The sequence below is a fragment of the Stegodyphus dumicola genome, chromosome 1 (genome assembly GCF_044657685.1).
Source record: "Stegodyphus dumicola isolate Sdum_Otavi_A_Nest chromosome 1, ASM4465768v1".
Classification (NCBI taxonomy): Eukaryota; Metazoa; Arthropoda; class Arachnida; order Araneae; family Eresidae; genus Stegodyphus; species Stegodyphus dumicola.
Window position 1 is genome coordinate 158880808 of NC_140768.1, and position 72089 is coordinate 158952896.

General features: G+C 34.8%; 2 long non-coding RNA genes across 2 annotated transcripts; one reads left to right on the forward strand and one right to left on the reverse strand.

The window, feature by feature from the left end:
• The first annotated feature begins 38413 nt into the window (after positions 1–38413).
• LOC146999365 (uncharacterized) lies at positions 38414–50033 on the forward strand. The gene is made up of 3 exons (XR_015042773.1): positions 38414–38815; positions 38968–39009; positions 49386–50033. It is a non-coding gene; the product is annotated as an uncharacterized LOC146999365 (long non-coding RNA).
• Positions 50034–57041: 7008 nt separating this feature from the next.
• LOC146999366 (uncharacterized) lies at positions 57042–60867 on the reverse strand. The gene is made up of 2 exons (XR_015042774.1): positions 60602–60867; positions 57042–57621 (listed from the first exon to the last, which is right to left on the reverse strand). It is a non-coding gene; the product is annotated as an uncharacterized LOC146999366 (long non-coding RNA).
• Positions 60868–72089: the final 11222 nt, after the last annotated feature.

Sequence of the window (72089 nt, forward strand, 5' to 3'; positions counted from 1 at the left end):
AGTTACAATGGGAGAAGAGTGATCGGGATTATTGATCGCATGTATCGAGGATAAACTGTCAGTAAATATGATAGCTCTATTATGACGCTGTTCTACTAGGTAAGTTAATGCTTCTTTTATAGCCAACATTTCGCTCTGGTTTTGGTTAGCGACTGCAACAAATGCACTTCCTACGCCATTATCAATTTTCGATCCATCTGTATATAGGCATACTTTAACTTCTGGATCTGTTGCGTTTTGGTGCAGTATGCGGACTCCAATTCCTTTCTTGGCTGGATGTATTTGAACATTAATTAGAGATCCTTCATAATCCGAGGGGTTATAAATCTCATCTTTATATTGAGTAATTTGACTTAATTGCTTCAATGTTTGCCTAGCTGCCTCTTCTTCAATTTTAATGTGTAAAGGAAGTAGTCCAGCAAGCACATTTAAGGCATCCGTAGAAGTTGTACGATAGGCCCTAGTAATCAGTAGTGCAAATGGTCTTTGAATCATGTTTAAGTACTTGATTTTCCGACCTTGCATTGGTGACGCCCATACAGCGCATCCATAGGTAATGATTTTTTCAATTACTGTTTGGAAGAGGATTTTCTGAAAATGGTGACTGATGCCCCATTTATTGCCTTGAAATTGTTTTAGATAATTGGCTATGGTCACTGCTCTTTGTTTCAGATTGAGCAGGTGCGGAATCCAGGTGAGTTTGGTGTCAAAAATGACTCCCAGATAGCGCAAGGTTTTCACTATTTGTATGCGTTGATTGTTAATGCAAATTCTGGGCTGTCTGGTAAGTGAGCCACCTTTTTTCGGGAAAAGTATAATTTTTGACTTGTTATCAGATATCTTTAATTTCCGCTCTAGACAAAGTTGATGAAATTTTTCACAGACTTCATTACAATTCCTTTGTATTTCATCGCGACTCTTACCCTTTACTATGAATGCTACATCATCTGCATACGCATGTATGCTTGCATATTCAGGCCAGGATGTCGCTATGATATCATTGAAGGTAACATTCCACAGATGTGGCCCCGCACAGGATCCCTGAGGACAGCCCATAGTTTTTTGGTTTTCCAATATTCCACTATTATGAACAATGATGAGACGTCTGTCAGAGAGATAGTGTGAAAGCACCTTAAAGATGTTGCTGGGGCAGTTAACTGATCTTAATGCTTCCTTTATTGCTGGCCACCATAGCATATCAAACGCGCTTTTTAAGTCAACGCTGACTAGAGCCGTGTGATAGCCATGGTTACGGTTGTCATAGATGGCCTTTTGTATATCATTTAATGCATGTAACGTAGAGCATCCTGTGCGAAATCCATATTGGCGTGGATGCAGATAATTTCCAGAGTGTAGATGATGGCGAAGACGATTCATGATCAATTTTTCAAAAATTTTCCCCAGGGATGGTAGCAAGCATATAGGGCGATAGGCCGAAGGGTCTTGAGGGTTGCGGTTCTTTTTAAGGAATAATACAACTTGTCCAACTTTGAAGGCCTGTGGAAATGTGCCTGTGTGTAACAGTTTATTAAATAATTTAACAAAGAATGGCAGGCAAGCGCCCACTGCTATTTTCATTATTGCATAATTAATTCCATCAGGGCCTGGGGCCTTCTTTTTTGGTAATTGTCTTAGGACTTGTTTTACCTCCATAAAGTGGACGTCGGATGGTGTTGGAGGTGTACTGTTGTTAATTCTCATTTGTGTGTGACTAGCTGTATCATCTTCCAGAGAGTCTTGGTATATAACCGAGTTTAAAATACTCTGAAAAGTTGCAGCTGTATGTTGGTTGGAAAGATCAGGAGATGTAATTAGCTGAAATTGAGTAAGTTTAAAGAGTTTTTCTGTAGCTATCTTGTGTGGTATGCCATAGACATCAGTAGACTCCGTACAGAATGTTCTCCAAGACTGCAGTCTCGATTGCACAATTAGCTTTTTATAGGCCGCTCTTTCTCTCTGAAAAATCACAAGTGTATTTGTTTGAATATTGTTCCTTCTTTCTTGCTTGAGGCGACGACGAAGAGCACTGCATTTCTTTTTTTGAATTTGCAAATCCTGCGTCCACCAACTGATGTTTTGTATTTTCTTAGCGGTGCGTGTCGGCAACTGTTCATCACAGACATTCTTTAAAATTCTCATTAAGTCATTTGTTAAGTCTTCCATTTTTTCCGAATCATGTGCTTGATCCAGTGATGATTCAAGTAAGGCAATTTTCTCCTTTATGGTCCTTGTAAATGCACGTATTTTATTGTTTGGCAGGTTATAGCGGCGAATGATCATGGTTGTAGTTGGGCTGTTAATGTCAAAAGTAATGTATTTGTGATCCGAAAGACTTTCAGTTTCTTCCACTTGCCAGTTTTGAATGTTTTGTGCTATGGAGAATGATGAAATAGTCAAATCCGGCCAGCCCTGTGCATATATGCGATCAAATGTTGGTGGCGCATCAGCAGTATTGTGTAAAACCAGATTGTTGGCAGCAATAAAGTCTTCCATAAGTTGACCTCTGGAGTCCGTCTGTGCATAACCCCATCCTGTATTATGGGCATTGTAATCTCCCGCCAGCAAGATGTTTGAAGTCTTGAATCTTTGCAAAAGATCTTGGGAGTGTTGCAACGAGGTACTGATATCTGCGGATGGCGGAGAATACTGTAAAACTAATACTGCAGTAAAGTTTTGCAACTCTAATAGTATGGAAACACTATCTCGTTGAGTGGAAATGATAGTAGGTGCCCAAGCCGGATTACAAGAAACTATTATCGCACGTGGTGGAGAAGATGGATCAATATTTTGATAAACTCCACTTTAATGGGAAGCCTATCGCTTTCCCACTTCGTGTGTAAGGTTCCTGTATAAACAGAAGATCAGCTGCTAAGTTGGTAGCAAAGGTAACTAAGTGCGTAGTGGCAGATCGGGCATGTTGTAAGTTGATTTGTATACATTTTAAAGGCTGTTCTCTTTGGAAATGCACGACATTTATGTGCTGTTGGGATTCTGGACTATTGCTTTCTGTTGTCAGGTGGCTAGGGATGTTACACTCTGGGATGGGGTTAGTATTCTGTACTAAGTCTAAATTTAAATGCTGTTCGTTGGTAGCAGGGACAGTTTGAATTGTAGGCTGGGTGTTGATAATCGAAGTTAGTACCAAATCGTTTATTTGAGTCGCCGCAGTTAATACAGGCTGGCATTTCTGCTTTGCAGTCCTTAACATTGTGTAGTCTTACGCAGTAGGCGCAGAATGTCTTCTTACTTTGGCACTTATCTTGGAGATGACCGAATTGTTAACACTTAAAGCATCTTTTAATTCCAAGGAATTCTGTAATTGTATGTGCTTGCCAGTCCGTGTAGATTTTTCGAAGTTTGAGTGCTGCTGAAAATCCAGTGGGAGTACACTCGATGACCCATTGCACTCTGTTGGGGCGTCGTTCTTTGAGCCGGAAAAGCGGTTTGTAAAGATTTGCGGAGACTCCTGCAGTAGCACTAAGCTCGGCAATGAGTTCTTCAGGCCTGATCTGCTCAGAGACATTGTGTATGGCGCATCTGGGGCGTCGCTTTTCTCTTCGTTTGACATCAGCTTGTACATCTGCTTTTTGTATATGCTCCTGTAATTTATTTATGTCGTCTTGCGTGTTACAGAAAACTTCTATACCTCCTTGTCGAGCCTGCTGTATTTTACTGACAGTAACAGGAATTTTACTCAGAGGAATCTTCTCCTGAAGTTCACGACGTAACTCTCCTGGGTGTTTATTATACTTAGGCTGAATTATCAGACTTGGCTTACTAGAATTACGTAATACTTCCTTAAAAGTCTGTGGTTGAAAAGGTGGCGGGAGCGAAGGCACTCTTGGTTGCTCGTTGCAACTCTGTTGATCGTGAGCCGGATGTTGTTGTGAATGCGTATGGGCAATCTCACAACACAGGAGGGTTGATGTGTTAACTCCTATTTCAGCTTTATCAGCCTTGATTATATCATCAGGGCCTGCGAGAGATAATTTTTGTAGAGCTGCAAGTGATCCTAGCAGCTGCTCCCTTAGATCTGTTGGGAGGAGGTATTTGTTTCCACGATATGTGGTTGAAACTCTTCTTATGTTCTCACAAAGTATGCCCACCTTTTCTTCGTACGCAACGTGTGAATCAAGAAGCACTGAGGGGTCTAATTCACTCTTTTGTAATGCTATGTCACTGTCAGCTGAAAGTACTGTATGTCGTGACATGATATGTTGAGAATGAATTTAATGATGATGCGTAAAGCACTAGAATTAACAGTGCCACTTGCCAGTTAGAACGATGTTAGAGAGAACTGCTTATCAGTAGATTATAACTATAGGAAGTAAATCAATACATAGACCAGTTCGTTGTGTATTGATTGTCAGTTAGATAGCAGTAGACAGTACTGATTGTTACAGTTTGTACTGTAACAGACAGTTGTGTACTGATTGTCAGTTAGATAGCAGTAGACAGGTCAGTGCTAAGTACTGGTATAAAATGAAAGTTCAGGTTACAGTTAAAAATTACGCTAAATCTATTTAAGATATAAATAACAGATCTAGAGAGCACTGGTTCTGTTGAGTACAAAGCACACTGTGAACTGTAGAAGGAAGTTGAATGCGCTAACATCAAATTACAAATAATACAATCATACAATGTTACTGCTCTGTTTAGTAGTGACAGAATGTCTCTATTATCAGAGGGATGTGACAGATTTCAGTATGTGTTAAGGATAACAGCAACTTATTAACTTACTGAATATCAGATAGGATCAGCTAGATAAAACAGTTAGATACACTAATTCTGTAACATGAGATTTCATAATGCACAGTAAATAAAAAGGGGACGACACAGCAATTTAAATATCTAGTCAGTGCCTATTATCATAATTATAATATCAATAGCAATTATCACAATTAAGATCAATTAGTCGTTATCACAATTAAAATATCTAATCAGTCCTTGTAAACAATAAATGAATGGTTCTACAGTATGTCTAATTTACCCATCAAGTAGACCCTGCACGGCAATTGGGTTGTTGCACTTATATAATTATGTACAATCAGCACAGTGAGTAATTAAGTTGCAAAAAATATCCCAATTAGCACTTCATATTAACAGTCAGCGCGGAAAGTCTAATTAGCAATTTGGTGTAAACATCAAATTAACATAGCAATCACTTAATTAGCACAGGAATTTGACATTGAAGTTAATTAAACACAGTTAAGGCATTCCATGACATTCAATTTGAACAATAAACAACCAATCAACACCCTTTTAGCCAGGTAGTTAGAGATTGGTACTTAAATAATGTAATTAATTAACACAATTTGCTGCTTGTCTAGATAATCTAGTAAATTTAATTAGGAAGACCAATCAATTTCCGTTCAGCACAGTGGTTAGAGGCAAACACAATAATTAAGACATCCAATTAACAGTAATGGTATATATAATTAAGATAACCAATCACTGTCCGAATATCGTGGCGATAGGAATAAGGCACAGTTGCGAATTTAATTAAATAGCACTTTAAGAGTAATCCAATTAACACTGTAATTATTCAAACAACTCAGTTAAGGGTAATTTAGTATATCAGAACCAATTGACACATATGGTAATTGGGTAAGAAGTGACAAGAGCGTGCCAATCAAGTAATGGATTAATTAATAACAAAATGCCTACCTTGGCTGCAGTATTTCATTTGTAGCATTCATAAAGGCATTAATCCAGGTAAGTCAGAGGGAAACACACACTTTAACACTATTACACTGTGAAGATTGAAATCATTAGTGAGGAACGCTAATTAGAACTGGTAGAATCTATTGAAGAACGTTAATCTGAAATCACTAGTGAGGGACGCTATTTAGCACTGTCAGAAACTATTGAAGAACACTAATTGAAATCACTAATGAACAACTCCGATTGTAATCACTAATGAAGAACTCCAATTGAAATCACTAATGAAGAACTCTAATTGAAATCACTAATGAAGAACTCCATTTGAAATCATTAATGAAGAATTCCAATTGATAAGCACTAATTAACACTATTTGAAACTATTGAAGAGCACTGATTGAAGTCACTGTTGAAGAACACTAATTTGTGTACTCATGACACGGGCTTGTAGTAATTAGGAAACTTGGTTAGATGACACAGCTCCAGGTCCGGTGGCGGTATTAGCAGATAAGCTGTTTCCAGACTTCCACTGTCGACCATATATTATACTTTTGTACTAGTGTCGTTTACCTTGGTTGCTAACCTTCTCTTTACTATCTATTAGCAGCCGCGGTAAGCGAATTGACACTTGGCCGCTATTTTCTCTGCTCTTCTTCTGTATAATGAGTTTCTGCAGAAATCGTTCAAATATTGTCACTGTGTAATCCAAGAGATGGATATAAATCAGGTAAACACAGTCGCGCGAAGATGAAAATCCTGTCTAAAATAGTCACAAAAAAATGAAAACTCGGGTTGTAATCGTCCAAAAAATTTGAAATTTATATCCCTGTAATCCCTGTCACATGAGGAGTCCAAAACTGAAGGTTCCGAAGAGCTACTTCAGTTAGTTGCCTAATTAGCGAAAAGACGAATTAAAACACAGTCCCCTTTGTTGGTCTTCTTTCCCCTTTGTTGATAGAAAGGAAGTCGCCGACGCCGGGGGGTCGCTGGACTGCAGGTGGTCGTTGGATCGCTTGAAAAGGTCAAGGGTCACGGACACCTCGTGGCTGCAGAATCACTTAACTTTAAAAATTAATTACTAGCGGTATAATTAACCAATTGTCTTGAAACTGGTCTGTAAATACTCCTTGTAAGGTCCTCTTTCCAGCGATATAAAATTCAATATTCTTCGGCTTCCGGCGGTCGCTCAAAAACAATTTAACGTTCAGCCCCGTTGGATGTTAAACTGAGAAATTAATGAATCCGTAATTAATGAACCGTTGGTCGTAGAACCAAAACATTAGTGTCTACGTATTCCCACTGATGTGGGCTAAATAATAAAACTTGTTTCAGCACCTGAAAATAAAAACTTCCGCTGCTAAAGACGAAACACGAGGAGCGACTGGAATGCTAATTGTTCTTATATCCAGGATGCCGTACTTGGGGTTCATGCAAATTTGACATTTCTTGCAAGTCGCCATCATGATGTTGCAATTTTAATAGGCAGTAGCGTAATGTTATCAGCTGACAAATAAGTACTGTTGCAAATAAATTGAAATCTATCGTACGTACATACAGGTACACACATACAGCCCATAACATAGAAATCGACTCATTGAGAAGCTATCCAAATAGGTAGAAATTGCGTATGGACGAATATGGAAATGATTAACATTTAGTGTTGAATGATTGACAAGCTATGGAGCTCTAGCGGAGTATCCAGATGAAATGGATAGCTGTGTCAACACCTCTACACTCCACTGTTCTTCCAATTAAGCTATGGACGGATGGTACATAAAACGGAAGATATTCCACTGATAATGCATAACTTCCATGTGAGTATGTGTCCGTCAATCTAGGTGGACTGTACCAACGTCTCGTAGACTGGTTCGTCAAAAGTATGAGCAAATGACACCTTTTAAGAATAAAGGAATGAGGGTGGGCGCAGGATAGCTAGATATTTTGATCCGAGCGATGCGACCATTCTACGATGTTGACAGGAATGGGTGAACCATGGTTGTAGAGAGCGTCAAGAATGTAACGGTCGAGCAAAAGCGACGGCAGAACGCAAGGAAAAAGTGATCGTCCGAACACGCTCACAACCTCAGCCTCTGATGCTTTAATCCGAAGTGTAGCCGGAACATCAGTGCAATGACAAGTGAAAATGAGATATCACTGCAATGACAAGTGATAATGGGAACGGGGGTTGAAGTCACAGAAGGCATTGCGCCGGCTACCCATCGTCATTGCACACCGTTAAGAATGTTTGCAGCGGTGCCGGAGGTTTTCGACCTGTGATCTAATAGACTGGAATATAATTGCTTTCAGCGATGAATCCTGCTTCGAAATGAGTTCAGACGACTAGCGAAGACATGTCTGGAGACGTTCAGAACAGCAATGCATACTCATCTGAATACTGTCAACAAAACAACCAGGAGCTATGGTATGGGGTGCCATTTCATTTGACAGCCCGCCTCGTTTTGTGTGGTACCCTTATAGCACGGCAGCACTTCGATGAGATTTTAGCCCTTTATTTTTGCCCTTCCTTTTACGGATCTCTCGGCTCACATTTCAGCAGGGTAATGCTCGGACGCACACGGCATGCCTTTCTACTAATTGTTTTCGTGCGTCTCCAACACTTCCCTGGCCGGCGCGATCGCCAGATCTCTCCCCAACTGAGCACGTTTGGGCTCTGAGGAGCCATGTCCGTCCCTCTCTGGATGGCGCCGATCTAACTTGCCGGTTTCAAAATATATGGCAAGGAATCCTCCAGGAGCACATCCGCCAACTCTACGAGTCAATGCCTAACCGGAGTAGAGCTTGCATTAGGGCTAAAGGTGGGCCATCGTATTATTTATTTTGCTTTTGTAGCTGTATTTCCTAAATAAAAAATTAAATTCCTATCATACTAGTTTCGTTTTCAATCCATCTACAGATTTTCGTCTCATTCAGATAACTCCTGTTTGGTATGTCGTTTTATATGTTACAGAAATGCAACTAAAATTGTAGGTTAAATTAATTGAATATGGCGATGTTTATAAGGGATATCTGCTAAAGTGGAACGATGCTTTCATGGAGGACTTATTAAGATAAACTGGCTCATATTTACGTTATACATGGGGAAACTACGAAAACCAATAATGGCCTTTATTTGTGTGTCTTTCTAATAAACTCTTACATAGACTGCTATATATCTTATAGCTAGAATAGAGCATTTTCACAGGCTGATTTCCTAAATTGGTTTTTTCTACAATTAATAATTCCTTCACTACCTAAATGTTAACTTTCCTCTTATTATTCATTAAATACCAGGGGCACAAGTGCAATTTCTCCCATATTAAGACAGATGTTTTTTTCAGTGCCCTTCAGCTGTTAATGAAAAAGACTTTAGCTATATAAATTCTATCTTCTTTTTGTAAAAAAGATTATTTACAATATTTTCCTTATTTGCTATAGCACTTCAGTTTTGCATTGATAGGACAATCAAATTAACCTCTTTTGCAGTTTTTGATATAGATGCCTATAAATCTGAAAGTAAGGCATTAAATTGTTTTAAATTTTACATACTGTGCATGTAAGTAATTTTAGAAAAAGTTATATAATTTCATCTTGAAATATATGGAAGATTTAAGGATGCTTTCAATTGAACTGCTGCCATGGTTTTGGTGCTAAGAAGCATCCTGTTCTAGGCAGATAGCACTTGCAATGCATATGCTTATCATTAATAAACCATTAAATCACATGGTTAAAATACAGTGTAAACTTCTCATCCTTTTGTAGAATGTTTTTCAATACTGACATGTAAAGTTGAAAGCCCTGTGAACTTTCTTCTTCTTGTTGCTTTATTTATACTGTAAGGATCCTAAGTTTTACTAACGTTTATTTTATTTTAAATCTTTACTATCACTTCTTATTTTCTACTTCCGGCCAGAATTAAAGCTTTAACCTATTTATGCAAATTTGTCTTGCTAACGCCAAGTACTTAAGTTGTGGCTTTTTGCCAAGCAAGAGAGAGGAAGGAGTTTTTGGAAACAAGCCGCTTGCCATAGTAGTTTTACTCGTTTGCTGGTTGGCTTCAAGGCAAGAGGTTTAGTCCTCTTGATAACTTCAAAACGTATCTTAGTTTTAGCAGGTCTCTGTACTACATACGGATTTTGTTAAATAACGGCCAATCTTAAAGCTAGGCACTTGCGTATTAATCCAAAGTTAGTTTTAGTTAGAGTTTTAGTTAGTATTTTTATATTCTTACGTTCAGACCACAAGTGGTTGGTCTCTGTATTCCGAAGTTCAGGAAATCGCTGTAAAGATAGAAAAATAAAGGGTTTCGTATACCCTTCCTGTGTGTATTGTCTACTTCACAATTTATTGAACATAGCTTTAGTAAGCTCATTGTTCCGAGTCAGGACAGTTCATGTTTCCAAGGCAAGTAAAGAGGAGTACACGTCCTGATTAGTTTAATGCCTGATGAGTCCTGATAAGTTTGATGCAAGACATACAAAAGTGTCATCAATTATGATAAAGCAGAATTTATATTACTCAGTGTAAATGACAGCACGTCTTTTAACTCAGAGGTAACCAGTGGCTGAGTGGTAAAAAATCACTGAATACCTATTCGATTTCAGAAGAATTGGGTTGGCTGCATGGGTGTTTTCATGGTTTTTCCTACCTGTACCATGTATACGAGCTAGTTTCTCCGAGAAAGTCCTCCACGGACACATCCTCCCCTTAGAAAGAAAACCCTAGTTTGCTTTTCAATAATCAACTAAAACAAACCAATTATGACTCACAGTTCAAAATACCTCTAATATATTAAAAATATACCAAGATTATGAAATGAATTTAGTTACATAATGTGAATGTGCCTAATTTCTTATTAACAGTTTCAGATATATACATACCTTAAAATTTATGATATACTGAGATTTATAATAGCCTGAGATATCTCAATAATTACTTTTGTAAAAATTAAGTAAGTTTACGTAATAAACTGATCACTAAAATTTTTGAAATTCTGTAATAAATACACTTTTTAAAAATAATGAATGATAATTAAGTAATAATTAAGCAAGTAATAAATGAAGGTCCCATTTTGGCAAATGTGCTCTGAAATGAAAATATATTTGAAAGCATAAGATTGTGTATGCAAAATAAAGTGCAACTCATTAGCCAATGGTCTTGTATTTATCTTTTTCTATCATCGGCTGCTCCAGGAAAATTTTGCTTCAGCAGAATTCAAATGCCTACATGCCAGAAAGAATATGACATTCACGCCTTCTCTGAGATTTGATGCATGAAACTGAACTCGATTGAGGTGACAAATTCTGTTTGACTATTAAGATTATCTGGGTTACTTGTAGAAGGCGGACTGCAATCTTGAGGTTTAGATGAATCAAGATGAGAACCTTTTTTTTTTACTATTTACATATTTAGTAGCATTTTTTGGTAGTTTTCTTCCGACAATTTCAGAAAACCTTTAGGAATGAAGACCTTCAGATTTTCTTCATTACTACCAGAAAAAGTATCCGGTTTCCTTTTAAGATGCAAGATTTCATTACTTTGTGTACTTAATTTATCTATTGTCAGGAAGTGTAGCCTGCTATAGAAATAAAAACCCATTCCTTTCATTGCACAACATTAAGAATTCTCCACTTTTTTTTTGTTAAATATTTTTGGTAGTTTTCAAAGGTGAATATATGCAAAGATCAATCTATGGAGCCATACATAGTATCACTTGATTAATGATTCCATACTCTGATCCAATTCTTGTACTACCACTTTGATAGTTTCAATATCTATATAATGCAGTAGTATTCTTCAGTAAATAAAGTATCTATCTTGTTATGAAGTATTCACGCACAGGCTCATTCCAATCAATATTTCCAAATGGAGCAACATCACTCGCTGGCCTTCTAAGGCTGAAACCTGAATGTACGAGATATACAAGGTACGTCTTATGAATGTGTACAATTCTGATTTTTATGAAGGGAAACTGAATACTTTGCATAATAAGCATTGAGCAAGTTTTTAATTACATAAGTATTATTGGCACACGTATGAATACAAAGCATTTGTAAAATGACACCACAATAGTCTCAATATCACAGCTTAAAAACAGAAAATAAGTCCATAACTGTTTCAAAGGAAAATGTAAAAATACAATGCAAAAATTTATTCCATCATAACAAAAATGTGCCCACCAGTGCTTGGGCAGTAAAGTTGCTCAAAGCTGGTAGTTTGACCTGAGTGCAATTCTAGGTAAAGAGATTGGCTGCATGTGTAATAAGGATTTTTAGTTTATTCTTATAGCATTTAAATCCACTTTTATTAACTGTATACAGCATTATTTTATGACGTCAGGAAATATTAATTTATTAAAATTTATTGAGACTTCTCAGTTCATAATGCATTATGTATATATAATACTATAAAATGAGGAAATGTTTAATGCAAATTACTCTTTCTATTACATAATGCATGTAACTAAATATGGGTTTAAATACTACAAATATGTATCCTTCTAGCAGGTTTAATGAAATTTTCATATTTATACTGCAGTTAAAAAATGAAATACAATACCATTGCATTTTGTCGAATTTTGAACAATTAAGACTTGAGATCATTACCATGTCTAACAGCACACAAATTTATCGCATACATATTTCTAAAAAGTTATTATTATTTCTAATTCGTACGATAAATACTAAAAATATTAAATGTGCTATAAACTAAATATCAGACTGAGGCTACAAATGTCCCAGAACAAATATACTGCAAATATGTTTAGTCTGAGAACTTAGGTCTGTTTAAGCCAGATATTTCTAGCAACTGTGAAATAAAACTGCCACCCTATAGGCAAATTTAAAGTTGCTCTGAATTCAGAATACTGTACATAACTATGAATATGATATGAAAGCACACATTGACTTATTTTATTGCACTACGATATGAAAACACACATTGCAAGAAAGAAAGTACAAGAAAATGTTTATAGATTACTTGCAATCAATGCATATAAAATAAATACTAAAAAGCTATACAATAAACCATGTTTGAACATCGATGAGTACAGGGAAGCATAACAAAGCAAATGAAAACAGAAAATAAAGCATTAAATAAATATTTACAGGTGCAAGACACTTATTTTTACATATATTATCAATATTTTACATTTTATTCAATTATGTGCTATTTCTAATTTAATAGTCTTTGCTTGATAAGCAAACAGCAAACATATTTTCCGAATACGTATCCCGATCTTCTGCTACAGATAATCCCTTAGCAGGGAAAAAGTATCACGCTGTCCTCCTAGAAAAAGTACGTCATCGGATGACAACCATAAAGTGGTCTAAGCTGTTTCTCCCCGTTTTGGCGTTAAGGCTGTTCTCCGAACCTTATCCAGTTCTTGTATTCCAATCCAATTTGCGTCCCATTATCACTTATGCCTGTCCGCTCTGGGGTTTCTCTTTGCGACACAACTATGAAAAAATTCAACAAGTGCAAAATATGACTTTGAGACAGATGGCAAATTGCCCCTGGTTCATTAGGAACAATGCAATTCATCGTGAACTCAATGTAGAAAAAATCAACGTCAGCTTTGCAAAAACTGCAAGAAAATTTTTCAGGAATATTCATAAAGTGAATAACAGCTCTATCCCTCAGCTGGACTATAATTACCAGGATAGAGACAACAGAAAACGGCCGAAAGCGGTATTTATACATTTAAATACGTGAACTGTGATTGTTTCCTCAATTCCCCTTGATAAATTACCTTAAAATCTCATTTGATTATCTAATAATGATTTACTTTCATTTAGTTATACTCTGCTTTATATCGCGACATAGGTGTCGCCATCTAGGGTTTAATTTCATAACTACTGTTAGACTCTGAAAAATATATGTCGCCATCTGGTAGAAAGTTCTGTCACATAAGTTTTGCCAGTATTTTATCTATTAAATTAACTGAGTTATTTTGTATCTCATCCAACTTAATCCCCCTCAGGGGGCTCACTCTTGTGAGTATGCGTGTGGCAATCCCGAGGTACCCTAGCCCTTCAGGGGATCATCTTCTTGATGAGACGGGTGTCACGATCCTGGAGTCCCAGTGATCTATCCTCTTTTCCGTCTCCTCTCCTCTTGGCTGGAACTTTTTCCCTTCCCTTCTCCCTTGTGGTTTCTCTCTACGGAGTTTGGGGCTCGTCACGAGAGACTGGAACAGACTTTGTCTCTAGTTTTCGAATGGCGGGAAAACTGCCCACGTGTTTGCCGTGCGTGGAGACCCGTGTCGCTGGAAAGGAGGGTCCTGGTAGTTGAGGGGCGAGGTACTGTCCCCAACACACTGCTTTGGCCTCTGCTTCAGCTAAACGGGAGGCACCTTAGTCGTCCTCACGGGTGTCAATCGGCTGGTCACTAGTTCTTGTGTCAGTGGCTCGGGGTCAAGCTCTCGGGAGTACCTGCTTTCGGGAAAGCCGAATGTGGGGCTTCAGTTTGCGTATAGGTCCGGCTAGCCCTAACACAGGAATCTGTGTTCCCTTGTTGGGCTCCGTGGCGGGCGGGGCCGTCGGACCCGAATCTTATATTTTTCAATCATGGCTTCCCTTTTTATTTTAAAAAAACCTGAGTCAAATGATACCAACAAAGATACAGAAATTGTCGACAAATCTATTAACAAGAAGATCCGTGCTGATGAAAATACCAAAGATATTGAAGCTAGTGACAAATCCATTACAAAGAAGATCCGTAGCGATGCAAATGCCAAAGAATCTGCTGACTGTCCGCGCTTTGTTGTTGTTTCCAGTGTCTCTGGAGAATTGCAAAAGATGTCTCCTTTCCTGGTCAGCAAATACATTCATTCCTGCGTAGGTGAGCCAAGGAACATAAAGCGTCTCCGTTCTGGAGACTTGTTTATTGATACCCTTTCGGCCACCCAGTCTGCTTCAATTTTACGTCAAACCAAACTTGGACAAGTTGCTATAACAGTGTCAGCACACAAAACACTTAATTATTGTAGAGGTGTAATCTCGGAGATCGACCTTCTGTGTGTCTCAGAAGAAGAGTTCGTCTCCGAGTTAGCTGACCAAAATGTCTGTGGTGCTAGGCGGATGAAGATGCGAAAGGAAGGCCAGTTGATTGACACGAAACACGTGATCCTGACCTTCAAATCGCCTGATCTGCCGAAGAATATAAAGGCTATATATCTTAACTGTCCCGTAAGACCATATATTCCCAACCCAATGCAATGCTTCCAATGCCAGTGGTTTGGTCACTCTAAGACATCCTGTCGTGGCACCCTTACGTGCGCCAGATGCTCGTTGGTTGGCCAGGATAGTGAGAATTGCACCGCTGCGCCATTGTGTGTTAACTGCAAGGGTGATCACCCAGCATTTTCTCGCTCTTGTCCAAAATGGAAATCTGAAACGGAAGTTCAGACCATAAAAGTTTCTAGGAACATTTCATATGCCGGAGCCAGGAGACAAGTTCAAAGCACACAGCCTCAATCAAACAAATCATACGCCAGCGCCGTTAAATCAACACGCACTATAGCCACCCAAACTTCCATAAGTACACAGACTCAACCAAATAAAACCCAACAACCTGCAAACAAGAAAAAGGAAAATACAACACATATCGTACAAAATAAAGAAATAGCTATCCCCAGCAAACCCAAAACTGTGCCTCCAAAAATAGTAACAAAAAATAGAAGCCGCAGCAATAGTTCTGTAGATTGTTTGATTTCTGAATCTCTAGATTCAGACAGTATGGAAGTGGAGGATGGATTGGAAATTCCTGACCATCAGCTTCCGCGCAAAATTAAAAAGGAACACAGAAAGAACAAACATCAAACATAATGGCCACCCTCGTCTCATGGAACTGTCGCGGTTTCCACCGAAATTTCCTTGACATCAAATCTATGATCAATATTTATCATCCTGTGTGCTTCGCAATACAAGCGACAAATTTGCTTGACACCAAATCTATAATAAATTTGCATCATCCTGTGTGCTTAGCAATACAGGAAACAAATCTGAAACCAGAACAGCATGCAAAACTTCGGAGATTTTCTCTCGTAAGGAAGGATAACCTTGCAGGTGAGCGTGCCAGTGGAGGTGTATGTCTCCTCACCTCACTGGACTATCCCTCAAGTTCCTTTCCTTTGACGACTTCTCTCCACGTTGTCGCTCTACAAGTAAACTTTCATATTGTAGTTTCAGTCGTTTCTCTTTATTTGCCTCCTAATGAGCACTTTGATCAGCAAGATTTAAATGATCTTTTAGAACAGCTGCCTGAGCCATTCATAATAGGAGATTTTAACGGCCGTAGTCCGCTCTGGGGTAGTAAAGATACAAATTGCCGAGGAAGACAAATAGAGCAGATGATCGAAGATCATAGCCTATGTCTTCTGAATAATGGGCATGATACTTACTTCCATAAGCCTTCAAGTACATTCCACGCTCTCGACCTTGACATCTGTCAACCATCTCTGTTGCCATTTTGCACTTTTAGTTTCGGGAATGATCTGTACAACAGCGATCACTATCCCATTCTTATATCTCTTCCACAAAGAGGAGCAAACCCCATGTCAAGATCCCCTCGATTCATACTCGATAGGGAAGACTGGGAACTCTTCTCTTCCATCGCAGAGCTCACAGAGAACATGGTAGAAGATGCGCACATCGATGATGCTGTTGATGCTGTTACTAATACTATTATTGCGGCAGCTATGCTTTCCATTCCTAGAACATCAGGAAAAATACGAAAATATACGAAACCATGGTGGAATCGCGACTGTCATGAAGCACTGAAAAAAACAGAAAAAAAACATGGGGAATTTTTCGTAGATATCCTACTCTGCGAAACCTCATAGCATTTAAAAGAGCCAAAGCAAATGCGCGAAAAGTAAGAAGGCAGAGCCAGAGTGATTCCTGGATTTCATATGTGTCATCAATAACATCCTCTACGCCTAGCAAACAGGTTTGGGAAAGAGTTAAAAAAGCATGTGAAATATATAAAATCCACTCACTTTCCTTTCTGGAAAAAGATGGCCGAGTGATAAGCTCCATAGAAAAAATTGCGAATACTATTGATGAGACATTTGCTGCCGTTTCTTCCAGCAGAAATCACTCACCTGCATTTCTTCCTATCAAGCAGCGCTCTGAGAGAAATCCCATCGCTTTTAACACTTCCAACCTTGAGCCTTATAATAGAGACTTTACTGTGCTAGAGCTAAAGAGAGCTTTGTTACAGACTCACAGGTCTTGTCCGAGTCTGGATGGCGTGTATTATGAAATGCTCAAGCATTTGTCCTATAAGTCACTGACTGCCCTTCTCACTCTTTACAATAGGGTGTGGAACGAGCGTTCCTTCCTCAGTGCATGAAGGAGAGCTGTTGTCATTCCTATTGTTAAGCCAGGGAAAGACCCGAGGAATCCCTCAAACTATCCGCCAATTGCCCTTACCAGTTGTGTTTGCAAACTGTTTGAAAAGATGGTAAACAGCCGCCTAGTCTACTTCTTGGAAAAGAATAATCCTATATCGCCTTATCAAAGCGGTTTTCGAAAGGGAAGAACGACTGTAGATAAATATGCTTCTTTTAGAGATATCTATTCGAAAAGCCTTTGTCAGAAGAAGTCACCTTGTCTCAATATTCTCTGACATTGAGAAAGCTTACGATAAGGCATGGAGATACGGTACACTTCGGGATCTTCACGAGAGTGGCTTGCGCGGCAACCTAACAATTTTCATTCAGAATTTCTTAAATACTAGGACTTTTCAAGTAGGGATTGGCTCCATTTTGTCAGATGTTTTTGAACAGGAAGAGGGTGTGCCTCAAGGCTGTGTTCTAAGTGTAACCCTGTTCATTTTAAAAATAAACTCTGTACTAAAAGAACTTCCTCCCACCATCTTGGGATCTCTATATGTTGATGATCTACAGATTAGCTTTCGAGGGGCAGACATGAGATACGTAGAGAGGCAAATGCAGATGGCTCTGAATAAAATGCAGGAATGGTCAGAGAAACAGGGATTTAATTTTTCCAAACAAAAAAACTTTGTGCGTGCACTTTTGTAGAAAGCAAGGTCTCCACCCTGAGCCTGAATTATACCTCAATGGGTCTGTGATTCCAGTTGTGCCCGAAGTAAAATTTTTAGGAGTGACGTTCGACCACAAATTGACTTTCCTTTCTCATGTTTTAAACCTGAGAAAGAAGTGTTTAAAAACACTAAATATTTTAAAAGTGTTGGCCAACACCTCCTGGGGTGCAGAGCGTTGCTCTATTCTTCGCATTTACAGAGCGCTTGTTCGCTCTAGACTGGACTATCGCTCAGTTGTTTATGGATCCGCTCGGTCATCAGTTTTGATAAAACTAGATCCTGTTCACCATCAAGCTCTGCGGATTTGTTCAGGAGCTTTCAGGACTTCTCCTGTCCAGAGCCTATATATCGACTCAAACGACCCATCACTTTATCTGAGGCGTGATCAATTGTCCCTTTTGCAATATTTTAATATTCTATCCCAACCTGAACATCCCAATAAGCTGTGCTTACTTGATAATGTGTGTAACACATTATTTCAAACACGTCCATCCTGTGTTTCTACCTTTCTTTTAAGAGTTTGCCCTGTCATTGAGAACTTTCCCTCTCTGATATGCACCCCGAAGCAGTACAAAATTTTGAAATCCCACCTTGGGAAAATGTACGGATTCAGCTTCTTAATGTTTTTAAGCATCATGCGAAGGCAAGCACTAACGAGGTCATTTACAGAAAACTCTTCGCTGAGCACAGGCACAAATATAGCAGTTATCTTCCAGTCTATACAGATGGTTCAAAGTCAAAAGATCATGTCGGAATGGCATTTGTAATTGAAGATCACATGGAGGGCAGACGCTTGAAACATGCTTTCTCTGTCTTAACATCCGAACTAACTGCGATATATTATAGTCTTTTGTACATCTCAAGGCTCTGCCACAAAACGTTTATAGTTTATATAGACTCCTGTAGTGCGCTTAAATCATTAGAAGCTTTTTCCCATACTCAAAATCGTCATAGTGGATATTCTAAATTTACATATAAACTTAACGAATCGCGGATATGATATCTTGTACTGTTGGCTTCCTGGCCATGTGGGAATAAAAGGGAATGTGCTGGCAGATATCACAGCGAAATGTGCTGTTGATCTGTCCAGTCGCCTTATCCCTTTCGGAGACATCTGTTGTGTTGTGAAAAACAAGATCCGAAAAAAATGGCAGCAACTTTGGGATGTTCAGCTTCAAAACAAGTTAAGACATGTAAAGCCTAGAATTGAGCATTGGGAATTAAGCAGAAATCGTAAGGAGGAAGTTCTTTTGACTCGCCTCAGAATTGGTCACACTAGAGTGACACACAACTACCTTTTAAAAGCTGAGAATGAGCCTGTTTGTTCAAATTGTAATGTTTGTCTATCTGTTCGTCATATTTTAATTGAGTGTCCCGGTTTTAACAGTGTTCGTCAGAAATATTTTAATAGCTGTGACTTACCTCTCGACCGTTTAATCGGAAGAGAGGTCAATTGTAATTTATTTTATTATTTAAAAGAGACTGGCTTTTATTATTTAATGTAATCTGTTCAGCAGATTTTGTTTTGTATTTTAATGTGTACTTTTAGCAGGTTATTTATATGACTCCATCCTCTGGATCTGGTACATGTAGCCTTTAATAATTTTTATTAATAAGTATTTCATTTCTAAATTAGGTCATCCCACCATTTGTTTGGCGCATCATAATCATCATTGGTTTTTGCGCCAAAAAACTCACTCACTCACTTATCCAGCTTAATCTTAATTTAATTCAATAGAAGTAACTCTTATTACCTTCCATGATCTTTTTACTTCAAAATAGACTCACGCCATTCAATAATATTGTTCAATATGTTATTTCTTATAAACCCTCCCCCGACCAATGCCTGTCTTGCAAGTAGATGCACTTCCTTTTCAAATTCACCATTGACCAAGACGACCAGTAGCTCCGCCCTCTTCACTCATGTACCTCCAGAGACAACCTTTCAACTCAGACGAGCTCTCGCCATTCTGACGCTAGCTCGCAGCAACAGATATGCCTTACTGCATGCCTACGGTATCGATAACACTTGCATTTACACCACTGAACATCTATAGGAGAACTATCTCAAAACCTGCTGTATCTGAAGACTAAAATTGCACTTTCACGAGATTTTTTTTATCTCAATTACGAACTTTGTCACGTTAGGTTAGAAAAGATATGCTATTTTTGTACGAGTTCTACACAGGATGTGGTTTTATAACCCGGGTGCCTGCTGACAAGTGTTTCTAACACCTGAGTCTTGGAAATCGCGCTTAACCTTTTGAAGACGGGAAGCCATTATAGTGGTCTCTGTTTGAAACGACGGGGTTGTCCACTTTAGTGGCCATGTCTTTTTCCCCCATTTTCCAGGCCGAAAGATTGGGATGAAATGTCAAATTTGATGTCCCTTGGGTTTTAACCTCTTATCACTTTCAAAGGTCTTTGTGTTAAGAATCCGGTTTTTCCCAATTTTTTCCTTTTAGTTCTTGTAGCTATATATATATAACTGCGTTTGCAAATTGTAAACAGAGCCTTGCGTTGCTTTAGAATATTGCATATTTTCGTAAGTTTTTAGGAAATATTTTGATATTTTTCTAGCAATATGCCGAAAAGGAAAAGATGACTGAAGAAGAAATACTGAAGACTGAATCTGACTGAAGAAGAAATACGAAAACTTCTTCAACAGCTTCATGATGAAATATATACACATACATATATATGTTTATAACACGTATGCATAAATCCACACGCAAGCACAAATATATAAATGCATATGTGTGCCTGTGTGTGTACATGTACGTGTCTGTATATACGTTATTCCCATTTAAGGGTACGCATGGTTTCCGCTTTATGTGCATATTTGCATTTATACCATATTATATCAGTGCATACATATATACTGCATGGATATGTAGGTATACATTTCCATAAATAAATTCCCACGTACTTGTGTACGTGTAAAGCAGTTTTTCTTACATTCTTATCAGTTCATTCTTAACAGTTCTGTCTCTCTTTACTTCCATATATATCTGTTTATGCAGACGTGACCTTCACACATGGAAGTTTACTGTAATGGTACTGTTATTCAAACAAATTACAAGAACATAAATATAAATTTTGTGTCAAAGAAACAACGGTAGTTTTACAATTTCAGTCTGAAACCTGGAAATCGTAAATACACTAAAACTAGTCAATCAGTTTGAAAGGTCATCTCTAGCGGTTAGATTCCAGATGTATTGTTATTTTAAAAGGTACCTCCGTAACCTATTTCTTCTTTTGATCAGATTTATAACGAATCCGATAGCATTTGTTGCAGATATTAAGATGGCCTTTCTCCAAATCGAAATAGATGAAAGTGAACGAAACTACACCAGATGCTTCTGGGAAGAAAATCCAGAAACAACAAGAAATTGGAAATTTTTCGGATGACAAGGGTGTTATTTGGGGTGAGATCTAGCCCGTTCCTCCTTGTAGCCACAATCAAATATCACTTGAAAAGGTTCGTAGATATATTTCCTCTGACTTCTAAACATCTTAATGAATCATTGTATGTCGACGATTTTATTTATGGGCAAGTCACTGTTCAACAGGCTCTAAAGACTTGTAAATAGAGTGTAGACATTCTAAAAAAGAGAAGCATGGACCTTCGAAAATGGAGAACCAATTTTACCGAGCTAAGTAAAGAATTAAAGAATTTAAACTTTAATGTAGATCAGGGTGAAGAGTCTTTAGATACAAAATTGATAACCTCAAAAGTATTGAGAATTGTTTGGGATGAACAAACTGATACGTTTTATTTCGATACCAGAAATCTGGAAACATTTCTTTCAAAAAGAACTAACACAAAAAGACATTTACTACAAGCGGTAGGTCGACTTTTCTATCCAATAGGTTTAATAGGACCATACAACTATTAGAGCTAAGTACTTGATGCAAGAAATTTGGTGTTAGGATTAGACTGGGATAAAAAATTGCTCAAACAGTTAGAAATTGCTTGGTATAAATGGTGCGATGAGATCCAAGATGTAAAGGAAATAATTAGTCCTCGATATTATTTTCAAAATTCTTTGCCCAGTCATGCAATCACATTTCAATTACACTGTTTTTCAGATGCATCTAAGAAAGCTTATGGTACTGTTGCGTACTTACGAATAGAATTAAATAGTGGAAATATCATTTCTATGTTTGTAGCATCAAAGGGCAGGGTAGCTCCGTTAAAAACCCTTTCGATTCCTAGATTGGAGCTCATGAGTGCACTTTTGTGTTCAAGATAGAGCAATAAAATTGTAACTGCACTAAGTTTTCCAGTTACTCGATATTTTTGGACAGATTCCTCAATAGCGTATTACTGTATCAAAGGTGATCCAAATAGGCATAAGGTGTTCGTGAAGAATAGAATAAAAGAAATATAAAAATACACCAATCCAAACGAATGGCATCATTGCATAGGAAAGAATAATCCCGCCGATTTGATTTCTAGGGGTTTATCCTTAAGCGAGTTCAAGACATCACCTCTGGTGGCATGGACCCTGTTGGTTGACAATGAATAAATCCACTTTAGAATCAATTGAAGAAACCGAAGTAGATATCTATAAGTTAAGAAGTCGGTTGTTGTAAATGCAACTGTTGAAAATAGCCAAACTGAAAACGATTTCATCACAAGATACTCCTCATTCAGTAAATTAATTAGGATAACTGCGTTATGCTTGAGATTTATAAATAACTATAAAGTGAACCCAGATTTAAGAACAGACTTCATATGTGCTTCTGAATTAAGACATGCTACTGAAGTTTTAGTAAAACTCGTGCAGTCAACTGAATTTCGAAGGGAAATAACGTGCTTAAAAAACGGACAATTTATTCCAAAAATAGTAAAATATCATCTCTGAACGTATTTCTTGACAAAAGTGAGGTACTGAGAGTAGGAGGAAGATTGGAGTATTCTGAGTTTTCTGAATTTCAGAAACATCAGATAATCTTGCCAAAGGATCATCATTTCACTAATTTAGTTATTGAATATTATCATAAAAAATCCTTGCATTCCGGCGTACAGACTACATTATCTTTAATAAGACAGTCATATTGGATACCGTCTGGTCAAGATCGAGTTAGAAGAGTAATAAATAAGTGCATAACTTGCTTTAGAACGAAGAATAAAACGGTAAGCCAGATGATGGGTAATCTACCTAGGGACAGAGTCGTGCCTTCTAGACCTTTCGAGAAGTCGGATTAGATTTCGCTGGACCTAATAATCACGAAACCTAATTTTAAAAGGTCAAAGGTGACCTTAAAGTCTTATATTGCATTATTTATCTGTTTCTGCACTAAAGCAGTACATTTAGAAGTCGTTTCTGAGTTAACAACAGAAGCTTTTCTAGCCTGTTTACGACGATTTATTTCCAGAAGATCCAAACCAGCTGTTATCTGGAGCGATAACGTCACGAATTTCAAAGGTTCGAGAAATATTCTTAACGCATATAATGATATTTGCAAATCTAACCCAATTCAAGGATTTAGTGCAGAAGAAGGCATCCAATGGAAATTTAGTCCGCCAAAATGAGCTTTGGGAAGCAAACATAAAATCAGTGAAACGGATTTTGTTAAGGGTAGCAAAACCAGCTATCATGAATTTTGAAGAGTTAACTACTTTAGTTACTCAGATAGAAGCAGTTCTGAATTCTCGCCCATTATCACCACTTTCTTCCGATCCGAATGACTTACAGCCTTTAACTCCGGAACATTTTTTGACAGGAAATGCTATGTTGTCCTTTCCTGAACCACATAAGGCTTCGGATTCTCTTTCTTTTCATTCCAGGTGGGGACTAGTCCAGAGACTCCAAGTTAAATTTTGGAAGCGGTGGCATTCCGAGTATCTAAATCAACTACAGATTCGGGCCAAATGGAGCAGTTCGCAGCCAAACATGCAGATTGGTCAACTAGTACTGCTAAAGGACTCCAATCCCAATCCTTTGCATTGGCCATTGGGTCGCCTCCAACAAGTGTATCCTGGTGCTGATGGTCTAGTCAGAGCAGTTGAAGTTAAGACGTCTACAGGTGTTCTTCGACGAGCCATCAACAAAGTCATTCCTCTACCATTTAAAGACTGAATGATACTGAATGGACTTGAAAAACTTCTATTTTATATATTTTAATAATTTACCAATTTAATATTTAGTTTAGTGTAATTTTATTGACTTTAAATTTATCTCAATATCAGAAAATTGAAATGTAAACTTCATCGGAGATTAAGCGGGGAGAATGGTAAGACCCGCCTAACGCTAGAGGGCGCTGAGAGCGTGTTCAGAGAGTTGGTGGAAGGTGTGATGATCTTAGATTCTGTGATTCTGATATTATTATACTCCATTAAATCAATTTATATTTTATTGATTGGTGATTATTGATTTTTGATTTTTTCATATTTGATGTGATATTATGTTTTGCTGAATCACCACATATTCGAAACTTTGATTACCACTGAATCTTCAAACCACTGATGCGCAGAGTATGACATCTACTTTTAGAGGCATGTCAAAAACAGGTCTCTACAAGCCTTCTCTTCCATTACATGTTGTGGTTTCAGACAAAAAGTTGCACCAGCTCAAATTCTATAATCTATGTTTTTACACCCTGGTCACTTTATTAACATACAGTGGATATATACTAAACCAAGGATGTCAAACTCGCGGCCCGCGGGCCGTATGCGGCCCACAACAAATATTTTTTTAGCCTGGCCAATATATCGGCAAATAATAATATATAATAATAAAATAACATATCGGCGAAGAAAAAAATGAAATGTTTACTGCTAAGTAATTAACAATAATTTATTCAGTGTTGTTAGATTACTCACAGCGAGCTGACACACACACTACTTAAATTACAAATGCGTGTGAGTAGCTTGCGTTCAGCTACCTTCGGCTTTTGGGGGACACGTGCACTCAGAACTAGTACGCATCCCCCGATAGCCGAATGTGGCCGAACTCATGGTCTCAGTTTTCAAAACAAAATTTCTCCCGAAATAGGAAAGATAATAGCAGAGAAGAGATGTCAAGTATCAGGACGTAAACATTAAATTTTTCTTGTTCTTTTCTATATAAATATATATATATGTGTTTATTATTGTATTATTCGAAATAAATCTACGTTTCTATGAATATTGATTTTTTTTTTTCGGCCCGCCTAAAGTTAAACCTTGTTTGTTTGGTCCAAGTGTACTTATGAGTACCTTTTACTTCAGCTTCAGTAATTCGGAATTTTTGACGGCATTGTTGTCAGAACTAGGACTTAGAAGATAAGTCAAATTGAATATTTCGATAATCCAATAAATTTAAGGTTCAATTTTAAATATTTTATTTTCGGAGGGATGGGAAAATTTTCAGTTTTGGTCCATTATCGTAAGTATATTTGCTTCGATTCTTTATTTTTTCCATAAAAACGAAACTCTTACGCCTGGTATACCTATAACGCATAGCTTCAAATTAAAATTTAATAATACACAGGGTCGTTATAATAAAAGTTCCACTTTGAAACGGTCATGAAAGGAAAACTACTGGATCAAATGTTATCAAACGGTAACCGTGTAAAGGAGGTCATGGAAACTTATTTCCCGCGAAAAAAAGAAAGTTGGAAACCTCACCACCAGGGGGAAATGGCGCTGTATGCAATATTGTTAAACGAAATATGAGTCGGAATCTAACTTAACCTTTTGTTACACGGGTTTAATATGTTTTATACCCTAAAGAAACTTTGGAGTAAGCAAATTACCATTTAAAGGAGTAAAGTCGACAAAAGTCGAGTGCGCCATCCGTGTAAGGGAGAAATTCGTCCGTGAAAACCACGAATTAGCGATTAGAAAATGTGAGATCGCCAATAACTCGCAGAAGTGCGTACAATCTGGAAATCGTTTTCTTACAGATTGCTAATTTGTAATTTTTGAAGCCTGAATTCGGTCCTAAAACATGAAGATACTGATTCAAAACGCTTTTAATCGATTTGGGCCAAAGAAATCCCTCATGTTACATACCTAGTTCCATTACATAGCAGTCATCCCACACCAAACGGTGTGAAATGACTGCTAGTTTCATAACTGAACCATTTTTCTCTGAAGAGCAGTCGACAGCTGGACCACTGTGATTGCAGCTTGCTTAGAGTCAATGTTAAAATGTTTCGTGATACATGAACTGCAGTAACGTGGCATTTTAGATACTACGATTTTTATGTAGGGCTGGGCCCCACCTCACATGTGTTGCACAGTTACTTAGCCAACATTTCACGAATGACTGTCTTATAGGCCGACACTTCCCCCAGACCTCAAACTCTGTGACTTTTGTGTGTGGGGTTATCTCAAAATCACTGTTTATGGTGATAATCTAAATAATTTGGCAGAAATGAAAAATGTAATACACCAACATGTCCGTAACATTCCTCCTGATATGCAAAGAGTTGCTGTAAATAAATATATTTAAAATAAATATGTTTATTAATAAATATATTTAAAATGCTCAGTTCGAATGAATAAATAGAAAATTTTAAAATAATTATCTGAAGAGACAATGCAGCACTAACAATTAAAATAAAAGTCTAAAATTTTAAAAATTACCTAAAATAGTAACTATGACTAAAAATACAGTATAAAGAAAACTATTTAGAAAAAAAAATAAACGATGCACTTTTGATTTAAACTACGCAGTTCGAATGAATAAATAGAAAATTTTAAAACAGTTATTCGAAAGAAACCATGCAACTTAAACAATTAAAATGAAATTCGAAAAAGAAAAAATTCTTAAAATGATAGCAATTATAGTTAAAAATATAATATAAAGACCATTATCTGAAAAAAGGAACGATGGTGACTTTTACCCCCCTCACGCACGAAAGGAAAATAAGTTGTCATATATTAAGAAGTTCGCCAAGTGAACTATATTTTGCGCAAACAAAAAAAAGGCGCCAACATAAACTGTTAAATTTCGCACCAAATTTTACAAAATTTAGTACATAGGCATAATTTGAGTCGTAGAATCGAAATATGTAAAAAAAGGGGGTATGTTATTTCAGAAAAAGTTCGATTTAAAGTCAAAATACCTATGTTAGAATAGTGCTATATATAAATCTAATATATATCTCAAGTCGCGCTTTTGAGACATGAAGAACGCAATTTGAACTTCGTGAATCGGCCACGTAGAACGGGAGATATAGAACTATCCCATTTTTTTAGCAGTGTACATATGTTTTACACAATACATTTTCTAATTTATTTTAATTTCAACATTATCTTGCACATCCTAAAAAGGTCAGACCCATTAAAGTTGTGATTGGGGTATTCCAGCTGATTGTACTTCGGACGACGTAAAAGAGGAATTAATTAGTGAAGGATATAACATGCTCAAGGTAGCATACATGATAAAATCCAAAACACATGTTCCCATGCCTATGTTACAGATCCAGCTCGCAAATGAGCCAGGTGTTGAAAAGATCTAGGATATGGAAAACCTATCTGTCTTCACTGTCTCTGTCAAGCCATACAAATTTAAAGGTGGGGTGGCCCAGTGCAATAACTGTTAATATTTCTATCATTCCTCAGACGAGTGTAAACTTGCTCCAAAAAGTTTGTAAAATGTAATTTGTGCAAAATGTGCTCTCCTACACAAAAGTGTAGATTATCACACAAAATGGATAATTTTTGTGATAATTTCACAGTTTTCCCAAGTGCCCAAACAATCCAATGAATATGTGTAAAAAGCATTCCGAGAAAATTATTGATTATAGAAAAAACAGTAATCATAATGAAATAGAATTTGAATGGTAATCATAATGTTTCCAGTTTATTGGATTTCCCACTACTTAAGTGTTCAGTAGCACTACTGTAAGTTTTTTTTAATCTACCTTCTGAGCCAATTTATTCAGATTTTTGAAAGCATGATCTTATTAGCATCATTTTGGATAGCAGTTCTAGTCTTTTGGATGTATTGGACTTCTCACCTTTCGAATGTTCTGTCGGCACTCCATCAGATGTTCCAAATTCTACTGGATCTCAGCTTCCTCAAACTGCATCTATTTCTGAACTTCCTGGTGATTCGGTGTTTAATTCTCAGCCTGCTGGTTCTCGGTGCCCTGATTTATCATCATCTCACCTTGGTATCAGTTTCAATACTTTACATGTCGAATTTTCCAGTTCTTGAGGGCTCGATTGTCGGCACTGCTTCAGATTTGTGTAATGCCTCTCCATTTGTATTTAGATTTTCTGTTACTTCAGTGGTCAATTCTCAGCCTACTGGCTTTTGCTGCTCTGTTTCGTCTACTCAGCTTGTCAGTGATTCCAATGCTTGTCTATCAGTTATTGGTTCTTGGGCAAATTTTGATTCTCACCATCCTTACTTTCATTTTTATTTTAATTTGTCCATATTGTAAAAAAGATTTTTTCTTGTAAAGAAACTTTATCAAGACACAAACGTAACTTTAAAACTTTAAATAAGGATAATCAGTGTACTACCATAAAAAATTTTAACTAAATAGAAAATAAATATCCCAGAATGTGTGAAGTTTGCATGAAATCATATGCTTCAAGACAATCATTTTTAATTGTAAAAAAAAGATGTATTTGTGACAACTGTGAGAAAAATGTAAAAACCTAACCCATTACGGGTACAATGGCGCCACCACAATTGACTTCTTCATCTCAAATAACATTACTAACAGATGCAATATCTCTGTAATTTCAGCCCTGTCTTCAGACCACAACCCCATTATATTTGAAATCCCCATTAATAAATACCTCCCCTCACTTGACAGAAGTATAGGAGTTACAAATTGGATCAAATACTCTGAAATTCTGACTAACAAGGTAACCCATGCATCAACAACAAAGAAGATTTAGAACACGAAGTCTCAAAATTTACCAACAGCATCAATTCTGCTTTAAAGGAAGACACCAATACTTTTTATGTGAACAAGCCTTTCCTTTCCCTGCCTGCCGATATAAGAAATAGTATTAAAGAGAAAAACCGGATCCGTAAAAGATGGCAAACCACCAGGGATCCACAACTCAAACACGAACTAAACTCTATGCAAAAACAAATCAACAGAAGAATCAAGAACTTCAAAAACCAAAAATGGACCAATTTCCTAAATAACCTAGCTATAGAGGAGAATTCCCTATTTGACATTTCCCGCAAATTCAAGAAACCTTATAAACCTATTCCACCTATCCATGGACCTAGTGGAATTTTCATATACAGAAGAAGATAAAGCTAAATCTTTTGCGGACTGTATGGAAGATACATTCACTCTTAATCCCACTCCGTACGACAATAACCATATTGAACGGGTCAACCAGGTGGTCAATAACTTCTTTAATACCCCTGCTCCGTACAACCTCACTTTCCTGAGTACCCCAACAATCGTTGCCAACACCATCAGCGCCTTACAAACGAAGAAAGCCACAGGGCACGATGGCATCTCGACCAAAGCACTGAAGCATCTTCCGATCAACGCTCTCTTACCTGCCTAACTAAGATTATCAAATTCGCTTATTTTCCTAACTCATGGAGGCAAACTATAATAAATGTTTTTGCTAAACCGCAACAAAATCCAACTCTTCCACAGAACTATCGCCCTATCAGTTTACTTAGCTACCTGTCTAAAGTTGCTGGGAAAATCCTACATTTCCACATCCAAAAAATTCACCCTTCCATGAATTTTCTCCCAGAAGAACAATTCGGTTTCCGTAATCATCATAGCACTTGCCACCAACTTCTTAGAGTTATCAACATTATCACTGAAGGCTACAACTGCAAGCTTCCGACCGGTGCTATATTTCTCGATATCGCGAAAGCTTTTGACAGGGCCTCTTTTATCGAGGCCTTATTTACAAACTAATCACTCTCAATTTTCCAGATCATTTTATTCGCTTAATAGCCTCTTTTCTCAGCAACAGAACATTCAGAATCAAAATCGGTACTGCTTACTCTACCACCAGAGTAATCAATGCTGGTGTCCCATAGGAGTCGGCACTTTCGCCGTATCTTTTTAATATTTATACACAAGACATCCCTAAAGACCCTTCTGTTCATCTTGCACTCTTTGCCGATGACCCCGCCATACTTACTAAAGCCTGCACAGTTATCGCCGTAAGAAACCAACTCCAAAGCTATCTCATAAAACTGGAAAAATGGGTACCCTTTGGAGGATTAAAATTAACACTGATAAAACTAAGGCAATAATTTTCCGTAAAGGAAACATGAAATACTATCCTCCACCTCCTGAAATATTTGACGAAGAAATAGACTGGATTAATGAAACCAAATACCTTGGAGTCACCCTTGACCAAAAACTTACCTTCAGAACCCATTTCCGGTCCGTAGAACAAAAATTTAAAATCACCACAGCTACTATGCGACCTCTTCTTGGTAGAAAAAGCAACTTATCTACTACAAACAAATTAATTCTATATCGCTCCATACTGCGCCCAGCTGTCCTGTATGCAGCACCAATCTGGGGACATGCAGCTAAAACCAATATTAAACAATTACATATTCTACAAAATAAAATTCTTCGAGACATTATGAATGCTCCTTGGTATATTCCCAACATCTATATTCACAGAGACCTTCGAATCGAACTTATTCAAGAGTATATTAAACGATTAGCGGTCACCTTCTTTTAATTCAGTACAAACCCACAGTAATAGCCTTATTAGCACTCTCAGAAACTCCCCGCGTCCCAGAGAAAAACCTCGTTATCCATGTGACATCCTTCCCACATAAGAATCACAACCTTAATTGACTCATTCACGCTAAATTGACTCTGCGGTTTTACCACCCGCGGCTACATCTTATATCGACACTGAACTTGACACCCCCCTTTTTTCGCCGCCGCTTGTGCGGACCTCACTCTCTTTCATCCGCCCACCCGATCTTTATGGTCGCCACTTTTTCGGATGGCCCAGACTTTCCTTTCCCCATCGATGACGAATAGCTGATAGCTTTGCGCTTTGTAATCGATTACGAAGCTTCGATACTTTGTTTACGTTTTATGTGGAATTGTGGTAAGATTGTATATGGAAAATCTTGCGGAATTGATAAGGACCGCTCTTCATATTTAATTTTTTTTCTTGCTGTATACGAGAGTGGACGCAATATGAATAAATCTCTATGCTACAGTCAATTATTTCCGTTATTCGAATTAATTCATCTTGAGAACTTTAAAAGTCTTAATAAACAGAAACTTACTCATATTGCTGATACAAAAGTATTGATATGCTTTGTTCAATTCTCTTGTTAATAAAAAACAGCAATAGTGCATGTAATGACAGTGAAAATTTATATATGTCTGTATTGTTGCCTAAGTAGTAATAATGCATGATTATAAAATAAATATTAGAATCTACTGAAGTAATAATTACATATGTTAGAACACAAGAAAAGAATCTGAATTTTTATTTATTTTAGTGACCCGTATTTTTTTTTTTTTTTAATTATGTTCACAGAGTTGTTTTTTAAGTTTCCCCCAAACAGCAGAGATGCGTGACCTAAATTTTGTACAGAACAACACAAAATTATGTTCAAAGAAAAATTAATAAATTCTGCATTTCCTATGATTGCTAGTTAAAAAATAAGCATGTTTTCCATTTCTCCACATCGAAAAATTATACTGGGGGCGGAGACACCACTTCATTTGGCATTTGATGTTTTATAGCAATAAAAATCACATGGTTTTAACTATTGATTCTAATTTTAATCCTTCTTCATTGTTAGCTTTTAAGGAAATTTGCTTCTTATTTGCATTTTAGTCTCTTTCTGTCAATAGTGGTATTAAGGATTTGGTTTTATCATTTAACCATACTCTCCAGTTTCTTTCTGTTGCTTCTCTTTCCTTACACCCAGTGTGCATGCCGTGCTGAATGCATTATTTCAGATTCAAAATGTATAGACAGAAAACTGTATACCAGGACGACAAAAGTGGTAATTTAACAACATTGGCATCAATTATCCCCTCCCTAAGACAACCACTTCCGTAGAAATATTTTTATAGCAGCTGTGTCTGGCTGTCTTACATATGGTTCACTGTATTTTGTGATTTAAAATTTATTAGCTTGTTATAATACTGATGCAATTTAAAGTTTTTTCTTAGTTAGTTCAAACAACCCATGTTATGGATGAAAAAGTAGTATCTTATGATTATTAGTCATATTATTAAATGGCTTTTGGAAATTTTCTTCCTTACGCAATGATTTGTAGTTTGGCAAAAAATCTTTCACAAGTTGGTCTTACTATGGGTAAGTATTGAATTTTGTTTCCGAAACGATAACCAGTAATTTTGTTTAGAGTTAAAAATCATTTCTATGGTATATGTAAATCTTTTGTTTTTAATATATTTCAAGTTCCTTTTCTTATGCCATAAGGCATGTGTAAAATAAGCTTATTTCCTTGTATTATTATTATTATTAAACCATTCAGAAGAAGCGTTTCTGATAATTGATCACTGAAACTTACGCTGTACCTTTCTGTTAATTAGAAAATAATTTTCTATAATGTAAATGTATTAGAAAAGTATTATATTATTAAAACATTTTTTAAAATATATTAAATTAATGTATTAGAAATCTCTGTAATTTAAAGCAAGCTTTCGTTCTTTAACTAAATGTCCATTTCCGATACCCAAAGGCTAATTCCATCATAATAACTTATCTTTTACCTGGTCATTATTCAGTGAAACCTTTCTATTTGAAAATTCTGTGATCATCCTTTGTAATAAAGGACCAAGATACAACTTCCACCACCTGCGAAATGCATGGCTTTTTTTGTACAGGATCTCTGTGGCTGTTACTGGAAGGCACTAAATATGTTCAAGCACTAAATAGGCTTCCTTATTCTCTGTTTGTTATTTAGTGTGTGATATACTTTTGTGTATGTGTATTTGATAGTGTGTACATATATATATACTTTTGTCTACCATTGGAAATAAAAATATATGCATTACAAATCTGAGTTATTAAGCACATTAAGGCTGTTTACACCTTTCATTCCAAAACAGATATTCAAATTAAATACATTAGGCAATTTGTGTTTATCTACATTTGTTTCAATAATAATGTTTTTGTTGGCATTAATTTCTCTAAGTAATTTAAACATGAGGTTGTTTGAGGCCACTTTTTATCTATTCATTTATTGAAATATTTACATTTATTACTTCTTATATATTAATATTTACATTTATTACTTTTTCCCCTATTAGATAATCCAAGAATTTTATATACTTATAATTTATGGTATAGGCTTGTATATATGCAATATGAATTTTTTTTTTTAAATTTTCCAGAAGAAAAAAATTCTTATCTTCTACTTGTTATCTCATTTTCGGATTGTTTTATAAGGTATTTCTCCTGCCTTCGTAGCATGCCGAGGCACATATTCGGGAGGTCCATGGTTCTAGTCGCGGAGAGGGCATTGCTCGTTTTTCACGTCTCTCAGCTTCCAAAAAAATCCTAATGTCTCTACAATGTCTTCTTCAAAATAAACAAATAATCTGATGGAATGAAAATATTTTGGTCATTAAAACTTTTTAATCACTGCTGTTTACATCTACATTTCTTTTTTCACATAATTTGAAGTTTTCAAGTAGTTTGAAGGTTTTCAAACTAAGTTTCAGAGAAATGTTAGATATCATGCAACTCCTCTGGGGCATCTTCAAGTTAAAATCAAAATTTAAAACTATTTTTGATATCACTGGACATGCAATAGAATAAAAATATTTCTTTAAGTTTTTGTTACAAAAAATATAAAGCAGATCTGTTTTTATGATTAACATTATAATGAAATAATGATTTTCTTTTCACTTTCTGCATAAAATGCACAAATTTTGTATTTCAATTCTCTTTTAACATTTATTTTTTTGAGGATGGAAATGCTTCTCTCTAAAAAATTACAATTTTAGAGTTTTTTCTGAATTTACAGATTTGAAGACAGTTGGATAGAAAAGCCACAATTTTTTAAATGGAGGAATAAATACAGACATGGCTTTTGTTATGTTTTATGCATTTAATAAATTTCCACCCGACTGTTTATTAATTCTACCTAACACAATTAATCGATACTTGTTTCTAATATAGAATTTTAGCATCAATTCTACATAATAACATGAGTAATCTTTTTCTAATTGAATTTTATCAATATTAACAAAATACTTTGGCACTATGAACTGAGAATTTTTTCCTTGACTTTTATCTTTTAATACTTTAGGAACTGGTCATTGATTTACATCTATAATAAAAGAAATAAATGCTTGTATGAGTTTTAACATATTCTTAAAAATGTAATAAACCTCAGCTCCTTTGTTGCATGAATAATGTTGATCTCCCTGTTAAATATTTTTTTAGCATCTTCAATGTAACAGTATAGACTCCATGATTATTCCTTAAAATTGGAAGTATCAGAAACAGATGTAAATATGTATTGTCTTCTGCATTAACTTACAAAAATAAAAGTGTGAATATCTGAATGGAATTATATAGAAAGAGCTACAGGACGCTATGTTGCCATGATGGTCATTCCACTATACAGGAAATATCAAATCAAACAATAAGTGCAGGAAAAGATTCAGCAAGAGTATATACTCTCTTCTGAAGCAATACATTTGGCTGTAGTTGTTCCATATGATATTCCTATACAACATCTCAAAATCTTGTAAATAACTTTCTAAACCAAGATTACAGTGTAATAAAAGTAGTTGAAAAATGTTATAGTCGTGTAACTGGGCTACCATACATAAAAATTAAGCAGTGTTACAAGTGTTTTTATCTTAACTGCCTGTTACAACCAAATAACAAGCTATGAGAAAGAACATGCAGTGTCAGTACAGCTGGATGATCCCTTTTACAGAGTTGCTAATTTGAAAACAAGTTAACCTGTAAAACTACCCTTCATACTGGTTTGCTTTAGATTCATTTGGTAACAAATATGCCATTAAAGTCTGTACCAATCAATAAATAAACCTTGTTACAAGCAAGTTTTTGTTTGCAGGATGCTGTTCATAATTGGCTTTCTTTTGGTGGTATAGCAACAGCGAAGGGAGAAAGATTCCGGGTAACTTAAATTCAACTAACATAGCAAATTCCATTCTTCTGTAACTTTATAATTTGATACAGCTTTATTTTTCAGAATTTTATTCACACCATTATTTCATCCATTGCAGACAAATTCCACAAGTGCGTATTTTAAAATTAATTTCACATTTAAAAAAGTATGATTTGTTTATAAATGATTTGTTATAAAAATAAAAATGAGTTATAAAAATCATTGTAACTTGGATAAATACACACACACAAAAAAGGGGGAAAAAACATACAAAAATGGTGATGCTGATTAAAAACTGAAAAATTGTTATATGCACATACACATGGTTGACACTATTTGGTGCATCCTGTGAAATTTGTTATGGTAATATGGTAGCAAAAAAATTTTTTTTGTTTGTTTTTTTTTTTGTATAAAAATTATTAAGGTTTTGACGCTATGCTAAGTTACACAAAACAAGGGAACTACAGTAAGAGCAATGTACCTTAGGTAAAAGGATGCCTTTGAGAAGGTATTTCTAGGAGAAATTGACTTGTATTCATATAATACATAAGGAAAAACAGGAAAATCAGCTATCCCATTCACCAGTATTTGTAAATTTACGTAACGATACACACACAAAAAAGACAGGGTCAGCAATTACACACACAAATAATATTTTACCGAAATGCATTTGAAAAGAAACCCCTATTTGAGAAAAAAAATGATGCGTTCATTTTGTATTGCGCACACACAAAATCACCACTTCACACTGCTAAGGCACTTTCGAAGGAAAAAAGGAAATCACTCCTGTAGCACATGGGGAAAAAAAATTCACTACTTTCGAACACTGAGGGAAGAATTTTGCCGTAGCACGTTGCAGAAAAATTACTGATGTAGGACATTTAGCGAAAATCACTAGTGTATCACATTTGTCACAAACGTTGAATGATCGAAGAATTATTGCACGACTGGCGAAGTCAGCGGAACGGAACAGATCACATTGATGATTTGCTGAAGCTCCTTGCGATGATATGCACGACTTTGAAAAAAACACAAGCAATATATATCAATACTTCTAGAAATAATTGAAGGGGTACGTTGTAATTTAATATCCATATTCGTTGTTATTTTTAGTCAGTTCTTCAGAATGCCTTGGATGCACGTGGCTTAGGGTCGTTGAAAATCCATTGTCAGTAGCGTGCTCAGTCAAAAGGTCACCACTTTTGGTGGTCGTGTGCTTAATGCATGATATAATTAAAGAAAATAAGAGTAGACAATCTCCTATAACAAAAGAATATATTAAGTACTAAATTACAATTTAAATTACATTGCAGAGATCAACGCAGAGCTCGGAACACAGTTGATGCTACCATCGCGTACAGTTGTCTCAAGGTTCTTTAATATACTAAGGTTAGGTCAGGAACGGAAAAACCGTGCCATTGGTTGCTGGTAGTGACGTCACCCGGGAGACAAGAAGCATCGGCCGACGCGTCTGTTACATGATTTTGGTAATGGAAAAAATGTAAACTAAAGCAAAATGATCATTTTATATGTGGTAGATATACCGGAAATACCGGGTATATACTTTCCGATTAAGTATTTTGTTAAAGAAAATGTTTATTTTATGCACAGAATTCGTACGAATGCTGAAAATAATTGTAAACATTAAATTCTTTTCGTAAAGGAAAGCATTAGAAAATGAAAAACGATATTTAAGTTAATTAAGGGAAATAAATATTGTAAAACAAGGTATTTTTCAATATTTTTTCGTAGTATTGTTTGCACTAAATAAATCTTGTTGAACAGAACACATGATGGCATAACTGCTAAGACCATGCTAAAAACATAATCAAAAAGTATTATTCTATTTATTTTCATTGCTCATGCACTTTCCATGAGAAATATATGATCGTGATTTTCAGTTTAAATTACATATCTCAAGCAAAAATATATATAAAAAGATTTGACTTAACAAATTCATATTTAAATACCATAAAATTCTACAAATTTCTTAATATCCGTCATTATACTTTTAAATAGTATACTTATCACATTCTTTTTAAAGTGAAAAGTCACTTCATACTGATTCACATCAGATTTTAGCAGAAGTGCGTATATTTTCAGTATAATCTAAAAGTACTCTTATAATCCCTTACACTCCCAAGATTTCTATATAACATTTATCCTGACGTGATTATTTGCTATAGTAAATAATCTTCGATATTGGTATCCTATTCTTCCTTTCATACATTAAAAATGGAACAATTAAAATACATTTTCTTACACATATACGCAAAATAATAATAATAATAAACTTGCCTTACATCTTAGTTTCGGCCCACCAGCGACCGAGCGGTAAAGTCGCTGAACACTGGGTAGTTCGGTTCGAATCCCGCGAACGGGCTGGCTGCATGGGTGTTTTCGTGGTTTTTCTCATGCGTAACGTGTATACGAGCCAGTTTCCCTGAGAAAGTCCTCCACGAAGGCATCACACCTATTACGCAGATAGCCCTAGTGTGCTTTGCCATAATTAAATACACCACCACATCTTAATTTCAATTCAGTCTGTACACAAATTCAATATTTTTAATCACTAATGTATTTTTATTAGCTTGTTTCTTAAAATACTTTTGTTATACTCGAAATATGTGTTCAATATTGAATTATTTTTCTTTCTCTTATAATTAAAAACAAGTTATATGGAATCAAAATTAAAACATATGCAGCAGTTAAATAACATTGAACAGAATATCTTACTTTCTCTTTCGCTATTTGTATTCTAGGATTATACACAGATTTGTTTTCCTTTAGGTTCAAGCATGTGTAAGTTATATCAATTAAATTACATCACACATACCTGTATGCATCAGTTAAATAACACTGAAGGAAATATGTCACTCACTCATTCGATGTTTGCAGCATAGTGTGGTCGAGAAATTGTCCTTTCCTCACGGTGAGGCATGTATCAGTTTACTTAGTTCGCAAAGCTTAACCCAGACGCTGCTTCAATACATAGAGTTACGTTTGGGATGTAAAGAAAGTAACCAAAACATGTGAATGAAGTTGGATACGCAAATTTATTAACTAATCATTTAGGTACTCAGTATTGGTAAACATGACAGTGAGTTTAAATATCTCACTACGATGTAAGTCTCATACACAAAATGAAGATTATGATAAAAAATGATTTAAAATGAGAAATTTTTCAATTTAAATGTAAAATAGCAGTAAAATGAAAAATAAATGTAAAATTACATCACAGTTATGTATGAAAACTACATAAATTCATTAAAAAAATAGTTATTTTATCTGATTGTAAAAAGTGTTTTCCGCCAAAAAACGTATTAACGTGTATAATTCTGACACAACGCTATAGCACAATTTGCCACTTCCGCTTAGGTATAATAGCAAATTAACAACACAAATCAAATCAAACTGTTGATGCAACGAAAGTAAATAAACGCCAAGAACTAACGCTGTCACCCACATGACGTCATGCGTATGTGGCATAACTTTCTCCCTGCACTGCGCATCGCTCTTGAGCCCCCCCCCCTGCAGTTGTCTGACGAGAAGTCTGAGTGAGTAATGATGTCGCTTTGCTGCTCCGATTAAGAACTGGATTTTACACGTGGTCGCCGCTTTTTCGGATGGCCCAAACGGAAGTGTCTACCCGTACGACGTCGGACGTTTAGCTGAAACATGGTAAAAATGCTAAACGTACGACTGGTTGCGCAGAGACCATCTGCGCATGAACATGCCTCCAATGTGCCATGCGAATCGAGCGCCATTTTGTTCTCGAACGTGGTGGGATGGTGTAGTGGTAAGTATACGTGGTGTGGTGTGTGGTGTATTTAATTATGGCAAAGCACACGAGGGCTATCTGCCTAAAGGGAGGGATGCCTTTCGTGGAGGACTTTCTAAGGAAAACTGGCTCGTATACACGTTACACATGGGGAAAACCACGAAAACGCCCATGCAGCCAGCCCGTTCGCGGGATTCGAACCTCAGACCGAACTACCAGTGTTCAGCGTCTTTACCGCTCGGCCGCTGGTGGGCTGGTAAGTATACGAGTGATATCTATTGTTCCAAATTTTAAGTTGAAATTCAAATAAATTAAAATTCTAGTGCTTTTTCCACTTAAATGAATAGTCTTTTTTTAATTTAATTGTCTTTTTGATTAATTTTAATCATTATTTTTTTTCTTGCACAGACCGCAATTATAGGCATAATTCGTTTTCTGCTGAATGTATAGGTAAGAATTATTTTTGAGTTTGTAAATATTTAATTAACTTTGTATACAAAATTATTTATGAATTGTATATAGTTTATTGGTTTGTGTGTGCAGTTGAAAGGAAGAAAAAAAATTCGTGTCATTTATGTACTTATTCACCCATTTTTCTTATTAAATACTGCGAAATGTAATATATTCTTGTATTTCTGTGTTCTTTTGAAGAAATATACTCATTTTTTCATGTTCTCTTTGATACCGTATTAATAGTGATGTTAAATATCTGGCTGAGCAAATATTTTGGTTATCTGCGCTCAACTTTCCATACGTTATTGGAAATCAGCTTTAATAATGCATCTAGTTGAACATGCTTAGCCAGAAACATTAACATATTAACTTCAGCCGAGCTAGAGCGTGTAATATTAATACCAAAAGCCTAACATTCTATGTACATTTATTGTAAGCAATTCTAGTATTATTCTGTTATTTGTAGCGAAATTAAAAATTGCAGCGGCAAGAAGCAGTAGCTTTTGCCGTGATGGTTGTTTTGTTATTAAGCCCAGTTAATGTTCTCTTGCCTGTATGCAGCGTGGTGTGGGTATGATATGGCTATTCTCATTCTTGATTGTAAGGTAAAATTTATAATTCATTATTTGCTTAAACGAATAGCTTTCAATTGTAATTATTTATGTTAATTCATTTTTTTAAAGCAAACTGGTGATTGCGATCTTTTTTCCCTGAATTTCTGCATGTATAGGTTAGTAAAAACTATATTTGTAATTATTTAATTTCGGTACAAAATGTGTATTAAATGTATATAATTTGTATGAATTATTAAATTTCAGAATGTAGTTGCAGATTAAATAATTACATGGTTCTGCTCGATTCAGGGTAAGAAATGAATATGGTGTACTTCAAAGGTATTCTTTCAATGCTGTGCGCATAACTCTATTTTCTTATTCAAACGTAATTGTATGGTGTGGCAGTGATATTGATGTGCCTTTTTTTTTTTTTTTTTTTTTTTGTTGTTGTTGTTGTTGTTGCTTATGTACTTATTTACACAAATTTCTTATTACATTCTGTGAACAAATTTATAATTTTGTTGTTATTGGATGAGCATTGGTGCTAAATGTCTAGCTGAACAAATTAATATTTTTCTTAATATCAGCAAATATTTCAGTTATGTATTCATTTGGCAGCATTTATTGCAAATCAGTTTTAATGTTGCTTCTACTTAACCAGAAACATTAACATCGAAGTTGAGCCAAAGTATGTTTTGCCAAGAAGCTAAAGTGTGCTTTTTTTTATGAGATTCTGGACATGTCTAACCATATGTTTTTGCAGTGCCTTTCTTATTTTTTTGTCTGCCATGGTCCATATGATTTGTTTTTAGGATTACAGTATTTTTAAATTGTTAAACTTGTACTAATCTTCAAACATGTCTTTTCACAACAGTAAGGCTCCTATATACCAGGCTGAATCATCAGGCATTCGCGATCCCAAGTGGGAGATTTAATGGCGGCTGTGTAGTTACGGTGCAACAATTTTTTGTGTTTTTTTGTGTAAAATGGGCGGATGTGCAGCTATTAATTGTTCAAATCATTCACGGAAAGGTCATACATTGGTAAAATTTACCTAAAAATGAAGAAAGGAGAAAAATATGGGTAAATAATTGCCGAAGAGACAATTGGAAACCTGGTCCAGGCGCTGAACTTTGCTTAGTAAGTATAATGTTAATTACGCCTTCATTTAGAGTTTATATCTTCTCTGATGTTTATAATGTGCAAGTAAAGTGAAATTCTTGTGTACAATAACCTGAGTATCTGCTAATTTCTGTAATAATAGCTATAATTAAATTAGTCTAGGGTTAATGTACCCGTCGCCAAACATCGCCAATGTGGATGTTTTGAATGTGGAAAAGAAATTTCTCTTCTAATATAAAGCGCCGATTTTGTTTTCCTGTGCTAATTGTGGAATTTATACTAATGTAACATGGAAATCATTAGCATATTGATATTTATTAAAAAATAAATAATAATTCGGAAAGTCAAGATAAAATCTGAATGTTTGCTAAAGATATATGTAACATTATACTATAGTTGCAATATCGTTGGAATGATATATAGTTTTTTTCTTTATTTTATAATCACTGTTGTTAAAAAGTTAGATGAGTTGTTTATGCACGGTGCCCACTACTGTTTCTTGGTTAAAATAACTTCCAGAATTTTGACATTGACATCTGATGTCAGTAGAATAAATTGAATAGTATGAGACAAAATATATATAATCTAATCAATAATTGCAAGTACCATATAGTTATAATCCAGTATTATACAATTTGGCAATGGAGTAAAGATTTAGAAATGAATGCAGAACTTTCAAATAAGCACAGAAAACTTGTGAAACTGCATGTGTATTTTTCAAAAATAATTGTAGTGTTTTTAATGCATGTGTAGTGTTTAATGCATGCATAACAATCAAATAAATCTGCCTGTAATGATGAATTTCAAAGGCCAAGCCAAAATCCTTTCATGAATTTGATACTTCTAAAGAATGTGATCTCGTCAAATTAAATCCTCATGACATTGATAAACAGTTATTACTGATCTGTGTTACAAAACAGATTTTTATACATGATAAATAATATTTTCTGAAGTGTTATTTTGTGTTGTCATCTCTAAATAAAAAATTGCCTACAAATTCAGAAAGCTACTGAACTACGTTCTAGAGTTTTTAATAACTTTAATTGGATATGTCTGTGCCGGTGTAATTTAAAAAATTGTTGTTTAAACTGGCCTTGATGCTTTTTAAAATGCATGTTGGCACTGTGCTCCGAAATTAGGGCTATGTTTTGAATGATTAGAGAATTAAAAATTAAATATTTCAATTAGAGCAATAAACATTACTACAATTATAACAAGAATCATAGTCTGCTGTAATTATAAATGTATTTATCGGCCTAGTATCTTTAAAGTTGGGTGAAGTGAACTCTTATTTTCTTATCTATTGTAAGAGCACTATAGCAAGAAATATAAAGTTTTATTTTAGTTGTTTTTAATGTTATAGCAAAACACTACTTCATTTAATTTTTGGATAATGTTCTAAAGAACACTTTAAATTATAGGCAAAAAATAAATATTGGATAATTAAATTCTGCCCAAGCTTACAAGATGCTGCTGCTGATATGTTAGACATGGTTTATTTATTGTTTCAGTTTTTTATAATACTGGGCCTAATTTAATTACCTGCATATTTATTTATTGCCTATACTTACTTACAGTTCATGCTTGCTGCCTTTGGCACAACCTCACTGTGTGGTTTGTTTTTTGTACTTTTATTTATTTTGTATACTTTTTTTTTATTACTTTATGTATTTACAGGATCATTTTGAGGAATCTCAATTTGAGTCACTATGCAAAGATAGAAAAAAACTAAGAAAAACTGCAGTACCAACACTCTTTAGCATTCCAAATCCACCACCATCTGTAACTGATGTCCGTGGGCATAAATTTTCCCATTGTGTTACTTCATTTTATCTAAATTTCAAGGATAATTCTTTTCATTTTTATATGGCATGTTATCAGTATAAAGGCTAGTGAAAATAAATTGGTATGTGTATATGTTTTTGAAGTGTAATGCTTAAATAAAAAGATAGTGCGTGTGTTTCTTCATTTAAACAAAATTTCAAGGATAGTATTTTTCAGCGTTGTACTGTTTGTTATTTCTCAATGTAAAGGGTAACAAGGGGAAAAAAACTGGTATGGTACATCTGTTTTTTAAGCATGATAATTTTATTTATTTCTTTAGTGATGCATATATAGAGAGAGAAGGTATTTGGTCCAACTGAAGTTATAATAAATCTAATTTTACTAGATCTCTTTCTCCCCTCAGGTGTAGAAAATTTTCAAATGCAGAAAGTTTATTTGCAGAATTAATTCATTTCTGATAAACTTATTATCATTAATTTTTTATATAACATGTTATTAAGTTACATGTTTGACTACTGTGTAATAAACTTGTATTTAGGGCAAAAAATTAACTATTTTGCAGCTGGTGACTAATATCATGCTTCTAAGAATATTACTTTTAACTTTTTTCATAATTTTTGTATTTCAGGAACATGAAACTGTTATTTTGATATACTTAAATAATAAAAGTGTGTATCTGAATCAATTAATGGATACAAATATTTTACAGTTATTTTTAGAAGATATTTGCCATATCGCTTCTAATAATTCATAAAGTATATTAAAATATAGGTAAATAATTTGGTGCAGAATTCAAATTTAGGGTTTGAAATATAGTGAATCATGAGACTAAATGATTTTTATTGTCATGATTTGCCTGGGCTTAAGAATGTACTTTTCGCCCGGTGGAAATTGTCATCAAACTGTCCTGAACAGGCTTTTAGTTGATAATAACTTCCAGGCTTATCAGTACCTCCTTTTGAGTGGAGGGTATACAAATATAGTACCCAATTTAAATTACATTGTGATTGTAATAATATTGTGGTATTAAATAAGTGATTATAATTACAATTTAGATAATTGCATTGTAATTATATTACATTGTATCTGGGAACTCTTAATTTCATTACTTTATGCAATTATGTAAGTGCATAATCTAATTGCAATAATATAATCTATTCACAATTACAAAATAATTATAAATGCAGTTACATCTTAAATAGAGGCCATTTTAATACTTTTAAATTTTCGCAAGATAACTTCCCATTAAGGTTCATTTGGAGGAAACTATGCAAATACTAAAAAAGAAATTATGCTAAATTTACATATTTTGTACAGTAGTTTCTTGTTATAATGCTGTTCAATATATCTTCAATACTTTTGTAAATTTAACGACATTCTTTGCAATCACTGTGGTGCTTTAAAAATAAGTTTCTTAGTTATGCTTTCTAATAATTATTAAATTAAAAATTAAGTATTATGTATAATAACTAGCAATTAAAAAACCTTGACTGCATGAAAATGCTGTTGCTGTGTAAAATAGAAAATAAGCTTTCTTTTATGCTTTGAAATGAATTACGTGGGGTTAAGTCGTTCTTTTACAATTAAGAATGTGGTTAACACACATTCCTTAAATTGGACAGGTTTTATCTAAATTATTAGTATAAAATATATAAACTATGACTTATTTTGTAACATAACTCAAATTACAAAATTCATTCTATATATGTTCAAATTTATTATCTTTTATGGAATAACTGTTTTTTTAATTTAGGTAAAAATTGCATTTTTAGAAGTATTACAAATACAATGCAACACAAAGGTGATCTGATTGGAGAGGAAGGACTTTTTATTACGGTTTCTAGTTCGTATTTATATTACATTTGGTGAAAATCATCCAAAACACAGAATGCTGTACTTTCTTCTTCCATATATGTTATGAAATATTTCACACATTTAAAAGAAAGTGTTTCTTCAGAGTCTTGCACAATTATTTCCATATACCTCAGACTAAAATGACAACATATTCTTAAGTTATTTTTTTAGTATGAATTTACAGTGTTTTTATGGAAATTTTTGTTAAAATGTCATTAAGATAAATTTATTTGCACACTCTACGCTTTAACTATTTCCCCATTTGACACTATTGAAAGTTTTTATTCATATCTTATTTATTTTAGTCTGCTAACAAAACTAAAACATCTAAAGAATAAGTTATTTTGAATATGTTTACAAAATATACGCGAAATTTTTATTTAAGTGAAAACGTCTATGTACTATTCGAGAATTAATAAATTATCCGAAAAGTTTATGTGCGCTGAATGCCGCACGTCTATAAAATAAATCTTTAAAAAAACAGCAGACATTCAGCCAGTGTGTGCGATAAACGCGCCAAAATTGGTAGCGCGTTCCCTCCCTCGCCAAGAGAGAAAAGTTGGTGATTCAGCCTGGTTTAGAGGAGCCTTACACAACAGCAATATGGTAAAACTACATATTACGGTCCAGATTGGCGAGTTTTAAAAAAACTGCTAAGTCGCCAAATCGATTGTTTTCATGTGTTTTAGAAAATCGCTAACTCATCATATCGCTGCTTACGAATTTGAATTAATTCTGTAAACATGCAAAAATATCTATAACAGGACTTCAAGAAAAACAATGAAGAATCACCCACTGCTTGGCGCATTTTTAAGAATTACACATCCTCGGTATCCATGTACACATCGACCAATTTTTTACTTGAAGAAACATCTTAGAATTGCACAACTGCAGAGTCGTAGGCGAGAAGTTGAGTATGCAGCTGAAATCATAGAAAAAATGTCAGTTTGTGTTTGCTTCACTGTGTTTCAACAGTTCTTGTGTTAAGTTGGCATTAAGGTAAAAAATTACAAGAAGAAAGGTTCAATGTAACCTTTGTATGTATTTATGGGATTTTGTCTTTGTAAGACAATGATTACCACATCAACAAATACATTTTAAACTATAGGAAAGCTCGTTCTAATAATGTATTGAAAAAGTGGAAAATGAGGGAAATATTTTTATTAATTTGAGCACTGTAAAGTGGGGGGGGGAATATAGTAATCCATCATTGGCAGGTCTTCGATAAAGCAACATGCATCATAATAATATTCTTTATGACTAAAGGTAAGAATCAGCCACAGTGCAAAAAAAAAATCCCTATTCTGTTTTGACATTCAAAGTTAAAATATGCATCAGATGATTGTATAGTTCATTAATGCTATATATTTTGTTAATTTCACAAAACTGGATCAAATTATTTCGTAACAGTAGTATATAAATTTCATAAAGTTGCCAGCTGAAATGTCCTCTGGAGCAGGATTTTTAATTTTCTTTTCTGTTTCAAGAGCAAACTTGCTAGCAAATTCCAATCTGTGTAATTATGTCGTATATTAACCCATTAAATGCTGTGGTGCTCATTTGGTTATCATAAACAGTCAAAAGTCTTTCATTTGGACGCTTCGGCGATTTTGGATTATCGTTTTTTTTTTTTTTTTTTTTTTGTATTATAGCTCATCAGTTTAAATCTTTTAAGGTGGCATGCAGAAATTATAAAATTAAAAATATGAAATAAAGAGCAATTATGATCTAAAGGGTATCAAAATTTACAAAAAAAAGTTTAATATTTATTTGTTTACTTTATTAAACTTTTCTTTCAACGTGCGCATGTGTAAAGCATACATTACGCATAGTTGAAATTAGAAAATTGTAAGCAGAAAACTATTTCATGTGTATTCGTGATATTTATAATGATGAATTTGATTTAAATCATTTCAAAGACGGAGTACATCGAGATGAAATACTGCATTTAGTGAGAAATTATAAGCCGAATAAAATAAAAACATCTGCCCTGAAGATGAGGATAGTGCTGACAGATCAACTTCCAGTTCATTGTGCGCTGCAACGTACCCCCCCCCTTTCCCGCAGAGCAGCGCGAAATTGATAAACAGATTTCGGAATGGTTAGAGAAACAAATCACCTCTCTGTCACTTTCTTCATGCCTTTAACCATTTTTTGCGGCAATTCCACTTTTTGTTTGATGGACATCAAAACATGCTTTCGCTTGTAAATCCTTTGATATCTCCAGAATCGGAAACTGTTTTTGACATAATCGAAAGTTCAAGCTTACTTTTTATAAAATTGCTCTAACAGTCTGCAAAAAATAATAAGCCGGATCCAATTAGAAAAATAAGGAACAATACGATCTGCAACATTAACTGAAATAGATAATTTTAGCTTAGCTTATACCGTCCATTATACATTAAACGCATATGCGCATGCGTTTAAGCATGTGCAGAAAGTTTGTAGCTTTGAGGTCCGGATTATAGATCATTCTAGATTAAAGACTTTTGACTGTACTTTAAGCCACCTAGTAACACAATCTAGCTATCTCGGAGGGAAAAAATGGCAACATTCAACTCATCCACTGAATGTCATTTGTAGAAAACCTAAAGTGATTGCTACCTATACGCTCTTATGCTGAGCTCATGTTCATTTCCACATTCCACTCTCCTCTTATCACAAAAGCGAAACATGTGTTTTGAAAACGGATTAGACATAGTGGAGTGAGGCTAATTTTGGTCATTGTGATTTTACTATATTATTAGTGAGTGTTGATTAAAGCGGTTATTTACTCCTAGCAACAGTCCCTGCTAGACGGGACTTTCCTGAGAAACAAATTTTTGGTAGCACTGGTTTAAATGGGAGGATTCTTAGAAGAAAAAAATCCCACCTAGCTACAGAAACAATGTAACGGCTATGTGATATTTCTTCAAACCTCGCCAAAAACGTCTCAGCTGAAACTCTGTCCCTGGTAGAAATGAACCAATCAGATGAAAGTTCTGCTTCTGAAGGATCACGTGGTCCCAATCTGAGTGATAATAGATTATTGTTTGGCGTTGTCTTTGTAGTAAGTGAAAATGGTAACCTAGCTACATGGGTTTCCTGGAGATGTGCGGGTTCTGAGAATTGCCCCTTTCGTCATCCAGTTCGGCATAGCCGAAAGATAATGTAATTTAAAAAATTAGATAATGTTTTGTTTTTTTTTTTTTTTTTTTTTTTTTTTTGTCAGTGTAATTTGTATAGATGCTGGACACAAATTCATAAAGCCGCATTTGGAGATTACAGTTGATACTGAGTAGAATTTCAACAAGCATTTTATGATTGCATTGTACAAGAAAAGGCTTGAGAAAAGCTTTGAAAGAATTTAAAGATAATATGGGATTCCCAGAACCTCTGTAATTCTGCCTTTGAAGATGATGGCAATGATTTTATATACGTGGAGCTTCCTCCACAGCAGGTTCATGGCGTTTTCTGATGATGGACTAGAGGCAGAATGAGGCATTGCTAGCAGTGACAAGTGTTATTTAAGATTCTGTGCTTAGCAATGAATCATTACGAGCATTTCAATGGAGATTAAAAATTGTCTTCAGTTAGTCATTTATCTTGAGTAACATACGAGAGGATGCTGAACAGGCACTGGAAGCTGTAGACACATTAATGTTTGTGAAAAATGCAACACCATGAAGAAATTGTTGGAAATGAATGCAATTTATTCCGCATATTACCGATAGTGCTACAAGTAAACGATCACATTTACAAACGAAAGTTGGAAAATCAGTACTTTGGGTTTCTGTCATGCCGAGCGAGAGCCTGTACACATCGTGGCATTAAATCGTATAGGTTCTGAATGTAATCCTGGGGAATGGCTTTGACTTGATGTGAAAGTTCAGTTTCAGTGTGTGCCCCACTAGCTGTACATGCGAGTCGCTGACCGATGGCAATCCTGCGTAGAGGAACCCTTGCATGCAGTTCATGTTGCAGCAGACAGCGACGAACACTTGTAACCGTGCTCCAATATTGTACTAACATACGAGAGGATGCTCTACAATCCATCACAGCCATGCAGATGAGGTGTTTGTCGTCCTGTGCTGTTGTGTACCCCATTGCCAGGAGTTCACCTTGTTTGGTTCTCGCTGTCCATTTCTTCCAAACATGCATCACTGTTGTGCCATTGTGCTGCGTGCAGGCTGTGATTGTTTGATATGAAAGTCCACCCTCTTGCATACACACGATGTGGCCTCGTTCAAACTTGTTGGTATGGCATCCTCCGCTGTTGACGAGGCATACTGAGCACAAATTAAATGTTCACTGCAGGCGGAGGATGTTAAACAGATTTCAGCACAACTTTACAGTCCTTTACAACTGCCAGTTCTCATTTCATGCATGCATAATCCCTTTGTAATTCTAATCATTTGTATGTCTTAACTCACTTTACATTTCATGTAAGTTTGGTTCAAAGTGCATAATTCCTTCATGGTTGTGATTTTCACAAACATTAGTGTATATTAGGTAGTCCTAACTAAAAAAGCATCTTGAAATAAAAGTATGCAGTTGTCCAGATCAAATGTTTATTTTACAGAAAAATATAAACAGCTTATGCATACATGCATTGTTTTTATAGGATTCTGATCATACCTGAATAATAATTTTTCACTAAGTTGTATTTTACAATAATTCTTTCAAATAAGTAACAGTTACTTATCCATTATTTTAATTAAAAGAATTTTGTATATATTTTTGTTCTTATCAACTAATGAAAGGTATGTATATGTATTAATTTTATAAAATTCATGTGAATGTATGCAAATAAATTGTTTATAATTGTCACATAAGTTTATACCTCCTTAAACCATTTTCATGTTAAATAGAAGCCTTATTCATAACAATATAATCAAACATACCAAGGTATAATTTTATTAAAACCCTGAGTTACATCAGTATGAACTTATGATGGAACTATTCGAACAATACTCATCATGAGTTGAGGATTACTTATAATTTGTCAGTAGGCATGTATGAAAATGGGTTTTGTAATTAATATTGAATTTATAACTTTTTCTTTTCATATAAATACAGAAGGATTTCATGTCTGCAGATAATGTATTACAAGAGGCTGTTGTGTGCCAGTGGACAAGCTGGTGAGAAGCTGAACACAAATAGCTTGAATCCTCGTGAATGGACTGCCTGCATAAGCGTCGTCATGATTTTTCCACGTGTAATATGAATGCAAGCCAGTTCGCCTTAAAGCATCCCTTCTTGGAAAATATCTTCTAATGTTTCATCACAAAAATCAGTCAAAAACTGTTTCTCATGATTTGAAAAATACGTATAAAGGAAGTCAAATTTAATTGATAAATTGTGCATGCTGAGATTGTATACTATATCATATACATTTTTAATATATTTTCTGTATCTCTAATGTTGAGAATTTTGATGTTTTAATTTAACCCTGAATAAAATGTTAAGTACTATAAGCAAAGTAAGCAGTATTGTATTTGATGTCAGAACAATATTTTTTTTTATTTTTTTATTTTATACTTGTATATTTTTGCTTATGATTGGAATTTTAGTACAAATTATTTTGGCATGATGTGGCCTGTTCTCATTTAAAATGCATTTTGTATTTTTTTCTTCTGTTATTTGCTTTATAATAGTTTGGCCATAACAACTATGGATGCCAAATCAACATGTATGGGAATAACTGTATTAAATTTTGAGAAAACCTTTAGGTGTCATTTATTATAAAGGTTGAGATGATTATAAAGGTTGAGATGTTTTTATAAATTCATTCATTCTTATCTATTTAACAATTATCATTTAACATAAAAATATGAAAAAGAATAATATATTATAATACTAAATAAAATATACTTATATATATATATATATCCAAGCTCACTATATGCGCACTCAAAGAGATACATTACTTTTTTGTGATGTATGTGATGATAATTTACTATTAAGTATCTTAAGTTGTTCATAAATAGTGCTCATTTTTCATAATGCACCAAACAAACCTCACATAATTAATTTAATAAAATATTATTGCAGAGACATATTTTTGAAATTGACATTAGTCCTTTATCCGTCCGTCCCATAGGGATAACTATGGGGCAGATTCCTACTGTCATCTACAATATACCCAAGCCCTTCGCCAATGACAGTTGCTTCTCAATACCCGTATTTTACAATTAAATTCATGAATCTGATCTGGCTGAGTTTCATATCAGAGGAATTAAAAAAGCAAAATACATTCATTACCTAAAACCATTTTTCTCCAACTAGCTGAATGATTATGTGATTGGTGTGCATGGATGGTAATGTGAAAGGATATGATTAGATTTCTTTTAGGTCATAACAGTTTTTAATAATGAAAAGCTCTTGTTCTTTTTTCTTTAAATTCTTGTTTTTTTTTTTTATTTTATTTTTTATTTCAATCTACACTTTTTTAAAAGCAAACTGAATTAGCTGGATGATCACTACGAGTTTCTTGACATATTTAAAAGTAAAATATTGCATCTACATTCATTTTGAATAAATTGTTATTACTATAGTCTGCAATCCTTGAGTTCATTTTAAGATTATTTGTCCTTTTTTTGTTTGTGGAATAGGAGGCTGTATTTTTTAGATTTTCTGTTTATTTAGCCAGTTTTCTATATAATGGCTAACATAAAATATAATTTATGTTAGCCATTATATAGAAATTTATGTGCCCTGTTTTAAAAATTATGTATATCTTAATTTAAGTTTGTCTCATGTCAGATGAACAATGCTGCTAGTTTGGTTGAGAAATTAAGAAAGTCTGACCATTCCATGAAAAATCTTTTAGAACAGCTCACTGATTAAAATACATATACACACCAATTAACTGTGCTCATCAAAAGTGCTGTATTATTTAATGCTTCTTCTGATGAGCAAAATTCAAAGCATTATTTCTCTTGTTTTCTGTGTATGAAGTTTGTAGCAAAATGGAAATATTATTTTTTTTTTAATTTCATTCACTGATATCACTATTTTTATATGTCTGATAATGATCTACTGCATAAGTAATATCTATATGCAAACACAAACCAAAATCTTGCTTTAGAAGAATTCCACCGGTTTCGGTTCTCGAATAGATAAGACCACAGAATACTGGTGACACAATTTAGGTTTGAATTCTATCAAATGGGTTAGCTACATCTCTGTTTTTACAGTTTTCCCTGTGTTTAATACGAATACAAGTCAGTTTCATTCAAAAAGTGCTTAAAGAAGGGCATCTCATCTTTTAAGCAGATAGCCCTCAGGACCTTTGCCATAAAAATTCAACAGCTGAGCATGTACTAAAAGATAACATAGTATACAAATGTCCATTTTATAACTTTCAAATAAAGTGGTCGATTTAAATTTCACATCTGGTGCTATAGCAATATATGTGACTTGGGTAAACAGCCAGTTGATATGGTCTAAGGAACAGGGGTTTTAATTTTCTTTTCTTTTCGTATAGCAAACTAGCTTGCCTATGCATATATGCAAGTCTAATTTATTTTTTACAAAAGATTCATATTAAAATACATACACATATGACAAAGAAATGTATGCACATAAGCTATAACTAATAAATCAATTGAGCAATATGTGAACATAGATGCTAATGGTTCAAGTGTCATGTAGCAGGGTATGACTGCAAACCCTATAGTGGTGCTGCAAATAAAAATTAGTGTCTGATTCAAAGATTCAGGCATAAAAACTAGTATACAGTTTGTCCCCATATGACACAAAACAAAAAGTATGTAATCAGAAAAAATATCATGTAGACATTGATTTACCCAACTTATAAGCTTCGGTAAAGGCCTTATCATTCGCCTTAAATCTGTAGAATGATCAGCACCCTTCTGCTTTGGAAACAGCTCCAGAAAGACATGTTAACCTAATCCACACTACAGTAGCACGTGCCTCTGAACCATTACCATCGAAACTGCAATTTCAGAGTCACTATGTACACTAATCTCGATATTAAAGCACTGGTAGCTCTATTTGCGATTGTGCTACTGTAGATGAGTTTAGAGCACCACAGAATGGTGATATATAATATTAGGTTTATTTAGGAGGAAAAAAAAAAAAATTAGAAATGACCTATCCTGGATTCGAAATCTGGGCTTAAAGACTGCCACCCAGAAGTGCTTCTAATTACATCATGAAAGCATGCGTTGAGAAAAAAGAAAATTCCGTACATTCTTCCCCATTTAAAAGGCAGTTGGGGAGGTGGTAACCTAATCGCCACCTGCTGGTGGTGAAGAATTATCGTCTACCACATTTTAGTTTGGGAACCACTTGGTTAGTTAGTTGAGCCTTTAGGTATTTATTTGAAATAGAAAATATCAGCGAATAACCGCCCCAGGATTTGCATTCTGGACTTCCCTATTGCCAGCCGAACGTGCTTCTAATTAGAACACGAAGCCAAGCGGTAAGGAAAGAGAAAATTAGTGACTTAATATCTTATTTTATTTTGGCTGCACACAGTTCCTATATGTAGCTAAGCGAATTTCCCGGTCAGTAGCATAAATCCCAACCTTCCTAGTGGACAGCGTGCTTCTGCTCCTGTAAAATATTGCGATTTAAGAAGTCATCCACGATAGCTGATCAGTTCTGCAATTATATAAATAATAAAAATTAAGAATGAAATGGAGAAATTAATGTAACGTTAGTGCAAACAAGAAGATGCAACAAAAAGATCAATTAGGAGATCACTTAGGGTTGTACAGCATGCACATATACGTAGCATGACATCTATGGGGTGTAGGAGAGGGTATTAAGCATGGTGTATGCTCAAAACATGAACGGAAGCTACTGCATGGTACATTCGGTTTTAACAACATCGATTTGTAGTCTCAGCGTGACAGTTCTATAGACAATATTTGGACGACTTTGTCTGGAAGTTTGAAAGAAGGCCAAAGTGCGACTATACACATCATGTCAGTAGTTTGGATTACATTTCGAACAAAGGGAGCAGCTATCTGAATGTTTAGTAATGCTCATTGCCAAATTAGACTTTTATATGCCCGTAGCACTTCAAAGATTTTGCTGCCTCCACATACATCTATAGTATAACGCCTCTTTCTCATCATTCCCTCTTTCTCGGGCTTGGATTAACTGCACTAGGATTCCCTTCTAATATCTGCAGTGAGAATTTTATTTTTGTGGAGCCTTTGCACTCTTTCTTTGAATCTTAAGCACCTTTTTTGTAACGCCGCCTTTACCTGATGCCCTAAGCACCACGTGCTTACTTTCCTTAATGGCTAATCCATTAGGAAAGTAAGCACGTGGTGCCCCAAATTAGACTTTTATATGCCCGTAGCACTTCAAAGATTTTGCTGCCTCCACATACATCTATAGTATAACGCCTCTTTCTCATCATTCCCTCTTTCTCGGGCTTGGATTAACTGCACTAGGATTCCCTTCTAAAATCTGCAGTGAGAATTTTATTTTTGTGGAGCCTTTGCACTCTTTCTTTGAATCTTAAGCACCTTTTTTGTAACGCCGCCTTTACCTGATGCCCTAAGCACCACGTGCTTACTTTCCTTAATGGCTAATCCAACTCTAGTGGTTTTCCACAAACAACCACGCCAGGATATGAAGAACTGATATCTTCTCTTACAGATGATGAGTTGGGTTCAGTTTATTTAGTTATGGCGAAACATTCGAGGGCTACCTGTCTAAGGGAAGGGATGGCTTCGTGAAAGACTTTCTAAGGGAAATTCGATTGTATATAGGTTACACATATGGAAACCATAAAAACGCTTAGTTAGCAGCCAATCTGCTCGCCGGGATTCGAGCCCCGGCCCGAGTTTATCAACTTTACCGCTCGGCCACTGGAGAGCCGTCTTTAGATGATGCGACATCTATGCTAATGACTCCCATCATCTGGTGGTGGTGACAGTGGGTGACATCCTGAGATGCATGCAATCTATTACTGGACATCCAATATGGCTAAAGACTTGGCTATAATTTTCAGCGCCTAAAGCCAACTGCAGATTTCGTACACCCTTCTGGGACCACCAGCGGCCGAGCAGTAAAGTCGCTGAACACTGGTAGTTTGGTCCGAGGTTCAAATCCCGCGAACGGGCTGGCTGCATGGGCGTTTTCATGGTTTTTCCCGTGTGTAACGTGTATACGAGCCAGTTTTCCTTAGAAAGTCCTCCACGAAGGCATCCCTCCCTTTAGGCAGATAGCCCTCATGTGCTTTGCCATAACTCAACACACCACCGTACACCCTTCTGTTTTCTAAGTATGGAAACTGTTTCATTCTAAAACTTCATCAGTTTGGCATTTCCGTGACACTACGCCCAGGCACAGTTGTCCACCCTTGCCCGTCTCTAGCTATAACACTGATATCACTACGAAAGAATCTCATGGTGTTTTGATCGCTTTGCGGACTTTCATGCCTTCTCGTCGCAGGCAGTGTCTTCTGTAGTGTTGCAAACAAATGATCTGAGTAGCTCCAGTGGAGCGGCGAGCATAACTGGCGCCCGGGGAAAAATACCTTTTTGGCGCCCCCCTTCCCGAAAAAAACACAGTGATATGATGAAAATCTTGTTTGGAGACCATTTGGCGCCCCTCTGCGACCGGCGCATCATACACCCCCTTTACGCCACTGAGTAGCTCAGCAATGGAGTTGAGCTTTAAGAATAGTAGCAGTCGCTCGCAAGACTAAACATGGAAAGGGGGGTGTCATCCAGTTTTCTAGGACAATAGAGCAGCCGCTGCAGTATTATATGAGGGGTTATCATCCCGGTTCAAGAATAAGAAAACAGCTTTAATCTTCCGATATTTAGATTATCTAGCCATTCTGGAAGTCTAAATATCTAGATAAAGCAGAGATAATGCAGTCGTCCCTTTAAAATCATCGAAAGGAAACAGTTTGCAAGTGCTCAAATTTTCGTTTGTGGAAGTGAAATGCTTCATCGCTATATGAAGCTCCATACATCTGAAGAAGATAAATTCACTACTGACTGCAGTTGTGCTAATGTTCTTCTCCTCACGTGCATCTTTTCCAAGATTCTTCGCGAACAATAGTGCTACACTTCATGGTATACCAACAGTTTGCAAGTGCTCAAATTTTCGTTTGTGGAAGTGAAATGCTTGGTCGCTATGTGAAGCTCCATACATCTGAAGAAGATTAATTCACTACTGACTGCAGTTGTGCTAATGTTCTTCTCTTCACGTGCATCTTTTCCAAGATTCTTCGCGAACAATAGTGCTACACTTCATGGTATACCAACTGTCGCTAGCTTGTTAAGGAGTGAAGATATAGCACCTGTCTTAGCGTAGGCATTCTGAAGGCTGTCGTATGCTCCAACTTAATATATGGTGTATGGTCTGGGGACTTTTGACAGCCCGTCGCTAGTGCCTTTCAATGCTTTCATAGCTGTAATCAGCCCTGCAAGAAGAATTGAACATAATTTCTCAGAAATTCGTGGACGATCTCGTACAGAGCATGAATATACAGTAGAGAGACTGCATCACAATTAAGTAGGATTATATCCCTTAGTGATAATTGCGTTTGTGTTACCCTTATCATATGGGCATTCACCTTCTGATTTGAGTAGAATACAGATGTATTTCGAATCTGCTTTTGTATCCTTTGCATTCCTTTCTTAGTCAGTGTTGTCACACTTCTCACTGTCTAATACGTTGACGATGTTATACTATGCTTTGCACTATTCTAATTACTGCTTGCACATGATACATAACATGCGAAAATCTATCTGTCTCAACCAATATACAACAATACCTGACAAAGAATCCAAGCACGATATTTCAGTAGGATAATGAACGCCACTCATAGCTTATTGCCCAAGACTGGCTACGTCATTTACTGACACTTACACAACCTACCTGCTCCAAATGTCCAATATGTCCCTTGTTGAGTATAAACCTACCAGTAAATTTGGTGAATACTGTTAGTTCGACTGGTTTGAAATTCCAGCGAACGGACTGGTCGCATGGGTGTTTTTGATGTTTTCTCTTGCGCAATGTCAATGCCAGCTAGTTTCCTTCGAAAAGTCCATCATGAAACCATCAAGAATCTTTGCTCTTCTTTAGACAAATAGCCCTCAACTACTTTTCTAAAATTAAACAAACCAAATCGAACCTTTAAAAAGTGCTCCACAAAAGCATCCCTATTCTTAGGCAGAAAGCCCTTGCGTGTTTTGCAGTGATCAAAATAATGTGACTTATGCTCTATCTGGCCTGCATAGGCTAAGTGCTTCGATGTCCTCAATGTGAAACACATTATCTAGCAAGTGTGGAATGTTTGCCATAGGATTATACGAGTGCCTGTTCAATTTTATGCCTTAATGCGTTGTGGTCAGTACTTAATTTCTAAAAGAAGAAGGACTATGAAAGGTCGTCACCAAAGATAAAAATAAAGAAAAAAATAAAAATAAAATGTAAATTAATAAATAAAATTAGATAATTCAATTTAATTAATGAAAATAGTTCAGTAGAAAATTGAAATACCGGAGCTCATCTTAATTTAGACTCCAACAGGAATTATACTTTTGCTCAAAGAGTAAAAAGTACTGGAAGTGGATTTTAGGTGGATTAAAGACGTGACTATGACTTGAGATCGTACTGAAGATGATTGCATTGCATGCATATCCTTCTTTAATTGAGCTGCTGCTTTGTTTTGATGAGCAGATCTCAAAACAAGAGAATAGATAAACAAGAGCTAAGTTCAGAATCCAGAAAGCAAACAGAATTAAAATTTTTTATGAAGAGCATTGCTTATAGATTATAGGTCACATAATATCATGATAAAAGGTGTTTATTACGCTAACCTGTTGACTCAACTTGTACTAGGCCCACCAGCAGCCGAGAGGTAAATCCGCTGAATGCTAGTAATTTGCTCAGAGTTTTATCTTGACGAATAGGCTGGCGGCTCCAGAGGAGATTTTGCTGTTTTCCTCATGTATAAATTGAATCAGAGCCAGTTTTCCTTATATTGTTCCTTTGAAAAGGCATATCTTCTCTTAGACAGATAGTTCTCACATTTTTTTTGACATAATAATCCAATACAATTCCTATTAACTATAAAACTGTGTAGCAAACTCAGCAGTAAAATTCCGCTATGCATAAAAACGCTGCAGCACACATGACTAAAATTTGCTAGATTGCTGTTCCAGGAATGATAATTTCAGCTTATACCCTATGCACAATGTTCACTAGATCTTGTGATCAAATGATTTCTTTTTTGCTTCAAAAACAGAAGAAGTATTTGTATATTTCATACTGCAGTCTGATGATGATTTGCATGATGTTCAGGAATGATCTGAAAAAAAATATATTTATATTGGAATTCAATGCGTAATTGATTGCTCTACTAAATGCATTTAAGTCTACATAGGAAACTGAGAATGGAATTTTAGAAATTTATCTTATACAAATTTATTATGCTTAAACTTACTGAATATCTCTATTTATGGAATAAAATTAAGCAGAGAGAAGGAATATTTCACAAATGGCATGACATGACAAAACTAAAATGTACATAGGCTGTACAATGAAATTTTCTACCATTATGAAGATGTAAGACACAGAGCTCTTAAGTTGTCTGAATAATTTAAAAATAATACACTTGTTATGAATCCAGGTAAACATTGAAATTTAAAATGGAAGTTAGATTTTCAATGTTGATCATAAGTTTCAAGGCTATTAAGTTAAAATGCAGAAAACTTTTCAAAAGAGAAATTAAAAACTGAAAACAGCAAATTACAGAATTAATGTATTCACAAAAAAAAAAAAAAAAAAAAAAAAAATCACAGGAGTTCACCAGACAAACCAGTTAAGAAAAATAATAATTGAACTAAGGAAGTAGCTGTTATTTTGGAAACAAATGAACAAAAACTTTTCATTTGAATAATAATAAAAAAATATAGAGAGATTTTAAATCATTAGTGAAAAGATCATTAAAAATGTCAGTGTGGTAACTGTATTAGAAATCTCAGCTCTTCTACATATAAATCCATTAGTAAGTTTAAATAAATAAATAAAGGTAATACAAGACATTCTGATGGTTCTGATGAAGTCATACATGTGTGCTGATTCATTGCAGTTAGCAATATTTCTTGAAATGTGTTGGCCCTGAAATCAGTTTCTCATGTATTTCAAGGTTTTGAAAAGAAGTAAAAAAAGTATCAAATTGGTTAAAATTTATTCAAAGGGGTTAAAACAAAAAGAGCGGCATTTATCTCATGTACATATTTTAATTCTTTTAGAACTTGTATTTTAGTACCATCAAAAATTGTTTTCAGATTTTTTCATTAAATAGCTTCACAAAACTCACTTCATTCTCTGACAACTGAAAGTATTAAATGATATTGCTTGTATTATTTGTTACTGTACTAAAAATGGTCTGCCTTAATAGATGTTGTGTATTATTTATTTTTAGATTATTATATTAGATTAAGTTTATTCTTATAGGAAAAAAAAAGTAATTATGTATATATGTGCAAGATAAGTTGATAAAAAGGTTAATTTTTTTGATTGTTTACTTAAAACATCCAACGGAAGTCATACACTTAAAATTTATATGTATAAATTGATTCACATATTTGCATTAAACTGAATATTTTTAAATACATTATCTTAGAATAATAATGTACTTATGTAGAATTTACTAATATTTTACTCTATATACATACAAATATATTGCATTATTTCAGACTTCCATATTTAGATATTTGGATAGAAAAGGCCAAGCATTTTTAGATGTCACATCTGTAAATAATATAAAGCAAAATTCTTACAGAAAAAAAAAAAAAAAAAGGGAGGGGAAAGAAAAGGACATTTGAAGTACAGTTCTTATACTAGAAATTAGGTGCTTTAAACCTATAAGTTCTTTTGATAAAGTTAATGACAAGACATAGTGTTGCCATTTATTTTTAAATAGAATATATAAATATGTCATCTATTACTCGTATATAATATATATATATTAATATATAAATATGCTTGAATATAATGTATGATTATCTTCAGGAAAATATTCATAACATTATAATTTTTCTAACAAAAATAATCATCTGTTATCATACTTCAATACCATAAAATATATTTGGAGGTAAAATGACTTTCCTGTATAAAGTTTTATTTTTGAGCTTATGAGGGCAGGATATGATAATAAAACAAATACTGCATAAGTCATTTGTAAGCGATTATTTTCTATATTCAGAAGTCACATATATTTATAAAAAAATACCTTAGAATTATCTTTATTATAATTTTGTACATATCCCCCTCCTTCTTTTCAATATTAAATATAAGAGAGTCAATTGTGTTTTTAATAAATCATCAGGTACACTATCAAAAGGTAAAAAATTTTCACATCTTTATATTAAAATTTGAGTTCTTCTAAGAGTTTAAAACAAACCCACACACAAAAGTTTGCTGTAGAAACCAAAATTATGATAAAAAATTTCTAAACTTTTTTTTTAAGGAGCTGGGTGGTTTGTTTACATTCTTTTTCAGCAAGATATTTTTCGAGACCAGACTCAAAAATGTATGTATGCATGTATATCTGTGCACACACACACAAACGTATGTACACACATATACATATGCTACATGAACACCTACATCGGTACATACAAGCATATGCACATACATTTCTGAATTAATCTCCTGAACACACTCTTTATGTATATGAATGCTTCTGTATGCAATTTTATAGAACTATTTAGCTACACATGACAGAAAAATTACACAAGGTTTTAAGACGATTTTTCAATTTCGTTTCGTAAGAATGTGATTTTACTGCTTGCATGCATGATTTATTTAAATCTGTTGATAAGAATTTCAAGAAATTTTGATTATTTGTGTAAACGCCGCATCAGTATAAAATGATCAAACATTAGCAATTTAAAACAAGAATAATATTCAGATATATTCAAAGTTCTTTATTTTATATAATGTTTTAGATATCTATCAAAGAATGATAGTAATTAGTCATCAAACGAAATAAAAAATAACTTTTTCTTGACATTCTAGCACTACACGGAAAAGCAATTCACCCTTCTGATAATCAACACAAATGTAAACAAACATCGTAAACATCTCTTTACGACTTTCTCAGATCTTGAAACATCAACAAGATCTTAGGCAATAAAATTAATAAAAATTTATGTTGATATGTGCTTAAGAACAAATAGAACAAAATGGCGTAACTTTCAACTAGATAACCAAATAAAGTGTTTACGTTCTAGAGGATTTTATTTACTTCACACACATACATACATTATCTCTACATTTACCTTCATAACTCGTATCATACATAACATACTTCATAAGATACTCTTACAGAATGATTTTCTATAGTAGTAAGCAAATTTTTTTAACAGTTTCTATTTCCTGTCTGCAAAGTACTCCTTTAAATTGCAAGATTTCGCGATATTCATTTTCCTCCTGACAAAGTTCATACACGAATGCAAAACATTAAGGAAAACCTTCGTAATCGATAAACGACGGCCATTTCATTATCGATGACAAGAGTCTGCCTATGGCTGTGTCTACCCGTACGACGTCGGACGTTTAGCTGAAACATGGTAAAAATGCTAAAAGTACGACTAGTTGCGCAGAGAAACCTACGTGATTTCTGCGCATTCCGACCAGTCGTAAAGAGATGTTTGTTTACATTTTTGTTGATTATCGGAAGGGTGAATTGCTTTTCCGTGTAGTGCTAGAATGTCAAGAAAAAGTTATTTTTTATTTCATTTGATGACTAATTACTATCATTCTTTGATAGATATCTAAAACATTATATAAAATAAAGAACATTGAATATATCTGAATATTATTCTTGTTTTAAATTGCTAATGTTTGATCATTTTATACTGATGCGGAGTTTACACAAATAATCAAAATTTCTTGAAATTCTTATCAACAGATTTAAATAAATCATGCATGCAAGCAGTAAAATCACATTCTTATGAAACGAAATTTAAAAATCGTCTTAAAACCTTGTGTAACTTTTCTGTCATGCGTAGCTAAATATTTCTATAAAATTGCATACAGAAGCATTTATATACATAAAGAGTGTGTTCGGGAGATTAATTCAGAAATGTATGTGCATATGCTTGTATGTACGGACGTAGGTGTTCATGTAGCATATGTATATGTTAGGTTAGGTTAGGTTAGGTTATTTAATTACGGCAAAGCCTCGAGGGCTATCTGCCTAAGAGGAGGGATGCCTTCGTGGAGGACTTTCTAAGGGAAACTGGCTCGTATACACGTTACACATGGGAAAAACCACGAAAACACCCATGCAGCCAGCCCGTCCGCGGGATTCGAACCTCGGACCGAACTACCAGTGTTCAGCGACTTTACCGCTCGGCCGCTGGTGGGCGCATATGTATATGTGTGTACATACGTTTGTGTGTGTGTACACAGATATACATGCATACATACATTTTTGAGTCTGGTCTCGAAAAATATCTTGCTGAAAAAGAATGTAAACAAACCACCCAGCTCCTTAAAAAAAAAGTTTAGAAATTTTTTATCATAATTTTGGTTTCTACAGCAAACTTTTGTGTGTGGGTTTGTTTTAAACTCTTAGAAGAACTCAAATTATAATATAAAGACGTGAAAATGTTTTACCTTTTGATAGTGTACCTGGTGATTTATTAAAAACACAATTGACTCTCTTATATTTAATATTGAAAAGAAGGAGGAGGATATGTACAAAATTATAATAAAGATAATTCTAAGGTATTTTTTATAAATATATGTGACTGATTACATACTCTGAATATAGAAAAAATAATCGCTTCCAAATGACTTATGCAGTATTTGTTTTATTATCATATCCTGCCCCCATAAGCTCAAAAATAAAACTTTATACAGGAAAGTCATTTTACCTCCAAATATATTTTATGGTATTGAAGTATGATAACAGATGATTATTTTTGTTAGAAAAATTATAATGTTATGAATATTTTCCTGAAGATAATTATACATTATATTCAAGCATATTTATATATTAATATATATATATTATATTCAAGTAATAGATGACATATTTATATATTCTGTTTAAAAATAAATGGCAGCACTATGTCTTGTCATTAACTTTATCAAAAGAACTTATAGGTTTAAAGCACCTAATTTCTAGTATAAGAACTGTACTTCAAATGTCCTTTTCTTTCCCCTTTTTTTTTTTTTTTTTCTGTAAGAGTTCTGCTTTATATTATTTACAGTAAAAATGCTAGACCTTTTTTATCAAATATCTAAATATGGAAGTCTGAAATAATGCAATATATTTGTATGTATATAGAGTAAAATATTAGTAAATTCTACATAAGTACATTATTATTCTAAGCTAATGTATTTAAAAATATTCAGTTTAATGCAAATATGTGAATCAATTTATACATATAAATTTTAAGTGTATGACTTCCGTTGGATGTTTTAAGTAAACAATCAAAAAAATTAACCTTTTTATCAACTTATCTTGCACATATATACATAATTACTTTTTTTTCCTATAAGAATAAACTTAATCTAATATAATAATCTAAAAATAAATAATACACAACATCTATTAAGGCAGACCATTTTTAGTACAGTAACAAATAATACAAGCAATATCATTTAATACTTTCAGTTGTCAGAGAATGAAGTGAGTTTTGTGAAGCTATTTAATGAAAAAATCTGAAAACAATTTTTGATGGTACTAAAATACAAGTTCTAAAAGAATTAAAATATGTACATGAGATAAATGCCGCTCTTTTTGTTTTAACCCCTTTGAATAAATTTTCACCAATTTGATACTTTTTTTACTTCTTTTCAAAACCTTGAAATACATGACAAACTGATTTCAGGACCAACACATTTCAAGAAATATTGCTAACTGCAATGAATCAGCACACATGTATGACTACATCAGAACCATCAGAATGTCTTGTATTACCTTTATTTATTTATTTAAAGTTACTAATGGATTTATATGTAGAACAGCTGAGATTTCTAATACAGTTACCACACTGGCATTTTTAATGATCTTTTTACTAATGATTTAAAATCTCTCTATATTTTTTTATTATTATCAAATGAAAAGTTTTTGTTCATTTGTTTCCAAAATAACAGCTACTTCCTTAGTTCAATTATTATTTTTCTTAACTGGTTTGTCTGGTGAACTCCTGTGATTTTTTTTTTTTTTTTTTTGTGAATACATTAATTCTGTAATTTGCTGTTTTCAGTTTTTAATTTCTCTTTTGAAAAGTTTTCTGCATTTTAACTTAATAGCCTTGAAACTTATGATCAACATTGAAAATCTAACTTCCATTTTAAATTTCAATGTTTACCTGGATTCATAACAAGTGTATTATTTTTAAATTATTCAGACAACAAGCTTATGATCAACATTCAAAATCTAACTTCCATTTTAAATTTCAATGTTTACCTGGATTCATAACAAGTGTATTATTTTTAAATTATTCAGACAACTTAAGAGCTCTGTGTCTTACATCTTCATAATGGTAGAAAATTTCATTGTACAGCCTATGTACATTTTAGTTTTGTCATGTCATGCCATTTGTGAAATATTCCTTCTCTCTGCTTAATTTTATTCCATAAATAGAGATATTAAGTAAGTTTAAGCATAATAAATTTGTATAAGATAAATTTCTAAAATTCCATTCTCAGTTTCCTATGTAGACTTAAATGCATTTAGTAGAGCAATCAATTACGCATTGAATTCCAATTTAAATATATTTTTTATCACAGCCTTCAGATCATTCCTGAATATCATTCAAATCAACATCAGACTGCAGTATGAAATATACAAATACTTCTTCTGTTTTTGAAACAAAAAAGAATGATGACAAGGTCTAGTGAACATTGTGCATAGGGTATATGCTGAAATTATCATTCCTGGAACAGCAATCTGGCAAATTTTAGTCTTGTGTGCTGCAGCGTTTTTATGAAAAGCGGAATTTTACTGCTGAGTTTGCTACACAGTTTTATAGTTAAAAGGAATTGTATTGGATTATTATGTCAAAAAAAATGTGAGAACTATCTGTCTAAGAGAAGATATGCCTTTTCAAAGGAACAATATAAGGAAAACTGGCTCTGATTCACTTTATACATGAGGAAAACAGCAAAATCTCCTCTGCAGTCAGCCTATTCGTCAAGTTAAAACTCTGAGCTAATTACTACCATTCAGCGGATTTATCTCTCGGCCGCTGGTGGGCCTAGTACAAGTTGAGTCAACAGGTTAGCGTAATAAACACCTTTTATCATGATATTATGTGACCTATAATCTATAAGCAATGCTCTTCATAAAAAATGTTAATTCTGTTTGCTTTCTGGATTCTGAACTTAGCTCTTGTTTATCTATTCTCTTGTTTTGAGATCTGCTTATCAAAACAGAGCAGCAGGTCAATTAAAGAAGGATATGCATGCAGTGCAATCATCTTCAGTACGATCTCAAGTCCTAGTCACGTCTTTAATCCACCTAAAATCCAGTCCCAGTACTTTTCACTCTTTGAGCAAAAGTATAATTTCTGTTGGAGTCTAAATTAAGATGAGCTCCGGTATTTCAATTTTCTACTGAACTATTTTCATTAATTAAATTGAATTATCTAATTTTATTTATTAATTTACATTTTATTTTTATTTTTTATTTTTATTTTTATCTTTGACGACCTTTCTCAGTCCTTCTTCTTTTAGAAATTAAGTACTGACCACAATGCATTGAGGCATAAAATTGAACAGGCGCTCGTATAATCCTATGGCAAACATTCCACACTTGCTAGATAATGTGTTTCACATTGAGGACATCGAAGCACTGAGCCTACGCAGGCCAGATAGAGCTTAGGTCACATTATTTTGATCACTGCAAAGCACGTAAAGGCTTTCTGCCTAAGAACAGGGATGCTTTTGTGGAGCACTTTTTAAAGGTTCGATTTGGTTTGTTTGATTTTAGAAAAGCACTTGAGGGCTATTTGTCTAAGAAGCGCAAAGATTCTTGATGGCTTCATGATGGACTTTTCGAAGAAAACTAGCTGGCATTCACATTTCGCAAGAGAAAACATCAAAAACTCCCATGCGACCAGTCCGTTCGCTGGCATTTCAAACCAGTCGAGCTAACAGTATTCACCAAATTTACTGGTAGGTTTATGCTCAACAAGGGACATATTTTTGGAGCAGGTAGGTTTCGTAAGTGTCAGTAAATGACGTAGCCAGTCTTGGGCAATAAGCTATGAGTGGCGTTCATTATCCTACTCAAATATCGTGCTTGGATTCTTTGTCAGGTATTGGTGTATATTGGTTGAGACAGACAGATTTTCGCATGTTATGTCTCATGTGCAAGCAGTAATTAGAATGGTGCAAAGCATAGTATAACATCGTCAACGTATTAGACAGTGAGAAATGTGACAACCCTGACTAAGAAAGGAATGCAAAGGATACAAAAGCAGATTCGAAATACATCTGTATTCTACTCAAATTAGAAGGTGAATGCCCATATGATAAGGGTAACACAAACGGAATTATCACTAAAGGATATAATCCTACTTAATTGTAATGCAGTCTCTCTACTGTATATTCATGCTCTGTACGAGATCGTCCACGAATTTCTGAGAAATTATGTTCAATTCTTCTTGCAGGGCTGATTACAGCTATGAAAGCATTGAAAGGCACTAGCGACGGGCTGTCAAAAGTCCCCAGACCATACACCATATATTAAGTTGGAGCATACGACAGCCTTCAGAATGCCTACGCTAAGACAGGTGCTATATCTTCACTCCTTAACAAGCTAGCGACAGTTGGTATACCATGAAGTGTAGCACTATTGTTCGCGAAGAATCTTGGAAAAGATGCACGTGAAGAGAAGAACATTAGCACAACTGCAGTCAGTAGTGAATTAATCTTCTTCAGATGTATGGAGCTTCACATAGCGACCAAGCATTTCACTTCCACAAACGAAAATTTGAGCACTTGCAAACTGTTTCCTTTCGATGATCTTAAAGGGACGACTGCGTAATCTCTGCTTTATCTAGATATTTAGACTTCCAGAATGGCTAGATCATCTAAATATCGGAAGATTAAAGCTGTTATCTTATTCTTGAACCTGGATGATAATCCCTCATATAATATTGCAGCGGCTGCTCTATTGTCCTAGAAAACTGGATGACACCCCCTTTCCCTGTTTAGTCTTGCCAGCGACTGCTGCTATCCTTAAAGCTCAACTCCATTGGAGCTACTCAGTGGCGTAAAGGGGGTGTATGATACGCCGGTCGCAGAGGGGCGCCAAATGGTCTCCAAACAAAATTTTCATCATATCGCTGTGTTTTTTTCGGGAAGGGGGCGCCAAAAAGGTATTTTGCCCCGGGCGCCAGTTATGCTCGCTACTCCACTGGAGCTACTCAGATCTTTTGTTTCCAACACTACAGAAGACACTGCCTCCGACAAGGCATGAAAGTCCGCAAAGCGATCAAAACACCATCAGATTGTTTCGTAGTGATATCAGTGTTATAGCTAGAGACGGGCGAGGGTGGACAACTGTCCCTGGGCGTAGTGTTACGGAAATGCCAAACTCACGAAGTTTTAGAATGAAACAGTTTCCATACTTAGAAAACAGAAGGGTGTACGAAATCTGCAGTTGTCGTTAGGCGCTGAAAACTATAGCAGGTCTTTAGCCATATTGGATGTCCAGTAATAGATTGCATGCATCTTAGGATGTCACCCACTGTCACCACCACCAGATGATGGGAGTCATTAGCATAGATATCGCATCATCTAAAGACGGCTCTCCAGTGGCCGAGCGGTAAAGCCGATAAACTCGGGCCGGGGCTCGAATCCCGGCGAGCAGATTGGCTGCTAACTAAGCGTTTTCATGGTTTCCATATGTTTAACCTATATACAGTCCATTTTCCCTTAGAAAGTCTTTCACGAAGCCATCCCTTCCCTTAGACAGGTAGCCCTCGAATGTTTCGCCATAACTAAATAAACTGAACCCAACTCATCATCTGTAAGAGAAGATATCAGTTCTTCATATCCTGGCGTGGTTAACCACTACCAGAGTTGGATTAGCCATTAAGGAAAGTAAGCACGTGCTTAGGGCATCAGGTAAAGGCGGCGTTACAAAAAGGTGCTTAAAGATTCAAAGAAAGAGTGCAAAGGCTCCACAAAAGTAAAATTCTCACTGCAGATTTTAGAAGGGAATACATAGTGCAGTTAATCCAAGCCCGAGAAAGAGGAAATGATGAGAAAGAAGCGTTATACTATAGATGGGTATGTGGAGGCAGCAAAATCTTTGAAGTGCTACGGGCATATAAAAGTCTAATTTGGCAATGAGCATTACTAAACCTTCAGATAGCTACTCCCTTTGTTCGAAATGTAATCCAAACTACTGACATGAGGTGTATAATCGCACTTTGGCCTTCTTTCAAACTTCCAGACAAAGTCGTCCAGATATTGTCTATAGAACTGTCGCGCTGAGACTACAAATCGATGTTGTTAAAACCAAATGTACCGTGCAGTAGCTTCCGTTCATGTTTTGAGAATATACCATTATCAAGCTTTATATCCTCTTCTACACCCCATAGATGTCATGCTACGTATATGTACAAGCTGTACAATACCGGACCCTTACCCCCATAACACAAGACATCCTCAGGATATCCTATTTAAGTCGCAATCTCCCGGGAAGCAGTTAGGATATCCTGAGGATGTTGATTCTCAGATATCCTGAGGACTTCTTAAGTCAACATCCTGAGGATATACTATTCAAGTCTCAATGTCCCGGGATATATGAAGATCTCCTCAGGATGTTGATTTTCAGATATCCTGAGGACTTCGTAAATCAACATCTTAAGGATGTCCTGTTCAAGTCGTAATGTCCCGGGATATATGAAGATCTCCTGAGGATGTTGTTTCTCAGATATCTTCAGTACTTACTTTTTATGGAAGCTCATATCTGAAAATATTAAAGTAACCTTGTACCACACGCAAGTCATGTTATAAGAATCGAAATCTTACTCTATGGATTACCTGGATTTCGTCTTGTATATGTTGGCTGTAAATATTAAGTAATAATATTTTCAAATTTTTGTTGTTGTTCCACAGTGCCTATTGATCAGAGAAGTTTCTTACAAGTTATAGGCACGTGTTTTCATCCGTTTTTGAGTTTCATATTGAAAGTGCGTTTACGATTAAATTCTAATTGCTACATAATATATTTTACTACTACATAATATAAACATTATTTTAGATACTTTTCTAATATCTTTGAACACAAATATTATGTACGTTACAAGTTAACTCAGAAAATCTTTTACGAAGACATATATCCTATGAACAGATGGGCATGATGTGCATCCATGCCTTATATGGCATTCGAACTTAAGCCCTTCTGTACGGCAATAGGTCAATATAATCACTTACCCGTCTCTGAGGCACTAATCAGAAATATCAAGTTATAAAAGTATTCTATTAAATTCATCGATAATTCTTAGCATAGAAATAACTATACTTTGAAACTGCAAAAGAAAAAAAAATACTTTTTGATCTGTTACACTATTATATTAGTAATCAATGATGTTTAGTGCTGTGCAGTAATAAGTAACAATATTTTTTTTTAACAAACGAAATTTTAGTTTACAGACGCAGTTAAAAACTAGTCTGTACGAGGTTTAACTTGCTTTAATTTGAATTTATAAACAGAAGAATAATTTTATTGGGCTAAAAAATTCATTGCAGTTTCTTCGTTCATTTTCTGGTAAGTTCTTTAATAATGAGAATTAGTTTTTCAAAGCGACTGAGGTAAGAAGTAACTTATTTTTTACCTCTCTGTAAGAGGAAAATAAGGTTTGAGAATGGGAAGAACTAACATTAAGTTCTTACTCTCCTCAAACCTCACTTTGCTACCTCTTTAACCATACAAATATTCGGTCTTTGCTAAACAAAGCGCGAAAAAAATATATCCAGCGCTCTGCAGTCTTATACGTTATGCCGACAATGCTACATGATTCCTCATAATTTAACAATAAGTGCTGCTTTATTAATTTATTTGTAACATCCAGAAAATGCAGTAAACACGTTTCTTCAAGGTATATAACACAAAGTTAAATGTTGTTATGAAAACTCAAAATTAGATAACGGATTAAATAGATATTCAAATTTTAAATTAAAATGATTTAATTTTTAAATTAAACGCGTTCTTTAAACTCAGCAGTTTTATTACTTTATTTTATACTATAAATAACAATTGAAGTTGAAAATCTTAAAGTTTTGATCATCATTATCATTGGTCGTAAAACTGCTTCTCAAATTTTCTTTGCTTTTGAGAAACCGAGCTCCGCTCAGAATGTAACACCTCTGAGCACTTTTTCTGTAGCCGATGCCCCAAGAAGATTTCTCTTTTGTTAACGTGGCAGATTTATGTGTCAGACCTTCCCTTCTTTTGTATCCCCCTACAAGGGAACCATGGGAAACATTCCTTCATATCCCTTCACAACAAAGTCGCAAAACGCCCCCAACGGTTTTAATTGCTCCGTAATAGTGCTGTAGAAGTAACGAGAAATTGTGTACCCGTATGTATTCGTTACTCGGTGAACCAGTACTCGTTACTATCGTATCGTTACTCGTTACTTTCGGTAAAATCGATCGATATCCGTATCCTGAGCCTATTTTATCGGTCTACGGCCCTAAAAAGGGCCTTGAAACGTCGCATTTCATTGAATCACGTGAGCTATTCTACCGCCCGGGAACTGGGTAGTGCTGCGATAGGGAGTTTTGCGTCGCATTTTTGGGTAGAAATAACTCACTTTATTTTCGCTATTATTTTTTGGTGCACTGGATTCATTATTAATTTTTCTATTGCTGTCAGGGCTTAGTTTCTAAAGTCAGAAGGGCCTACGGAAGGGCCGTCAGGAAAACAGGAAAAAATAAAATAAAAAATAAAGAAAGAAAGGAAATAAATATTACAATAATAAAATTAATTAGTAATTAAAATAACAAAAAAATTACTTATTAAAAAACTTAATAATTAAAATGATAAAAAATAGTGATTAAAATAATGAATAATTAAAGTAACATAATAATTAGCAACTGAAATATAAAATACTTATAAGTACAATTTAATAAAAATGTAAAAACAAATAAAAATTAAAATAATTTTTAAATTTATGATGACTAATTAAATAATAAAGTAAAATACCAGATCTTGTCTTATTGACTTAGTATCGTTTCGTCCTTTCTCATTTCATCCCCAGCTCGAAAAAGTGTTATTTCGTTCGCTGCCTTCTCCCACCAATTCCCTCTTTCCCGTTTCATCCGCTGTTTGAAAAATAGGTGTTTACTTTACGATAAGGCGAGCGTCTGTTTACTTCAATTAAAATGGTTTAGAAGAGATGACTGTTTCTACTTCGACTTAGCTTTTGATTTTTTAATATTATTTAATATTTTATGCAGACAAATTATGTTGAGCAGAATAATGAATTTCAGACGTGTTCAAAAGGTGTGTATCTGCGTATAATAACATTTTTGTTGTATAGTATCCATTTTTTTAATTTCATACATTTCTAAAGCAACAGAAGTACGTTATCACTATTTTGGCACACACATCAGAAACATGTATAATTAAGATTAATGTTACATTCCTTATTAAAAGTAATGGGTCCTCATTAAATGCAACCATTCATGCTTTTAGAGGATTTTACATGTGGTGGTCTTAAAAAGATGATGTTCACTACCAATGTTTGTTTATGATCCCAAAAATAGAGATCTCTTAAAAGGTGACCTCTTAGAGATGTGGTAAATAGATGATTTGCTATAATTATTTTCCGATAGATAATGGAATTAATGTAATTTAATGTCAATAACTCGAAGAAGCAAGTTTAAATACGGTGCAACAAAAATACAGAATTTTAAATGACGAAAATATTCATATTTTTTTTTCAATGTCAAATTTAAAAAAGAATTAACTTTGGACAAATTATGAAATCTAACTGTGATGTCGTCTTCTGGTTTCTATATTTATATCTGGCAAAATTTTATACTTGTTATGAAAAAATAAAAATACAAGAAGTTTGAGTCTCGTAGGACAAAGATTGACCAGGAAATTTAGTTTCAAAATTTGCAATGTTTGATGCCATTTGTAACGTGCCTTCGGGTATCGCTTAATTGAGTTAGAATAATTCGAGGAAATAAGTTTAAATGAAGTGCAGAAAAAATAAGCATAATTTAAATAGTCGTAGAAGGAAGTCATGCGGAATCCATATCAAATTTTCACTTTTTCATAATGACCATAAAACTTTCCCAAATACAAATACAGAAACTGGGAGACCGCATTAAAGATTAGCTTTCGTTATTTGTCCGTTATTCGTTATTTCGTTTGCTGCTTCCCCCATTCCCTTCATCAGAACCGCTAATGACGAAAGGGTGAAATTTCCCCGATTCATCCCCTCTCCAAAAACTCCTTGTTGAGACTGTTATTTGTTGAGACAAGGAATGCTATATTATAAATGTCAACTTGCTTTTTACACTTAACAATAAAATCGATAAAAACGCTCGCAAATGTTATAGGTTAAGTAAGAATAAGAACTTAAAAAGAAATTTAGAAATCGATAAAAGGTAAGGAAAGTTTTATGTTACTTTATTAGAGATAATAGTGAAGCACTAAATATTTCAATCAGTGTTATTTCATAATGCTATGAGTATACCTTTATTCATTTAAGAAATGGCCCACCAGCGGTCGAGCGGTAAAATCGCTGAACACTGGTAGTTCCGACCTGAGTTCGA